The 72,089-nt window shown below is 43.9% G+C and overlaps 2 protein-coding genes across 2 annotated transcripts in view; one reads left to right on the top strand and one right to left on the bottom strand.

Moving 5' to 3' along the window:
* Window positions 1-40,306, top strand: part of LARP1 (La ribonucleoprotein 1, translational regulator) — a 59,136-nt gene extending 18,830 nt beyond the window's left edge. The window contains exons 2-19 of the mRNA XM_075856110.1: window positions 10,721-10,782; window positions 15,015-15,080; window positions 18,929-19,088; window positions 19,770-19,898; window positions 21,748-21,897; window positions 22,412-22,574; window positions 23,440-23,584; window positions 23,699-23,873; window positions 25,013-25,185; window positions 31,935-32,324; window positions 34,739-34,862; window positions 35,474-35,679; window positions 36,244-36,350; window positions 36,587-36,744; window positions 36,835-36,979; window positions 37,435-37,544; window positions 37,624-37,751; window positions 38,317-40,306. Coding sequence (XP_075712225.1) covers window positions 10,721-10,782; window positions 15,015-15,080; window positions 18,929-19,088; window positions 19,770-19,898; window positions 21,748-21,897; window positions 22,412-22,574; window positions 23,440-23,584; window positions 23,699-23,873; window positions 25,013-25,185; window positions 31,935-32,324; window positions 34,739-34,862; window positions 35,474-35,679; window positions 36,244-36,350; window positions 36,587-36,744; window positions 36,835-36,979; window positions 37,435-37,544; window positions 37,624-37,751; window positions 38,317-38,514 — 2,789 coding nt within the window. The 3' untranslated portion in view covers window positions 38,515-40,306. The remainder of the gene's footprint in view (window positions 1-10,720; window positions 10,783-15,014; window positions 15,081-18,928; window positions 19,089-19,769; window positions 19,899-21,747; window positions 21,898-22,411; window positions 22,575-23,439; window positions 23,585-23,698; window positions 23,874-25,012; window positions 25,186-31,934; window positions 32,325-34,738; window positions 34,863-35,473; window positions 35,680-36,243; window positions 36,351-36,586; window positions 36,745-36,834; window positions 36,980-37,434; window positions 37,545-37,623; window positions 37,752-38,316) is intronic.
* A 7,291-nt stretch (window positions 40,307-47,597) lies between these two features.
* FAXDC2 (fatty acid hydroxylase domain containing 2) lies at window positions 47,598-71,625 on the bottom strand. The gene is made up of 9 exons (XM_075859884.1): window positions 71,501-71,625; window positions 62,236-62,280; window positions 62,057-62,148; window positions 56,682-56,785; window positions 55,264-55,385; window positions 54,177-54,382; window positions 53,725-53,830; window positions 49,943-50,109; window positions 47,598-48,408 (listed from the first exon to the last, which is right to left on the bottom strand). The coding sequence occupies exons 2-9, from the start codon at window positions 62,278-62,280 to the stop codon at window positions 48,252-48,254; spliced, it is 999 nt and encodes a 332-aa protein (XP_075715999.1). The 5' UTR covers window positions 71,501-71,625; the 3' UTR covers window positions 47,598-48,251.
* Window positions 71,626-72,089: the final 464 nt, after the last annotated feature.

Raw genomic sequence — 72,089 nt, 5'->3', positions numbered from 1 at the left:
ACGCCTTGAAAAACGCTAGTAAAACGCCAACAAACAACTTTCCAATGTAATCAATGGGGAGAAACGGCGTTTAATTCAGACAGGGTTTTTTTTTTTTTTTTTTTAAAAGGAGCATGTTACTACTACTTGGGCTGTTTTTCATAGGGTCAATTGAAAAAAACATTTTCTGCTTCAAAAACAGCTTAAAATCCGAGGCGGTTTTTCACTTGGAAAACAGATCAGTAATTTTCAGCCATTTTTACTTGTGTGAGTGAACATACCCTAAGGGTATGTTCACACAGCCTATTTTCAGACGTAATTCGGGCGCTTTACGCCTCGAATTACGCCTGAAAAGACGGCTCCAATACGTCTGCAAACATCTGCCCATTGCTTACAATGGGTCTTGGGGTATGTTCACACGAGGTCATTACGTCTATAATTGACGGACGTATTTCGGCCGCAAGTACTGGACTGAACACACTGCAGGGAGCCGGGCTCCTAGCATCATAGTTATGTACGACGCTAGGAGTCCCTGCCTCTCCGTGGAACTACTGTCCCATACTGTAAGCATGTTTTCAGTACGGGACAGTTGTCCCGCAGCGAGGCAGGGACTCCTAGCGTCGTACATAACTATGATGCTAGGAGCCCGGCTCCCTGCACTGTGTTCGGTCCGGTACCTGTGGCCGAAATACGTCGGTCAATTACGGACGTAATGACCTCGTGTGAACATACCCTTACGATGTTCTGTTCAGACGAGGTGTAATTTTAAGCATCACTTTCAAAAGACGGCGCGTAAAAATACGCCCGCGTCAAAGAAGTGCAGGACACTTCTTGGGACGTTTCTGGAGCCGTTTTTCATTGACTCCATTGAAAAACGACTACAAAAACGGCCATAATAGACGCCGCGAAAAACGCGAGTACTTGCAATTACGTCTGAAATTCAGGAGCTTTTTTCGCCTGAAAACGGCTCCGTAATTTCAGACGTATTTTGCATTTGCGTGTCAACATACCCTAATACAGATCACATCGAAGATGTGATCGGTATTAGGCCGGGTTCACATGTAGCTGATTTCATTGCAGAAAAGTTGATCTGTGGTGCAGTTTTTTTTTAAATCCGCAGTATGTCCCTTTTCATGCTGCGGTTTCGCTGGTTTTCTGTTGCAGGCATTCGCCGTTGAATTTAATGGGGAGGTAATACCCACAACAAATAGCAGTTGCAAAAACTTTTTGCAGTGGAAAAGCTGCGATTCCGCCGCAAAGATCGCATCTAAAGGAAAAAAAAAAATCCCTTACTTAGTCACACGAATGTGTCCGTTTTGCTCGCGTCAAAAACGCAGCATTTTTCTTGCCTTGCGGTTCCGTGTGACATCCGTGTACGGTGCGCGTCTGCGTTTTTTTTACACACGTAATTCATGTTTTTTTGTGTCTGCAAAAAAACCAAAGTGCTGTTTTGTTTTTTCCCCTCGTTTCTATAGCAACTGTTGCGTGAATCACAGACAGCATACGGATGACGTCCGTGTGCTGCCCGGTTTTTTTCACGCACCCATTGACTTCAATGGGCCGCGTGGTGTGCAAAGACGCACCAAAGTAGGACATGTAGTGAGTTTCACGCAACGGACACGCTGCGTGAAGAATAACGCATGTCTGAGTGGCCCTATTGATTTTCATAGGTCCGTGTGGTGTCCACAAAAAACGGGCAGCACACGGTCGTGACATACGCTCGTGTGAATAAGGCCTTACCCAGATCTCTCTGCTCGTGCGTCCAGCCCGGCCTCCAGGGATGATATTTCATCCCATGTGACTGCTGCAGCCAATCACAGGCTGCAGCCGTTACATGGGTTGAGGCATCATCCCAGGAGGACGGGCTGCAGGACGTCGCTATGGGTGAGTATGGGCAGCTGCTCCATTCAAAGTCTGTGGGAATAAAAGAACCAGGACCATTAGGAGGGTTCTACATGGGATTGCAGACATCCCTGGTTTTAGATAGGTTTTTAGGTGGGAATTTTTCCCGCCGGTATCTAGGCAGAATGGGAATTCTGCCTGGTGATTGGACCACAGCTGTGGCCTATGTGACAGTGAGGGCAGTTTAGGGCCCTAGTAACAGTCAGGGATTGGTGTAAGAGGTGTGGTCAGGTGACTAGTTAGGTGTATATATAAGCCAGGAATATGCAGTGGTCTTGGCAAACCTTCTGACGTATTCCTGGAATAAATGTTCGCTGCCCCCGGCCTCCCTCCCTAAATTTTTGTGATTGTCCTGTATTTATTACCACACCCTTTTGTTGAAAGGGGTAAGTCGCTCAGCAGTATGAGTGGACATTTATGTATTATTTGTGGTAGGCTTGAGCTTATGGCTGAGCCAGGTTAATAATTCAGGATGATGAAGTTAATGGTTTTTATTATTCAATATTTTATGGTAACTTTAATAAAAGGCCGTGGCCAGAATATTTTTAGCACCGCTCCAGTGTCGTGTCGATTTATTTAGTTAATTTATTAGTTTTTGATAATGGTTATTTTATTATAATGTTAATCGTATGTTTTATAATCCCATGACGTAGACAGCCAAGTACAGCGATTGGTTGTTTCCGTCAGTCCCATAGATGAGTATCGGGGATCCCGAGACTCGCGTTTTCGTGACCGGTGGGGTCCCCAGCGATCAGCTAAATTTTCAATTGATCATTTCCGGTTCTTGGACCAAAATGTTGGTGCCAGTAGTAAATTTCTAGGTGCATTGGCCACCTCGTTCCTGGGATTTGTCTAGCCAGCTATCTGAGCAGGCTACAATGGGGGCAGACGAGGCATGTGAGCATGAAGCCATATGTTGCCTAATGGCTGTACAGAAGTAGATTTAACGCTCCATTAAGGGTTATGACTGGTCATTGACCTTCACTATGGAGCGATGGAGATGGCGTGAACCGTGAGCACGCCATTGCCATCTGTTTATATAAAATATCATGCTCACTGGTGTTGATACTGGTGTAATGCGATCTCCGCTCTGTTACTTCACCTGAATCAACGTCACATGGATTCTCACCTCGCAAGGGCCAAACTTATCAGATCTGAGTGCAGAGTATGAGCTGTCGCCCTGCGATTGGCTTGGCACGTTGCGAGCATGCTTTGCCTCCTATCCATAGGGATTTGCTGTTCCTCCCAGCTAGCAGAGGTCGTCATGTGGAGCCTCCAGCACAAGTAAATAGTGAGGGTTTTTTTCCCTGTGCCTGGGTTTTTCTTTTGTCAATATATTTCATTGTCTTTTACATTAGGTCATGCAAATATTCAGCTTTGTAGCTAAGCGCAAGCAAAGAACAAGTATCTAAGATTGCCGGAGTATTATGTAGGACTTTATTTAACCCTTATTTGACAGATTCTGGACATTTGAAAAAAAAAAAAATAATTTGTTTTGCGCACGCACGCAAAGTCTGTTAGGCCTCGTGCACACCTCCATAGCCGTGTGCACAGCCCGTGATTGCGGCATGGACGGGCGCAGAGTGTCATCCGCGGGCTGCCTTCAATTCATGGACGTTGCACACGTTGATTTCAATCAGCCCAGACCGCAAATCCAGACCGTATAATGACTTGTCCTATCATTGCATGAACCGTGGAAACTACAGTCTTGTGCCTGAGACCATAGAAATGAAGGGGTCCGCAGATTTGCGGGTGAATTGCAGCTGCAAAAACGAGTTTGTGTGCATGGGGCCTTAGCCCGGCATCTGATGGTCCAGAAATCTTGATTGTGACAAATCGGTTTCTGGATTAAGAGGAATTTATTTGATGATCCGGCGTTTTTTGGTACTTTAAACTTCACCTTTCGGATGCCTCTGATCGTGTGTGCATACGTAATCGTATTGTGCCTGACTGCTGGTCATCACCATCGTTTCGATACTAAAGCGTCGAAACATGAAATGCTGTCGACGTGGCATTTTTCCCACAACCGTCTTAAGTATGGCCGCCAGATTTGTAGAGCGGTTACCGTTAGTGGAATTCTTTTAATTCTTGTCATTTTCAACCCAGCTTTCCAACAGTCTGAAGTGGTCGTCTAGTCTCCGTAGACAGAAATTATCGATGCAAGTGATAGTTATTGGTCAACTTTGCTATCTGTGCTACAAGGGAAGCAAAGTGATGACTACGTAAATTCCTTTGACTAATGCTGCCCGTTTAGTAGTACAGATTATTATTATTATTATTATTATTATTATTATTTTCCCAAATTGATTTCCATTCTCAAGAATTTGTACTTCAAAAAATTCTAAAAATATCATTGTCACCAATCTTTCCGCAGACCCTAAACGGCTTATAGCTAAGCATTGGTATGGAAGGTAACAAGATAACATTTAAGGCTCTGTTCACATCTGCGTCGGAGGCTCTGTCGCAGATCCGGTCTTAAATATCGGGAAAAATAGCGCAGCTTGCTGCACTGTTTTGTCCGGCAAAATGACACTGATGGAGCCCATTAAATTCAACAGGTTCCATCTGGCACCATTGGTGTCCGTCATGCGACTGCTCCAGCCCTTCCGTCTTTTCATTGTTCTGTTCCTATGACAAAGATGTAAAGAAGCCTAAGATGTATGCACCATTCCTGGTCTGTAACAGCTGGATGTTTGGAAACCCCTATGGCACTGACAGACATAAGTGGTCATCCCCACCATCTTGCTACCCATATAGGGAGACCAATACCCTAGAACGGGCTGAGGAGACTGAAGTTAGTTGTCATTGGTTCCTACCAATTTAAACAGGATCTGACAGCGCTCTAATGTGTATGCGGACTGCCCAACCAATGGCCTAATAGTTTTCCAACTGGAGGTAAGCAGCTGTCCGATATCTCTGGTGCTGCTTATCTCCCTGTATAGAATTTCTATGCACACTTCGCTACGTTTTATGTGCGGTCAAGGTGATTGATGTCAGTGGATCATTTTTCCGATAGCTGTCTTTTATGTTTATGATTCGCTTTGAAGAAGGAGACAACATAGGGACTTGATAGTTTTCTGATGTACATAGCGTGTGTCCTCCGAGAGGCCCGATGTCACCTGTAGATCTCATCTCTCCAAGGTTTCGGTTGCTGTTTATATGTAACCTGCTTTCACACGAGCAGCGTGCGTTGGGGGCAGGGTAGTATCTGTACCGTGAAATTCCATTAATCTCATCTTAAATATAGCTTAGACCTTGACCAAAGTCACAACGAGAGAGTCCACTCAGTGAAAAACTTACACCTCATCCATTTTATTCTCCTTTTGCCTCTTCTTAAAGCTGGGGGAGGGGGGGGGGTATCTTGTATTGACTCAGGTGCTGGTTCTCTTGGCCGCTCACCTTGTATAAGAAGCTGTCACTCTTAAAATAGCTTCCCCTTGAAACGCGTTTTGGTTTGTGCCGCATCCAATGTGTGTGAAACACGTCGCCCTTGATATCAGTGACTCACGCCTGGCGCTGGTTGGTCAGGTGTAAGTGTAAGGACACATCACGACTTGTTAATATTTTATCTCGTATTTATGGATTCATGATCGGGCTCGGCGGAGCTGCTTGATCTGTTTTGGTTAGGAGCGATTCCGCGTTTTAGTTTACTACCCTTTTATATAGTCTTAATGAACACCGTGCAACTTGTAGAGTGAAAGCTTCCATGCTTCAGTTTCTCTGTATAATAATCTTCATTGAGCAAAGCAAAATGGAGTGGTAATTACTTCCTTTCACCCGTCCTCGTCTGGAGCAGTGGTGTCGCTATAGGGGTCGCAGTTACGACCGGGCCCTGAAGGCCGCACCACGTCTGTCCACGGTTACTGTAGCAACTGAGGCCTATGTAGGTGAAACTACGTGAGCCCCTGTTACTATACTAACGTCTCCGTATACTTTTAGCTCTGGAGTCGGGTCTCCAGTTCCAGGCGAAGTACGAATTTCCGATGTCAGAACGTTGTATACACAGCGAACATTATGTCCTGCTGCTGAACGGCGTCAGAAACCAGCGCTGCGCCCGCAGCCAAAGAGGATCCGGAGCTGAAGATTGCCTGACCCGAAACATGTGCCCCTGGTATTTTAGGACCCTAACAACGCCCCTGGCTGCTAGTGCTGCATCGATGGGTTACTTAAGAGACCCAGAAATTCAGTTGACCGTTACAGGTGGGCCGTGAATGCTTCACCCCAGATCTGGAGGTCTCCTCACCCAAGGAGGAAGACCTGACCAATCTAAAATTTCTCGCTGACATGATCTGCGGCCCAGGTCACTTCCTGAAAAGTTTCTGGACAATCACATGGTGCCGTTTTGTACCCCCCCCCCCCCCCCCCATAATTGGCAACCCTTTTCCCCCTAGACCGGTGAAAATAGGGGAAAGAGATCATTTATCCCAAACCAAGGGTTGAGTGCTATATATCTGTCTTTGATTGTGGCCTGACACTATGCATTGTGTTTTGTATATCTAGGGCTGGGGGTTGTAATGGCGGCCACATTGGTTGTCACTCAGTTTTTTTCATACAGAATGTTTTTAGCAACTTGACAGACTAGGACACCTCAAGGACTTAATTGGACCCTCCTCTTATGGCACCCCTATGTCCTGTTCATTTATGAATAAGGGACGGCATGAGTCGACAACACCTCTTAAAGGGACACTAACGCTTAAAAACATTAAGAAAATAAATACATTAACAAAAAGTCCGGTATAGATGAGCCATCCTCCATCATGGGCTGGAGGTCCGGCTGGTATCGGATCTGTGCACCAGCGTGACATCACTGCTGAAACCAGAGGTTCGGGAAAATGAGGGCGGATTTAGCACCCATTGACTATATGATGAAGGACCTGAAGCAGGGAATCTATGAATCTCCAAGGCAAGAATTTCACCTGGAATAGGTTTCCCAGCTCTCCCACAACCCTGTAGGGCACAGCTGCCTAGCTATGGCACGATTTGGTAGTCTGAAGGAAGATGTTGTTTTTTATATAGACTATTAAATATATTCAGCATTCTCTGAATATTAAATCTAACCGCATGGTTTTTCATAACCAGCTTTTCCAGGACCCTGAAAGGCAAATATGCCTAGCTATGCTACTGTATGGGGGATTTATCGGTGCATATCTAGGCAGGCTTGTCCCTTCACAGGGATTCTTACCCAGCTTTTCCAGGCTCCTAAATATCAAATCTGACTAGTTGTGCTTTCATATGAGAGTTGGGGATTTATCAACGCAAAACTGGCATTCTGCAATTCGGGATAGCTGGGCGAGAACCATTGGCGGTCTGCGATGGCATAAAATACGCACAATGCTGCCTTGACATAGTGTGTGTATCTCTCCTATAATATCAGGGCAATGTAGTCTGATTACCATTGCAGCTTCACAGAATTGTCACCAAGCTTTCCAAGGACCCTGCACAGCAATAAGATTATCACTACATAACTAGGGACAACTGAGTATATCCTACATATTTAGTTTGGTCTCCAGTATACCCCTACATTGGTTGTTACCCAGCTTTCCAAAGCTCTTGAAAGGTAAATCTATGCAGTGATCTAGTAAGGCCCACACACTGTATTTTTCATCCGTAATTACGGACCCATTCATTTCCATAGGCTACTGAAACCGTTCCGTATTTTTACAGATGTGTAGCGGTCCGTAATTACGGAAACATTGCTGTGCAACGCCAGGGGATTACACTAGATTCCTCCTTTTTTTTTTTTTTTTTTTTTTGTGGATCTGTAAACTGATGTATTTATGGACACCCTTCCGTATATATGCGGTTGATCTACGTATGACTGCGATTCCGTATTAACGGATGGATGAAAAATATTCGTGTGCCTAAAGGGGGGATCATCACTACACTAGGTAGGTTTGCCATTCAGCAGTCTAGAAAAGTTAGGCAACTTTCCCATTGCCTGTGTAAACACTGCAGTACTGATGCTGTGTGTGTGTGTGTGTGTGTGTGTGTGTGTCTATATATATATATATATATATATATATATTTATATTAAAGTAGCAGTTCTTTTTATATTTTACTTTTCTGGTTTTATAACTGTATATTGATAAAGGACATTATACATATTTGGGATATTATGTGAGGTCGTGTCTTGTTTTCTCTTATGGAGTCAGTAGGAAGGTGAAATAGATTTGGTTATGAAATGTTAATCCTTTCTTCAGTCTGTATGAGTCGGACTCTGCTCTAGTTGCACTTTGTGCACATATGTGGTTGTTTTTGTTTGTGTGTTCTTGAGACGTTCATTTTGAGGGGCTCTTTTCTCCTCGGCCGGCCTCCCACCTCCATGTTTTAGCTGCCGGCCATGGAATAGCAGTCCTGTCACAAGTGAGCCGTGTGTGCGATCACATGGGCCCTGATCCTGCTTTACTCATCCTCCTCTCCAGCTGGATTTATTTTCCTTATGTAAATGTACAATCTTTGCCTGCGCTTCCCTCCTATTCTTAGGGAACCCTTGATCCTTAACCGCTTGTGTTCTGTGCCGTCTGTCCGGGGTTAATCCTGCAGCCTCTGCCGCATGGTAAGAGTACAGTGCCACGGCAGGCATGTGTGCTCCAGACACGCCCCGGGCACTGTCACGGTGTCTGCGGGCCACGTCACTCTAGCACCTTGTTCCATATGTTTCTGAAGGACACCTTATCACTCATTACATGCAGACACCCATGCTGCAGGCCCCTGATATACTGGCGGGTCATAATCTGACGTGAAGGCTACATAAATGTGTGGCTCTATCCTCCGTGCACATATCTAGGCTCAGAACATGGGCGGTACGTGTATTAAAATAAAATATATTGTGGGTGCTTACAGAAAAGTTTTATATATAACAATACGAATAATGCGAAATACTTCTAAATATGAATATTCACTTCTTTTTATATATATATATATATATATATATATATATATTTATATATATATATATATATATATAAATAATTTCTCCTTCGAAAAACTCCTTAAGATTTCTGTTGCATTGTAAGATTTTTTTTATTTTATAAAAAAATATATATTCACTTTTAGCTAGCTACGTTCTATCTGACACAATATGGTTACCAGTATGGCTCTCACCCAGCTTTATTGGGGTCCTTAATGGCAAAGATGCCCAGTTAGACAGTGACGTGGGCACCACCACCACCATAACTTGTTAAGTTGTTTGTCCTAGAGTCTGGTGAATGTGGGCATTTACCAATATTGAACATTCAACAGCAGTTGTCGCCCAACTTTCTTGGAGCAGCACTTGCCGGCGCCACTGAAAAGTGTGTTCCATTGCTTCATGGTAAAACCAGCCACTGTATTTTTATTTATTTATTTTTTTACCCGAAGACCTTATGCCAACAGGGTTTCCCGGCCGTGTGATGTCCGTTCAAAAAAACATCCGTCACACGGCTGCAGTAGGAACAATAGACCCCTAATGGTGCTATTCACACAACCAATTTTTTTGACAGCCTGGGAAACCTGGCCGTTAAAAAATGGGACATGCCTTATTTTCGGCCCGCCGCCTGGCTCCCATAGAAGTCTATGGGGCTGGGTAATACACAGCCATCACTTGAATGTGCTCCAAGTGACGGCTGTGTCTTCCGTCGCTCGCTCTTTCTCCTTCTCCTCACAGTGCGAAGTGCATGTCAGGAGGAGGAGGAGGGTATTTTTTTTGCTGCCTGTAGGAGCGGAAGCCCAAATCCCCGGCCACAGCTTCGGCAACGTTGTGGCCGGGGATTGGGGATTCCGCTCCAGCAGCAGTCCCTGACTTCACTGTGTCCATATATGGACACAGTGAAGTCAGGGACTTTTGAAGCGGAATCTCCCGACGATGTGGCCGGGGGGTTCCACTCCAGGAGAAGTCCCTGACTTCACTGTGTCCATGTATGGACATTGAAGTCAGGGACTTCTCCTGGAACGGTGGCACTATCTACAGACAGGTGGGGGAGGGGTGCCATCTATGGGGGGGCGGTGCTGTGTAGAACTACCTGCAGGGGACTGTGTGGCATTACCTATGGGGGGGGGGGGGGCTTTGTGCCACTACCTACATGGGGAAGTGTGTGGCAAAAATGTACAAATGAAATTCATCCGATTTTTTTTAAAACGGACAGGGAAATGAAACTGATGCAAAACGGCAACACGGCCCGAAATGGAATCGGAACGGTTGCAAACTATCTGGGAAAAACGGCCGATTTTATCGAGCGCAACTCGGACCCTGTCGTGTGAATGAGGCGTAAGGCCTAACCGCAGACATGATGCTCCATAACTACATGAAGTTCTGAAAATCTGGGTGACAGGTGCTGGAATAGCAGTAATATATATTGAGGTTGCACTGGGGCTGCCTGGGATGGTCTAATTCTGGATCACCTCTGCCCTTCCTCGTGTTGTGAACCAGCGTTCCTATGACACTTTTTCTGGGTGTTTGAGCTGTACACATTAGTAATCAATTGACAAGCCGGCATTTTTACTTAAAGTGCCGCTGTCCAGACTGGGGCGCCTTAAACTAAGAAATCTATAAGGTGTGCAGGGAAAGTGGTATAGCCTATAGTAACCACTATACTATATTCGTTTCACCTTTACCTGTAAAGTTAGTTTGTATCCGGTTGCTATGGGCAACACCATTCCTGTATTCACTGTATTTATGTATAATATTTATTGACGTGAAATGCAATCCGGGTGCCTATTGTTTTAAAGGGATATACACAGAAGCTGATACAATGTGATTTTACTGACATAAGGATGATTATTAACAGTCCGCTCTGTAGCCATCATTGTTGTCATTTGAGTGTTACGACAATCGGGTCATAATAATCTGTTCTTATTGCAGATCCTCCGGTTCCTGCCAAGGTGGTGAAAGCTGGTGCCAATCGGCCAAGACGAGGCAGCAAGGTAATGGTTTATTTTTTACACATCATTTGTTCCAAGAGTTGAGTCCCGACAGATTGTGTGCAGCCGAACCATGTGCTTCTTTACTGACGACTGTCACAGACTAGCAAGATTCATCATGCCACTTTCTTTTTTTTTTCTCCCTGGAGATAAGCGTTGCCAGAGTTATCGGGTAGCGGCTAATCTCTCTTCCTATTGAAATCAACATCACTGTTGACCGCTGTCTTGTGTCTGGCCAGCATGAGGTGGGCCCCAGTTCTTCAAGAAACTATGCAAGACTTTTAGGAGTTTGCATAGGGCCTTGATGGCTTTTTTTTTTTTCTTTTCTCATTTGTGTATTTTTCATCTTTTTATTTTTTATTATATATCATCAACTGGTCCTACCCAAATCAATCTAATCTGCCTCTCATCCAGCCGTTGTGTTTTTATGTTTTACTGTCATTATGCTAGTTTTTAAAGAGGTTTTCCAGCCACTAAAAAAATTGATAGCCAATCCTCCGGATAGGCCCAGCAATAGCTGATGTGTTCGGGGTCCGACTCCCTGGACCCCCGCCGATCAACTGTTTTGAAAGGGCCGCAGCTCTCGTCATCTTCTCCTGGATTTCTTCTTGCTCACTGAATCGTAGACACACATTTAGCGCCGATTCACAAGATTTGCAGCCTTATTTTCCATTCACTTCAATGGGAGAAGAAGGCTGCAATACCTGTGAATCGCCGCTAAATGTGTGTCAACGATTCACAGTAACCAAGAAGAAATGAAGGGGAAGCAGCGCTCGTACGAGTGCTGCGGCCCTTTCAAAACAGTTGACCGGCGGGCATCACGAAAGTTAGACCCACGACCCAACAGCTATTTGTGCCCTATCCGGAGGATAGGCCATCAATTTTTAGCGGCTGGAAAACCCATATAAAGGGTTATTCCCATCTCCATGGGATGTGCCATAAATGTATGATAGATGTGGGTCCCATCTTTCTCCGCACCTATCTCGAATGGGAGTTATGGAAACGGCATAGCACAGCGAGCTACGCTGTTTTCTTAACTCGTGACCTATGCAACGATTCCCCGCCAGGATACAGTAACCATCTCACGTGACGGTGGATCCACCGTCTCAAATTAGCAGCAGGTCCCAGAGCTTGGATTCACATCTATCAGACGTTTATGGTATGTCTTAGGAATATGCCATAAATATCCTATAAGGGAATACCTTTTTAAAGGGCCATACGCTGCAAACATTGTGACTTTTCTAGTGAAAATTATTCATATCAGTGTGTACATTACTGCACGTGTAATTCTAATGTATTTAATTAGTGATCCTAATGGGGGAGATGTAGCAAAACTGGTGCAAAGTAAAAGTAGAGTAGACATTGCCCATGGCAACCAATTAGTTTTCACCTTTGATTTGGGCAACTACTCCGCTATTTTTGTTAAATCTCCCCCAAAAGGCCTCGTTTATCAAACCTGTCAGAAAAACTGGCCTTTTTGCCCATAGCAACCACTCAGTACTGCTTCCATGCCTTAAGCTGCACTGTGGTTGCTATGGGCAACAAGGCCTGTTTCTATGTTTAATCAAAACTGTTTGCCGGTTTTGATAAATGAAGGCCCTATGATCGTAGCCTTTAACCAGTAACAACTGAGACAAATTAAACACGCTTCAGTCAAGTTGTACCCCAAGTGATACTTGGCTTGCTCATATGTCCAACCTAAGGCCTCATGCACACGACCGTATTTTTTCCCACCCGTAAATACGGGTCCGGTGTCACACGTATTCGACCCGTTTTGCACCAGTATTTATGGACCCGTGCCCATAAATATGGGTCCGGTGTCACACGTATTCCACCCGTATTTACGGGCACGTTTTTGGCGGCAAAATAGCACTGCACTAATCTGCAGCCCCTTCTCTCTATCAGTGCAGGATAGAGAGAAGGGACAGCCCTTTCTGTAATAAAAGTTAAAGAAATTCATACTTACCCGGCCGTTGTCTTGGTGACGCGTCCCTCTCTTCACATCCAGCCCGACATCCCTGGATGACGCGGCAGTCCATGTGACCGCTGCAGCCTGTGATTGACCTGTGATTGGCTGCAGCGGTCACATGGCCTGAAACGTCATCAAGGGACGGCCAGGACGTCGGGCCGGATGTCGAGAGGGACGCGTCACCAAGGCAACGGCCGGGAGACCGGACTGGAGGAAGCAGGAAGTTCTCGGTAAGTATGAACGTCTTTTATTTTTATTTTTTACAGGTTTATACTGATCGGTAGTCACTGTCCAGGGTGCTGAAAGAGTTACTGCCGATTTACTGACGTCGCTTAGCAACGCTGCCGTAATGACGGGTGCACACATGTAGCCACCCGTCATTACGGGAGCTCCATAGACTTCTATGGACTGTCCGTGCCGTTATTACGGCCTGAAATAGGACATGTTCTATCTTTTTCAACGGCACGGGCACCTTCCCGTAAGAAAACGGGAAGGTACCCGTGGCCAATAGAAGTCTATGAGCCCGTTATTACGGGTCGTAATTACGACCCGTAATAACGGGAGTTTTTACGGTCGTGTGCATGAGGCCTAACCAATATGGCCCAAAGCCGGGGCCTAAAAAGACTTGCATCATGTAGTGTGATAATACAGATGCTATTGGCATGTGAGTCGCATTAAAATTACAGTTTCACGCCACCGCAATTGACAGAAATATGTTTGTAGTTTGCAACGACTTATTAGGATCTTTGGATGTTTCTCCCAACACTTTCACCTGGCAGAAAATAAGGCCCTGTTCACACAGAGTTTCTTGCAGGCGGAAAAATCTGCCTTAAAATTCCTTCAGGAATTTCGTGGCAGATTTTGACTTGCCGCGTTTTTCGGCTGCAGCCATTGAACGCCGCGGGCAAAAAAGCTGCGAAGACCGCTTTCTCTGCCTCCCATTGATGTCGATGGAATGCCAGAGACGGAACCGCCTGAAGAAAGGGCATGACGCTTCTTTTTCCCGCGACTGTTTCTTTCCACTTGCGGGAAAACAACGCCTCCCATTGAATTTGAGGCGTTTTCAGAGTTTTGTTTTTTTTGCGGGGTTTCCCTGTCAAAAACCGTGCCGAAAAACTCAGTGCGAACATACCCTAAGTATCACATGATTGTTTTGCCGTAAGTAAAGTTTCACAGTTTAGATCTTATGTGGCTGCTACCGGCGTCCATACTTTAAAGGGGTTGTCCAGGTTGGGGGCTGTTTTTTACACTGTTGACCTAACCACAGGATAGGTCATCAGTATATGATCGGCGGGGGTCCGACAGGATAGGTCATCCGTATGAAAAACAGCCACCGACCTGGACAGCGCCTTTAATTCCGAGGCTAAACGATGTCTCATAACAGGGCTGGGCAAATCCCAGGAGCCAAGTAGCAGATGCCCTCACAAATTTGCAACTGGTGCCATGCTTTTTGGGTTGTTTTTCTATTCATGTCTATGTCCTCATATCTTGGCTACTAAAAATAAATTTGTGGACTAGTCTACAGGTCGTGGATTTTACCCTTTTGCAATGCAGAGTGAGATCCTCAACGTGTGAACTTGGCGTAACTAGTTCCAAAAATGTCCAGTTTTGTCCACCCCTGACTTTTCTAGTAATGATACGTACTGAATGCACATTGTCATTCGTGTCAACCTTTCCTGTAATGTTTACTGGCCCTTTTTGTAGTAAATATCAGTGTTAAGGGAATGTCGCCAACTTGGTGCACAAACATCTAAAAATGGTGCGACGCTGCTACTCGAGCCCTGGTTTCCCCACCTGCTACCACATAACTACTGCACTTTGACCTCCTTGTGTTTAGTTTTCAGTGGTGCTGTGAAGGGATCTGGTTTTTTGTTTTTATGTATATGGTTTTCTATCTGGGGCCATGACTTCCCTGGCAGCGTGCGTTTCCGGTAACTATTAGACATTTATGGCATATCTTTTAAAGGGGTACTGCTGTCAGACATTTATGGCATATCCACAGGATATCCCATAAGTGCCTGATAGATGGAGGTCACTATATAGTGCCTGGTGTACAGACTGCACTTGCAATAATACAAATGACCACACCCCTGTGCAGACCCTGATCAAGCAGGGAAGTTTCTGCCAGATTAGAGCACAGAAACCTGCATCATTTTGGGGATGCTTGTATAAGACGAGATAATGTAACCCAGCACTTCTAGGTTGATTTGTGTGAGAATATATTGATGTTAGCAAGTACATGCAATTATTTTGTCATTTTTGGCAGGTTGGAGACTTTGGTGATGCCACCAATTGGCCAACGCCTGGAGAGATTGCCCATAAGAGCACACCGGTAAGAAGCTGCTGTTACCATCACATCCACGTTCTCCTCCTTTTGTTACTAAATGCAGTCCAATTGTTTGTTGACCTTCTATTCAATTTTACTAATATAAATTCTGCTCCTTGTGCTTGGCTCCCCTCATTTTTAGGGGGTTTTGTTCAATCATGCTGTAATATTGCATCTTAAACGGGCCATACACTTAAAGGGTAATTCAACTTTCAAAAAAGACTTCAACATTTCTGACACGTCACTATAATATTTGATCGGTGGCGGTCCGAGCACTGAGACACCCACTGATCGCTGCAGAAGCGCTCGGGTGAGTGTTGCGCCCCTTTGTTTCTGATTGGCTTTTCTCGGAAATCAGACAGATTGGGCTTTCAACCAATTAAATCCTATTATTTCTTTTGAGATAAGTGGCCTGCCGGCTCATAGACTCATAGACTGTCACTCCCAGGGAAGCTGAGAAAAGCCGATCAGAAACGAAGGGGCACAGCGCTCACCTGAGCGCTCCTGCTGCATTGTTTTAGCAATCGGTGGGGTTCTGTTTTCAGAACCCCCACTGATCAGAACTTCTGACATGTCACTATGACAAGTATAGGTACAAATTTTTTATGATAACTGTTAGCTGAATGCACGTTCTGGCAGCCACTTATATATTGTAGGAACAAAGGATAGAGCATATAGAAATCCAATATGCCAATCCTTCTTCTCCCCCACATCTATCGTTTGGGAAGAGTCGGTAGACCCCCATAAACATTAGATAGTCGGCGGGTTTGGGCAACACTTATCGAATTGCCTTTGTGATATTTATGTGATTGTAATGGCTATGATGTCATGGATTTGCCATCACATAATAACGCTATAGTGACGTTTAATGTTGTGACCGAGATGTGTCGTCACTTGGCGTCAATAACGTTGCCTTCACTATGGTGACACGAAAACCGGCTATGGACTATAATGCATTCTTATGGCCTGTTTTTGGCAAAGTGGCACAACCCTTAATAATCCACTTCACCTGTTGTGGGCAGCAGTGCATGGACCCCCCCCCACACACACACACACACACACACACCCACCCACGTCAGACCACTTTGGAACTGGAGGCACCCTTTAAGTTGCAGGATGGGATTTATAAAGCAATATCATCTGAAGGTGGAAAGTTATTATTCCACCCGCTGTACAAGTTGATGTGGAATTGTGTGGCATGAATGGCATCAATCAGCCCTGGCTTCGTATTTCTGTAACATTTCAACCAAGGAGCTTGGAAGTCGCTGTGTGGCACCAGGAATAGCACAGACAGGTCCCCCCGAGCAGGATTTCCATTTAGGGGATGCCCTCCTTCCAAGTCCTCCCACCGGGTTTGCTGCGGGCAGTCTCTATTCTGGGACTGGAAGCCTCCGATGCAGCATGCAGTGCTCTCTTGGTTGAAGGCTTCATCCCGGGATATATTTTTAGGATCCTGGGTAGAGTAACTTGGCTTGGGAGCACGTGGAGGTTTCGGGTTTCATTAGCTCTTTGAGGACACAGGTAAGGGAGATGTGCCGTCACTTGTTAGAGAAAATCTGTCTTTAGCCTGTTTGCTGCAGTTTATAAACCGGAAGGATGTCTGGCATGAGTTGGTTATTTATATGAATGTAGCAGAGCTGGGTGGGATTTTTACTTAGGACTTCGGGTAAAACCATCACAATGCCAAACGAGTTAAGTGACAGCTCTGCTACATCTGGACACCGCATTGCATTACTTATTGTATTGCCGTCTTTTCTTTATTTTTTTTCTGTCCCTTGCTTAAATGGTCATAATCCCCTGGTTAATCTGCAGATTACACCTCCTCTCACCTCCAGGACTAGGTGGATTACTGGCCTAGACTGCAATGCAGATACTTGTACCTTTTAGGAATGAGTAAATCTGTGTCGGGATATTTTGGGGTCAATGGGTTATTAATAAGGTGCCAGAGAGTCCAGTGCCTGTAGGAGCCACTCTGGCTTTCATCACTGGAAATCTGTTTGCAAGCTCTTGGCTTTGTCTTTGGGAGTGAGGCTTTTTTTTTTTATTATTTATTTTTACGGGTATACGCTTTTAGGTGTACTTTATTATCCTAGGGCGACTATATGAGGTGTGATTGGATAATGGGATAGTCTTTGGGGGAGGAGCATTGTACCGTTATTGCCGAGCACCAGGTGTCATTTACCTACAATCCATAGTTAAAATATTGCATAAAGTTATACTTCACCTATATAAAATTGAAGGGCTTAAGTGGCAATTCCGTAATAGTTTTTGGAAAACCTACCTGACGTGATAAAGCTCAGCATGTTGTCTCTCATAGGGCTGAATATGTATCTGTATAGAATGGAATTGCCCTTTAAGCCAGTGATTAATAAAATGTTGAACCAGTTTGCCTCGTAGTTGCCTGACAATATGAACATCCCTTGATCGCACTAGACCACAAACCTAAAAGTTAGGGACCAGAAGCAAATTTTTGTGTGCATTGGCAACCTGGCTCCTGGGATTTGCCCGTTCCTGGTTTAAAGGGGTTGTCCGGTTCTTTCAAATTGAAGGCCTATCAATTCTCAGTACCATCGTCAATCCGCTCATTGTTTACCAGGCACAGCTCTGTATTTTTAGTAGTGGCTTGGCCTGTTTTTGCAGCTCGGTCCCTTCCACTTGAATGGGACCCAGCTGTAGTGGCAGGCACATAAATGCTACTAAATGTACAAAGCTGTGCCTGGTAAACAACGAAGGGGATGCGGAGAGCCACAGCGCCTTTAAACAGCTGATCGGCCGAGAGTCAGACCAATCTTATATTGATGGCCTAGCCTAAGTAGGTAATCTCATGAACACAACTCCTGCCCATACGTCATATTGGGGACCCCGCTCTATGAGCCAGACCACACAGCTGCCATGCATTTGCCTTCCTCTGGCGGTAACCGCTACTATTCTGGTTTAGAGAAGCCCTCCCTGCGGCGATCAAATGATCGATGCGCTGGCTTCCGTTTTAAAAGCGGTTGTCTACATGAGGCAACCCTTTTTAAAGGTATATTCCAGTAAGAGATTGTGACGGCGTATCACTAGGACTGTTGGTACCCCTACACAATGCTAGAATTAAGGGTCGCTACGGTCCAGGTGCTGTGAATTTAGGGTATAGATCTTCATGTTCAGGATGAGAACATCTTTATAAACCTTGTAATGGTGATGCACAGAAGAGGATATTCAAGGCCTTCTATTTACTGATTACTTTTTCTCTGCATCACAAGTTTTCATGCTTTAATCCTAATGGAGACAATCCGCTCTTGTGACTGTCTTTTACAATATGGGTGACTGGTCAGGTGATCAGATGTTGGTGTCACGTGATGCAAAAACTATTGACTAAGGCTTCCGGGAAGTTCTGGTTAGATAAGCAAGTTTGTATCTAGTAATAAAGGGATTTATTTTACTGCCCCCGTTGAGCGCTATGTATACAGCATCCATGAAGAGAGATGCACTCCTAGATATCAACGCCCCGGAAGTAGTGCCGGGCAGATTTGGGGCGTTGATGTCACAAGGGCAGCTTTGCTTATTTACCGTCCTTGCACCTTCTTCAGCAGCACCAGTATCGGACCTTAGAATAGCGCGTCATGGCCAGCCCTCTCCCTCTCTGTATTCTTTATAAAGTGGGGGAAATCCTTGACCGGCTCTTTAAGGCATCCCCAGGAGCCATTAAAAGCAGGACTTGGCCAGTAAGTACGCTGGGGTGCACAATGCTTTTCACGGATCCAATGGCCAAAAACGCCCAGGTGTGAAGGTCGTATGTAATACGTATTTTGGTTCGTTCAGATTCCTTTATACGATGGTATGTAACCATTCTATATTTGTCTTACCTATAGCCTCCTCAGAAACTACAGCCAGCCCGGAAGTCATTTGGGAAGAAGGAGATGAAAGAAGAAAGCGCAGACGGGAAGGAAAACCAAAGAGTTAAATCCGATGAGTCCAGTGAGGAGAAGAACGGAGATGATGATGGGCAAAGATCATCTCACAAAAAGAAAGGTGCTCTTATATGGACCACAATATATAAATATTTGTGACCGAGCTTTATATCTATAAAAAAAATAAAATATTTGGGGTAAGGCAACAATCTGTTTTGAACTGTGGTTAGTTGGGCCCACCAGGGGAAATGATTTTAACGGCCCTTAAACCTGTGCTTGGCCATGTTTGGAATTGCATCATAAACCTTCCCGCACACTCGGGTCATATCAATCAGGACTAATACGTTGGGCAAAACATTTTTTTACACCCTGCGGATAGTGACCATCTTAATTAAGCGGATTTGTTCTCTATCGTAGCTGAACAGAGACCCGCCGGATTACCCTCTGATCGGCCAGTCTGACCCTACTAGGCCAGGATTACGAAAGTTCTGCGCAGGAGGTGGTTTCTTGTTATGTTTAGCGATTGGCTGTTTAGTTCTACAACACTGCCCTTATATACGGAGACAATTGGGGTCTCGTTGGACACTATTATGAGTAGTACAGGAAGGCACGTCCTCTCACCACTCTTGTCTATTGGCTGCGTTTTCTAATCCTAGACCAACCCTTTAATAAGGACTGATAGTTTTATCTTGGTAAGAGGTGAAGTTCTGTTTTGTTTTTTTGCATAGTGAGCTCATTTTTGTTATGTTATATATAATTTATACTAAGTGTATTTTTTTTATTTTTTTTTTATATTTTACAGGGAATAAACACAAGTGGGTTCCTCTGCAGATTGAAATGAAACCAGATGGGCCTAGAGAAAAAACTGCATCAAGAAACAATCGTCAGAATGAGCAGCAACGTCACGCACTTAACAGGAGTGACCCCAAAGGTATCATTGCCTCCCCCATCCTCTCTAAGGCCCTGTTCACACAAGTTCTTTGCCTTTTTTTTTCCCACGTTTCTCCCACAGCCATTGTAGCTAATGCAAGAACTGTGGGCGAAAACTGCTCGGAAACCAGCACCGCTATTTTTTTCTGCCTCCCGTTGACTTCCAGTGGGTGGAAAGAACTGGAAACCGCGACAAGGAAGGGCACGTTTTTTGTTGTTTTTTTCCTGCCCAGGGGTAAAAACCGCATCTACCTCCCATTGATATCAATGGGGGGCTAGTTTGGCTGTTTTGTTGGCGCTGATTCCACTGCGGTTTCCGCATCAAAATCTGTGCCGAAAAACTGTAAATTTACCCTTATACTGTGTACACTTTATATATATATATATATATATATATATATATATATATATATATATACACACACCTGAAGTTATTGACGCAGAAACAGGTTACAGTCGCTGTTTATTGGCAGCGACTTCATACAGGAAAGCCACTGTTACATTCACTCTTTATATGGTTTTAATTACCTAAGCAAATATTTGACATCTTTTTACCCTTAAGACATGTGCGGTTATTGGATGTGGCTCCTTCTGTCAAAACCAGTATGTCCTGCAATTCTAATTCAGCTAGTATGTTACTTTATTTTAAGATTAGATAGGAAAGTAGATTTGCAGGTTAACCTGGCAATTACTTTCATTGAACTCCATAACCGTGTGTTCACATAGTATTCGGTGCGTACGTTTGTACTGGGAAATGCTCCCGGCACAGATGCTGAACTGGTCCATAAACCTCTATGGGCCCGACAGATGGCAAGGGTCCCTTTGTCATCCATCAGACAGGTTTACGTCAATACAAATTTTTTTACTGTGAAGAAAGCGTAGCCTGCTGTGCTTTCCTTTTTAATTGTCCACATATATATATATTTTTATGTGTGTCTATACCGCACCGTATTCCTTCTTTTTTTTTTCTTTTTTTTTTTTGCGCACTTTTTTTTTTGTTTGCACTTTTTTTAATACATTGGTGGTTTATGGACAAGGTATGCAACTACAGATGTCTGGGCTTTACATACGGGACATACATTGGACATTTGAACACAGAGTGAGCGTCATGTGGTTGCCCAGTTAACTAGCCTGGCTCCATCTCCCACCATCACTATTAAACTTCTCTCTTGTCCATGTGTTATCTGGTATTGCAGTTCCTCCTTATTCAAGTGAACGGGCCTGAGCTGCAATACCATATGTATTCTTTGTACAATGGTGGAGCTGTTTCCCATTCAAGGGGCCCGATAAATTAGGACCTTTTCCAATTCCCAAACAGCGCGCTAAAATCGCTTTCTTGGTTCAGGTCCGAGGTAGGAGTTGAGTTGGAAGTCTTAACACGTGTCAACAGGTTCCATTTGTATTATGAACCGCTGTGACTCTTTAATTCTGAGCAATGGTCCCAGCTTCCGAACACCCACCATTATTTTCCTTTTGGTAATGAAGTAGTCAATGCAGTGTAATAATCCTATGGATTGACCGATACAGTCTCTATAGCTTAGTGGTGTACAGGATGAACGTGTTACATGACTATTTGGTTATCATGGTTAAGCGCTTTTATTAGGACTTAAAGGGGTTTTCCAGGTTGGGGGCGGTTTTACCTACTAATTCATAACTTGTGCGCTATGCAGACGGTCGTTTTGTCAGCTGAAGTTGCTGCTTGCGTTCATTATATTCTGTATATCGGCTGAGCAGCAGAATTTCAGTACTTCTCGTGCGGCGGCTGAGCTTTGAAATGTAGAATGGTCTCTGAGGTAACCTGAACACTTGATGTTGATCTCATAATAAATGTTTTGTGTTTTACCCAATAGCTTGGTATCCCGATAACAAGCAGGAGAGGGACTGGCCTGACTATGATGACACTTCCAGTGTGAAAAGTGAAGGTGCAGTCCGAGGTGGCTTCAGAGGAAGGGGTCGTGGACGGGGAAGAGGGAGAGGTCGTGGACGTGGGGGCTCTCGCTGTAAGTACATTATCGTACTGTAGTGCATTGGCATTCACCGCACAACTTTTCAGGGCCTGTCCTCCTGCTATAATACACAAGAGCATGTGCGTTTTAATTGGCACATGCCTCTAAGCATCTTTTCTTATAACTTTTCATTGTACCATACCTCTGTTATTCTTCTTGGAAATATGAGACTTCACTAACGACTGCGTTTTATTGTATTCCTTGTCAATTTGGCGGGTACCTACACCCTCCAATCAGTGCTGACGATGTCAGATTCACCCTCTCGGCAATGGTAAATCCTAGTTGTCAATCTATTCTTATATTTCCAGGAGGGGTAACAGAGGTATGACATATTGCAAAGCGCTAAGAAGAGAAACTCCAGAATTGTTATTTCATGGGGAGTGCAACTATTTAGAAGGATCCGTCCGCTCTGTCTGAATATGATTTGAGTGATGAATGCTCTCCGATGGCATTAGTGCTTGGGACAGTGAAGTGTGTTTTTATTTTCCCTTTTGATTTTTCTCCACAGCTCATTTTGACTACCAGTATGGGTACAGGAAATTTGAGAGTAGCGACGGACCCCGGGGTCCAAAATATTCCAGTAATATCACCTACTACTATGACAACATGAGCAGTTCGGAGCTGTACAGTGCAGACCAGGAGCTGCTGAAGGATTACATCAAGCGACAGATGTAAGCTGATGCATATATATATAATTATTTTTGTTTTATTTGTTTAGAGTCTTTCTAGTTCTAGAATAAGAGTCCATCTGATGTGACTCGTCACTTTATCTTTTGACTACCCCTTCCCTGCATGGGATTTAGGGGGAGGCGAAAGTCTAAACCTCTTCCATAGACATCCACAAGGGCAAAAATAAATCCTGGGCCGCACATCTACTTGCTATACTTGATCTATTGCGGCTCAGCAAGATAGTCTCTGATAGATCGTACTTTAATCCAGTGCAGTGGTCTCATCATGTGGTTCTCCAGCTGTTAAGAGACTACGACTCCTAGCATGCTGGGAGTGGTTCTCCAGCTGTTCAGAGACTACGACTCCTAGCATGCTGGGAGTGGTTCTCCAGCTGTTCAGAGACTACGACTCCTAGCATGCTGGGAGTGGTTCTCCAGCTGTTGTGAAACTACCACTTGTCTTTTATTCCCGTTTCATTTCTAGGTATATTGTCCATGTAGTTTCATCAAGGCATCCCCTTTTCAGATTAAAACCAGCCCAGCGATCCATGGCCGCTGCTGGAGAAATGTAATATTACATGCCGGCAATCCAAATGGATGGCCAAACATGTAATACATAAACGGAACAGCTATAGTGGAAGTGGTTCTTTGTTAGCGGCTCTGTGCTCAGGCTAAAGGAGGGCGACCCCCTCCCCCCTCTATAATGCCCTTTTTGGACATCTCTAAAGGGTTGTCTGCTTTAAAGTCATTGTCACCCGTGTTGCAGGATTGTCACCGCAGCCTAAAAATTTCAATTGCTTTGTATTTGTTGTATGTAGTGCGATCAGCACAATTGAACGTAATCCTTGTTTTCGTTTCTGTTTTTCAGAGAATATTACTTCAGTGTGGACAATCTACAGAGAGACTTCTTCCTGCGCAAGAAGATGGATTCTGAGGGTTTCTTGCCTGTTGGGTTAATAGCAAGCTTTCATAGGGTGCAGGCTCTCACCACGGACGTTGGGCTGATAGTCAAGGTGAGGCGGTTGATCCACATCTCATCTGAGCATTGTTTGGGCCCCAGTGTGGTGGGGGGGGGGGGGATTGCTTGGTTTGCGTATTAATACATTCATATAAATCTTGGCTGTTAGGCACTAAAAGATAGCAAAGTCGTAGAAATAATCGATGAGAAGATCAGGCGAAAAGATGATCCAGTTTCTTGGCCTCTGCCTGGTCGTTCTCTTACCGATGCGTCTCAGACGGACTTCACCCAGCTCATCAACTGCCCAGAGTTTGTACCAAGGCAAGGATACCAGAAAGAGACAGGTGAGTGCGTCTGTATACCCCATTTATCTAAACTGTAACGCCTCATGCACACGACCGAGAACATGTGCTATCTTCCCTCGGATCGGAGACTCGGACCGTTTTTCACGGACCCGATTCACTCGCTAAAGTGAATGGGTCCGGGAAGACTGTCAGGTGCCACTCGGATGCCGTCAAAAACAGCCTGAGTGGCACAACAGTCGTGTACATGAGGAATAACAAGGAAAACTGTCTGTAGCCCATAGCAACCAATCAGAGCTCATCTTTTATTTCTTCTACTGCTGTGGACATATGAGAGCTGTGATGTGATTGGTTGCTATGGGTAACAAAGCCAGTCTCTGTTTTCGTTCCTGTGCCTAAGCTGACGTCGGGTTTGGAGACACACGAGGATCACGCTGGGCCCTACAGTTGCTGAGGCACATGTACGACGCCTGAAAAGTGTCGTGCACGGGTCCCATTCTAATAGGGCCCGTTGACAGGACTCCTAGGGCGTCTCACAGTTTGCTCCCTTCGTCTATCCGTGTCTGATGTGAGATCAGAAGGAAGGCTGAAATTATAGGGGCACTTTAAGTTAATGATGAGTTTGCTTTACTTGTAATGAGATTGAGACACAGTGTAACTCAAGATCATTACATTTATTGATGTGTTCAGAGCTCTTCTGGTGCCGACATGACATCGCTGAAAGTTCAATTGAGATCCTATATATTAACTCTGCTGTGTTGCATTTTGAGAGATGTTGCTTAAAAAAATAATCAAAATCCGGTTACATAAAATATCCCTCAAAGCAATTTAAGGTTGTGTGATCATTAAAGGGTTATTCCCATCTTCATATTTTATGCAATGGGCATAGGATATACCATAAATGTCTGATAGGTATGGATCGCACCTCTCAGACCCTCGCTTATTGGGAGGATGGGGAGGTTGGTGACCCCGTTAGCTGATTTCCCAACCACCACATACTCAATGGAGAGGTGGCCGCACACCACGGAAAGATCCAAGCAGAAATGATAGAGCCAGATATGTAGATTTCTTACGTGTAAACCGCAAAATGGACGAAGCTGACCTACTCTTTAAACGCAAACTTTTCCATCTTGTCCGTCTATCTGTGTTAACGCTCTGCATGACCCCATTTCTACTTCCAGAATCTGCACCTGGCTCTCCACGGACCGGCAGCCCCACTTTGGCCACTAAAACTGAGGAAGTGAGCAACCTAAAGACTATGCCGAAAGGGCTTTCTGCCAGTTTACCAGACTTGGACTCTGAGAGCTGGATAGAGGTGAAGAAGAGGCCACGGCCTTCTCCAGCCAGAACAAAGGTGCGAGTTTCGGGAAAAATTGTTTTTTTGGCCTGACAAAGATGCAGCCAAAGTTCAACATTGATTTTATTTTAGCTTGGTTTGCACCCATAGCTGGCCTGTCCTTTACCTTGAACTATAGACGAGTACATTGACTTAAAGTAAGTGTAACTAAACTTTTAAAAAACTTTTGTCTATGGCCTAGTGGCACGTCAGAAGTTTTGATCGCTGTGGGTCCGAGCACTAAGACCTCCACCGCTCGCTAAAACGAAGCGGCCGAAGCGATCGGGTGAGTGCTGTGCTTCTTCATTTCTGATTGGCTCTCCTCGTAGCGGTGTACGGGCACAATAGAAAGCCTCAGTCCGCACACCGCTTGCTCGGCTTTACGAGTAAAGCTAACCAGATCCGAAGCAACACAGTGCTCATACGAGCACTTCTGCTGTTGTGTTTTAACCATCGGTGAGAGTCTCAGGACTCAGAAATCAAAAGTATGTTAAAATTTAGTTACTCTTTAACAGGTTCCCGACCGCTGGCCGTAAATATACGGCCAGCGGTCAGGGTCTCTAAAGTCCGGCGTATAGTATATATACGGCCGCACTTCAGAGACTGTGCACGCGCGATCGCGTGCACACAGCTCTATGCCCTGGCTGTTGCTAACAGCCATGGGCACTGGGCAGAATGTCAGGGGTCAATCTTTTGGCCCCTGAACATGTGATCGCTGTGACAACCAATCACAGCGATCACATGCATTTCTGCATAGAAAACAGTGTGCACGCGATCGCGTGCACACAGCCCTGTGCCCTCGCTGTTACCAACAGCTCTGGGCACTGGGCAGAGTATCAGGGACCAATCTGATGGTCCCTGAACATGTGGTCGCTGTGACAACCAATCACAGCGATCACATGCATTTCTGCTTATAAAACAGTGTGCACGCGATCGCGTGCACACAGCCCTGTGCCCGCGATCGCGTGCACACAGCCCTGTGCCCTCGCTGTTACCAACAGCTCTGGGCACTGGGCAGAGTATCAGGGACCAATCTGATGGTCCCTGAACATGTGGTCGCTGTGAAAATCACAGCGACCACATTTGTTTTATTTTGAGTTTTCTGGCAGTAAATCTCCTGCCTCTTTTCTTCTCCTCAAACATTGTTTCAGTTTGAGGAGAAAAAGAGACTCGGGAGAATTGCTGCCAGAAGATTACAGTGAAAAAAAAAAAAAACAGTTACACTATAAAACATTCTCTGTATAGATAGATTTCTATCTATCTATACAATCTATCTATCCATCTATCTTTTTTTCTATCTATCTACCTTTCTTTCTTTTATTCTATTAGAATAGGCAGGTAGGGAGTATATAATTATATATATATCCACATATATATAATATATATAGCAATAGCAGTTTATTTTTTTGTTAGCGGTAGTGTAGATATATATAGCAGTTAGGCCCCATGCACACGACAGCAAAAAACCTCCGTTTTTGCGGACCGCAACTGCGGTCCGCAAAAACTGAGCCATTCACTTTCATTGAACGCTGACACCTTTCAGTAGCACTACGGAAGGGTGTCAGTGCCGTGGAAATGTTCCGGGAATTATGGAACATGTCCGTTCTTTCGCATTTTGCGGGCCGTGCTCCCATACTTTGTATGGGAGCACGGCCCGAAAATGCGGCTGTCAGTCAGCGGCCGGCCGTGCCCGCGATCGCGGACAGCAATTGCGGGCACGGTCGTGTGCATGGGGCCTTAGTTTGTGTGTTTTATAAAAAAAATAAAAAAATAAAATTTGTTTAGTTAGTGTTAGTGTTAGTTACGTTATGGCGAGGAAGTTGTTTAGCGCCGAGGAGGCATACGCCATGCTGTGGTCTGAGTCGGAGACCGCATCAGAGATGGCGTCCGAGATGGAACCTGTTTTAGGTAGTGACGATGACAGCGTCACTTCAGGTTCATCTTCAGGGGACGTTGTCCCTGATGCAGTCGAAACTGCAGAACATGAAAGCGCAGGGCCAAGTAGCGCTGTAGCACGGGACAGCCTGGTCCCTCCAGTCCAGGCTCTTGTATGGGCACCTGCCCCATCTTTTGGGCCTAGAATCCACGGATTTACTGCCACTCCTGGCATAACCGTGGACAATACAAATTTTGTCCAAATGGATTACTTCCATTTATTTATAACGGACGACATCCTAAATCAGATTGTCCACGAAACAAATTTATATGCCACGCAATATATAAGGCAGAAACCTTCATCCACCCATGCCAGAGATTGGACGCCCACCAATTTGCAGGAATTAAAAAAAAATTTGGGGCTCACCCTAAATATGGGTATTGTCAAAAAGCCCTCCATTAGGTCTTACTGGTCAACAAGACCCGCCCAAGCCACCCCAGTATATTCTGCAGTAATGCCCAGGTCTCGTTATGAGACAATAATGAGGTTCCTCCACTTCAATGACAACGCACAGGCCCCCCCAAGTACCGATGCAAACCGGGATCGGTTGTTCAAAATAAGACCGCTAATAAATTCCCTGAATAATTTATTTCTGCAACTCTACACCCCTGAGCAGAATGTAAGTGTGGACGAGCAGATATTTTGGAAGTGTTATAGAAACTCTGTTGAGTTTTGTAAAACCAGCTTTGAAAAAAAGCGATATGTGAAATAATCTTCTTCTATCCTCCGCCCTCCTACATCTCTATGTGATAAATAAGGCCACATATTTGGTATCCCCGTGCACGGGAGAAGTGACAGAATGTGAACGGAGATTAATTTTGACCGTGGTCTATACCGTGTGTGAAAAATGCTGGTATAAACTGACGCATTTGCTAAAAAATTGCTAATTTTATTTTGTTCCATCTTATTCAAGAAACTTTCAGAAGAAAACTGGACTGTCTAAAAATATGATAAACCCCTTGAAGAAAACCTTGTGGGGTCTGCTTGCGTGAATGAAGTCATTTATGGGGTGTTTCTAATCTTTCAGCAGCATTAGGCCCCCCAGAAAACAGTATGCGGCTATAAAATCAAATGCAAAATTCCTGGACCGAAAAGGCCAAAAAGCCTCCTTTTATGCCAAGCCCTGGCACATGCCCGCACAGCGAATAAGGCACACATATTTGGTATCCCCATGCACGGGAGAAGTGGAAGAACGTGAAAGGAGATGAATTTTGGCCGTGGTCCATACCGTGTGTGAAAAATACTAGCCTAAACTGACGCATTTGCTAAAAAAGTGCTGATTTTATTTTGTTCCATCTTATTCAAGAAACTTTCAGAAGAAAACTGGACTTGCTAAAAATATGATAAACCCCTTGAAGGAAACCTTGTGGGGTCTACTTGTGTGAACGAAGTCATTTATGGGGTGTTTCCAATGTTTCAGCAGCATTAGGCCCCCCAGAAAACAGTATGCGGCTATAAAATCAAGTGCAGAATTCCTGGACCGAAAAGGCCAAAAAGCCTCTTTTTATGCCAAGCCCTGGCACATGCCCATGAATAAAGCACACATATTTGGTATCCCCATGCACGGGAGAAGAGGAAGAATGTGAAATGCGATGAATTTTGTCCGTGGTCCATTTTGTGTGTGAAAAAGCTAGCATAAACTGACGCATTTGTTAAAAAAAAAAGCTAATTTTATTTTGTTCCATCTTATTCAAGAAACTTTCAGAAGAAAACTGGACTGTCTAAAAATATGATAAACCCCTTGAAGGAAACCTTGTGGGGTCTACTTGTGTGAATGAAGTCATTTATAGGGTGTTTCTAATGTTTCAGCAGCGTTACGCCCCCCAGAAAACAGTATGCGGCTCTAAAATCAAATGCAGAATTCCTGGACCAAAAAGCCTCCTTTTATGCCAAGCCCTGGCACATGCCCGCACAGTGAATAAGGCACACATATTTGGTATCCCCATGCACGGGAGAAGTGGAAGAATGTGAAAGGAGATGAATTTTGACCGTGGTCTATACCGTGTGTGAAAAATGCTAGCCTAAACTGACGCATTTGCTAAAAAAGTGCTGATTTTATTTTGTTCCATCTTATTCAAGAAACTTTCAGAAGAAAACTGGACTTGCTAAAAATATGATAAACCCCTTGAAGGAAACCTTGTGGGGTCTACTTGTGTGAATGAAGTCATTTATGGGGTGTTTCTAATGTTTCAGCAGCATTAGGCCCCCCAGAAAACAGTATGCGGCTCTAAAATCAAATGCAAAATTCCTGGACCGAAAAGGCCAAAAAGCCTCCTTTTATGCCAAGCCCTGGCACATGCCCGCACAGCGAATAAGGCACACATATTTGGTATCCCCATGCACGGGAGAAGTGGAAGAATGTGAAAGGAGATGAATTTTGTCCGTGGTCTATACCGTGTGTGAAAAATACTAGCCTAAACTGACGCATTTGCTAAAAAAGTGCTGATTTTATTTTGTTCCATCTTATTCAAGAAACTTTCAGAAGAAAACTGGACTTGCTAAAAATATGATAAACCCCTTGAAGGAAACCTTGTGGGGTCTACTTGTGTGAATGAAGTCATTTATGGGGTGTTTCTAATGTTTCAGCAGCATTAGGCCCCCCAGAAAACAGTATACGGCTATAAAATCAAATGCAAAATTCCTGGACCGAAAAGGCCAAAAAGCCTCCTTTTATGCCAAGCCCTGGCACATGCCCGCACAGTGAATAAGGCTCACATATTTGGTATCCCCATGCACGGGAGAAGTGGAAGAATGTGAAAGGAGATTAATTTTGGCCGTGGTTCATACCGTGTGTGAAAAATGCTAGCATAAACTGGCGCAATTGCTAAATTCTTGCATTTTTTTCCAATTTTGCCCACTTTAGAGAAAAAAAAAAAAATTATATATACTGACAAATGCCACTAAAACAAAGCCCTATCTGTCCTTTAAAAAGAGTGTAAAATTCAAAGATGAACTTTATTCACCTGCTGAGTTATAGTCATCTAAAGAAGCGCATAGCAAAATTGTGAAATTTGCTCTGGTCATTTAGCTGTAAAACAGCCTAGTCCTTAACCGGTTAAATTCATATTACCTTGATGCCTTGTAGTAATATATCCTTTAGGCCGGGTTCCCACGTAGTGTAAATGCGGCGGAATTTCCGAAACTGAATTGTGTGCAGAAATTTCGCAGCATTTACAGTAGCAGCAAAGTGGATGAGATTCGGAAAATCTCATGCCCACACTGCGGAAAAAAAACCGCAGAAGTCGTGCAGAACGTTTTCTATGCGTTTTTCAATTTCGGCAGCATATCAATTTATGCTACGTGTTCTGTGTGGAGATGCTGCATGTTTGGCCCATAGACTTCAATGGGGAGCAGAAATTCTGCAACCGATTTAAAACCGCTGGAAATCCGCAGGTTCACATATACTTTGCTATAGATAACGCTAAATACGCAGGTAAAGCCGCTGCGGGAAAAATGCAGCGTTTCTGCAGCAATATGAGCAGGGAAAAAAACGCACTATTTGGTGCAGATTTCTGTGAGCGCCTTTACCAGCGTTTTTCTAGAGATTCTGCTGTAGATTTACAGTTGCAGAAAACCTGCAGCATATCCTGTGTGTGGGAACATACCCTTAGGCTGAGTTCACATGTGGCGGATACACTGGGTGATAGCACGCAGCGAATCCAACCTGTCTGCCGCCAGGAATTCCAGGCGAAAAAGCTTGCCAAACTGTGATGCAGTTTTTCGCCTGGAATGTCCGCTGCGAAAACTGCAGCGCTTAGCTGGCATGCTAGCAGGCCGGCCTCCTGGGATGACGTCTCGTCCCAGGAGATCGCGGCAGTCGCATGGGATGAAGTCATAGCAGGAGGCCGGCCCTCTGGAGGATGAAACACAGACTCTTAGGTAAGTTCAATATTTTTTTTGTTTTGTTTTTTTGCGGTGGGTTTTGCTGCGAATCTGCCGCAAAAAAACGGAACAACTGCTATTTGATGCGGTATTTACAGCCCTGTTAAATTCAATGGGGAAATCCCGCAACATATAAGCGTCGTTTACGTAAAGACAATTGACATACTGAGGAATGAAATTCCGCATCGCAGGTCAATTTCTGAGCGGTAATTCCGCTCAGTATTTACGCAGCGTGTGCAGGAGATTTGTTCTATCTCATCCGCTTTGCTGCTACTGTATTTTCCGCAACAAATTCCGTTGCAGAGAATCCGCAGATTCTGGGAAAACCATTTTTAATGGGGTTTCTCTGGGAGTTGTATTAATGTCCCACCCTAAAACAACAGCATTAGACGGGCCCTATCTTTGGGAACTATGGGGAGCAGTTGACGTTAACGTACATATCGTTGATGAGGCTTACCCTACGGACATCTTATGTCTGAATAGAGATTGAATACATAGCTCATCCATAGAGCAACCTAAGGGCCAGGACACATATAGGGGTGGTAGTATGTTGGTTTGTAATATGTGTTGATTTGGACCCTCACACCTGACCGAAACCAGGAGGGGACTCAGTAGTGCAGTCTCAAGCTTAGGGCCTGTAACTTCCAAGTGATCATATCTCCGCATAGATGTAAGATATTAATATTCTTTTACTTTAAAATTCTGGTAGGTTTAATGCTCTTATCTTGGTTTTATGTGTTCATATTTTGTATGGTTTTTATCCCTTTTCCACCGTAGTTTTTTGTGGTTATGACGACTAGTAAATTCAGCTGAAAGTTTGGATGAATGACTGTACGTTCTTCTTCCGTGACTCTTCCCCTCCTCCCCCCCCCCCTCCCCCCCTCGTTCTTTCCAGCTCCAGGACTGCTGGGCTGATGTTAGTAGTAATGCCTCTTTTGAATTCACCTAGGAGCCAGAGGATGTGATGCCGTCTGTACCGCAGACGACGCCCATTCCAGTGATCACCCCAAAACCACCCAAAGAGCAGGATGAACCTGAAGAGCTGGACTTCATGTTTGACGAGGAGATGGAGCAGATGGACGGCAGGAAGAACACCTTCACTGACTGGTCGGATGAGGACTCGGATTACGAGATAGATGATCGGGATGTAAACAAAATCCTTATTGTCACTCAAACCCCACCGTCGTTGCGCAAGCATCCTGGAGGTGACCGTACCGGCAACCACACGTCTCGGGCGAAGATGAGTTCAGAATTTGCCAAAGCAATCAACGATGGTCTGTACTACTATGAGCAGGACCTGTGGACAGAGCAGTTTGAGCCAGAATATTCACAGATCAAGGTAAGTGACAGGGGGAACTATCAGAATCCCAAGCTTCTGCTCAAGGGGTTCTTTGAAGGCTCTTGTAGTTCTTAATATTTGATCGGTCCCATCTACGCAGCTGTTCACAATGGTTACCAAGCTCATGCTTTGTATAAAGTGATCTTTTATGGGTGAAATTCTACCTTCAGTATATACTTAAAGTGTAGGTAAACTTTTTAAAATACTTTTGACATGTCAGTAGTTTTGATCGGTCGGGGTCCGAGATCAAAGACCCCCCACCGATTGCTGAAACAAAGTGGCTAAAGTGTGCGCGGTGCTGCTTGGTTTCTGATCATCTTTCTATTGAGCCCATGCACCGATCCGAGGAAAGTCTATCAGAAACTAAGCGGCGCAGCTCTCAACCGAGCCCTACTGCCGCTTCGTTTTAGCGATCGGTAGGGGTCTCAGTGCTCAGACCCCCACCGATCAAAACTTCTGACAGGTCACTTTGACTTGTCAAAAGTTTTTTAAAGTTAACTCTTTTAATGTGTTACCAGAAATATACTACCTTTGGGTGGAGCAGTCCAAGAATATAATTTTGGGCTTTTGAGAGTTTCCGATTGCCTGTGGCTTCCCTTCAGATCTGTAAGCAGACTACATGCTGCTATTTTCTATTTTGTTTGACTGAATGCAGACTACTGACATAAATAGCAGGAAAGCTCTTAGTAATGTCAAATTTCCCATTTTAGATTACTGTAACTAAAATGAGGTTTTCTACTAGGGAAACCTTTAGGATATTCCCTAATAAGTTTTGGTAAGGTGGAGTCTTGATGACGTTCTGACCTGGTATATCCCACTACCCACCGAATGGTATAGCAGAGGTGTGTACGCCGTGATGTTTGACTCTGATGTGTTCTTGTTAGTCACACGCTCTGGCAGCACTTTCCAGGTCTGGCCTTGCATTGTAGATAGTATAGCCCTGTGACTTGTCAATGGGCACGTTCTAGTCCTGTTTAGCAGGATGTGAGTGGGCATGATCAAATTAGTCCTGGTGATGAGGCACACGATACATCGTCCTCTATGAAGATTCTCTGGAACGGATCCCCACTTCATTTCAGTTAATATTTGGCCGTCATTCGTCCGTTTTATACTGCTGCTGAACTTGTCACCAGATCTTGAGCCGCGTTGTGTATCCTGAAGGTATTGCTAGCTTGTTTGTACTTCTGAAGTACTTCATACTTGGTTTTCTGTTGTGGAGATTAGACATCTCTAATCCTCAAGTATACAATGCGGTTACCTTCTTTATTTTTATTTATTTGCCTTTTCTGTTCGCATATAGGTCCCTAATTTACCCCTTTTCAGTAATGGCTGATTTTTTTTAGCGGTTCTTCACCTCAGACTACCCAATAATAGTACTTTGCATTATGAGCCAGCACGTGTTCAGTAAGGCACTTTTAAGCTCTAAGAAGAATGCGGTAATGTATTTTGCCAGAATTGCAGATATCTTAAAGGGGTTTTCCCATGAAGGACATATTTGACATATCCACAGGATATGTCAGAAATATATGGGTCCCACCTCTGGGACCCACACTTATCTCTAGAACAGGGCCCCCTAATCCCAGTTTTTGTTCTCACACTGCCGCCTGTCCGCTTACGGATTACATGGTCGGGAGTTACGGAAATGGCATAACTCACTGAGCTGTTTATGTAACTCCCATAGTAGTGAATGACCGTTCCGAAAGCAGCATTGCATCAGAGCTACACTGTTTCTGTAACTACTATTCAGTTCTATGGAGTTGCGAAAACAGCGCAGCTCAGCAAGTTTTGCCTTTTCCGTAACTCCCAACTATGTAATCCGTAAATTGAATTGCCGGGAAGCAGTGTGAGCAGAAAAAAAACTAGAACAGGGCTTAGGAGGGCTCCGTTCTAGAGATAGGTGCAGGTCCCGGAATTGTGGACCCGTATGTATCTGACCCTTAGGACCTATCCTGTGGATATGTCATAAATGTTCTTCATGGGAAAACCCCTCTAAGACGCGGCCATGCATTCTGTCTCATCATTGAATTAAATGGGAGCTATAAAAACCACAATTGAGGGCACTTATTGTTGTTCGAAAACCTTAGACTGGATCTTGCCAGACTGTTTTTCTTATGTTGCCACCTTACTGCTATGGCCAAGACTGGCATAACAGTGAATGTGATTCAAACAATTGATGCCACCAGATACCATGTTATTGAGTTAGTGCTTAGTTGGAGACAAAGTCTTTAAAGGTGTCTGACAATTTGCTCATCTGCAAGTCATGAAGTGGTTTTCCAGCTCATGGACCGCTAAAGATGTCATTCTCTGACACGTCAGAGGATATTCAAAAAGTAGGGGGCTCCTTGCTGATATCCGCGGGGCAGCGGCACCAATTCGGTGCCACCTGTATCAATTTATGTTCTTTTTCATTGCAGCAAGAGGTGGAGAACTTCAAAAAGGTGAACATGATCAGCCGGGAGCAGTTTGACACTTTAACCCCAGAACCCCCTGTCGATCCAAATCAGGAAGTGCCACCTGGACCTCCAAGGTTTCAGCAAGGTAATAGTCTTAAGATTTATGAAAATTTTCACTTGGCTTTTTGTTATCTTTGAATAAGTTCACAGCCTTGACGCATACAGGATGGGCTATTAGCACTCCTCTCACTTGCAAAGCACATCTTTTTATTTTTATGGAATTAATGCGCAAATCACGCACCGCACACGGATGTGCGCTCGTCTGAATGAGCCCTTAGCTAACCATGCTGGATTACTGTGTGTGTGCGTGCCTAATGGCATTGAGTCACGTGCAGTTTAAGGTTTTTCCACTGGAGGGCAGCAATGCTTTATCTACAGCAGCACTGCAGGGACAAAAAGCTTTGACATTGCTGCACCCCAGCAGGTAACAGCTGACTAAATGCAGAGGTATTTTGCAACCTGTGAGACCTGAGGAGGCCTTTCTCTCCTATGCTTTATACTCGCCCTGCAATACCGGAACTGGCCAGCGCGGATATGGGGGCTGAGTTTATGTTTGACAAATGTTTGGGTTTAGGGTTTAAGGGGAGGGAACAACGCCATTTATAGCGTAGTAATTTAGTTCTCAAGTACGTTTCACTTCAAGCACATCCTGGAATTGTACACTTACCCCTCTGCCTTTTTGTTATTCATTTACAGTTCCCACTGATGCCTTGGCTAACAAGCTGTTTGGTGCTCCTGAACCCTCCACGATCGCCCGTTCCCTACCGACCACGGTCCCTGAATCTCCAAATTATCGCAATGCTCGGACGCCACGCACCCCACGGACGCCCCGGTTGAAAGATCCCACACTTACTCCTCGGTTTTACCCTGTTGTGAAGGAGGGCAGGACGATTGATGCCAAGGTGAGGTTTTGTTGATTTATTTTAAATGCATTTATAACTTGGCATCGACGTGTTTCCGGTGTTATTCACAGGTATTCTATAGGTGACGTCTGCCTGTTGGACGGCTTGTACGATAAGGGAAGTGGGCAGTTTAATCCCAAAAATATTCCCATTTTTGGACGACCCCCCCCCCCCCCCCCCCGTTAACTTGAGCTGTGTCCAGTTTGGCACCTATAGAAATCCATGTAGCTGAATCCCCACCCAATCGACTGCTCTCAGAGCAATTGTCCGTGCGCACCTACAAAATAAACAATGCAATCTTAGAGGGGTGCTTGTTGGAAATCTGGCTGCGGCTCCTTTATACCTAGCAGTGCCTGGGTGGAGTGGCTCAGTGTCTAGTAAAAGGGCTTGACCCCTTAGTTATCAAGGTCGATGAGGGTCCCAGAGGTCAGGCCCCCACTGATCAAGTAATGACGTATTTCATCCCTTACTGAGGTGTGAGAAAAAGCAGAATGCTAATATGACCAGCACAGGATTGGCCATCACTTACCCCCTAAAATGTTTTCCTTTTTATTTTTTTTAAAGACGCCAAGAAAAAGGAAAACCCGTCACAGCTCGAACCCACCCATGGAATGCCACGTTGGGTGGGTGATGGATTCAAGGGAACATCGACCACGAACTGCCTCTGTGAGGTAAGTTAGACATTTGATGGATCCTTCCGTAAGCTGAGTTCCTAAGATGTTTGGAAGGCCAACATGTTTGCTTCAGGTGCTGTAGCCCATGTGACTGGTCCCTTACTAATTCATAATGTCTATACTTTTATAAATAATCATCTTTATATAGCACCAACATATTCTGCAGCTCTTCACAATTTAGATTTATCCCACAAATGACTGCTTTTTAAGACATGAGTTTATTTTTCCTGCAGCTCCAACGCCAGTCCCTCTGAGGGTGCCCCAGCTTTGAGCAGCTTTGGATGTACACCTCAGTCTCTGCCAAAGTTCCAGCATCCTTCTCATGAACTGCTGAAAGAGAACGGATTCACGCAACACGTTTACCACAAGTACCGCCGACGTTGCCTTAATGGTAAGGAGCGCAGGACATGTGGCCACGTAATGTTCACTCTCTCCTGGAATTTTTATTTTTTTACAATTTTTTTTTTGCTTTTTCTTCCAGAGAGGAAACGGCTAGGCATTGGCCAGTCCCAGGAGATGAACACCCTCTTCCGTTTCTGGTCTTTCTTCCTACGGGATCACTTCAACAAGAAGATGTATGAAGAATTCCGTCAGCTTGCTGTTGAGGATGGAAAGGAAGGCTACAGGTTAGTTAGGTTCCATTTTTCTTAAAGTGGTTGTCCAGGCATGGGGCATTTTTTCACACTGATGACATCTGTATGTGATCGGTGGGGGTTAATCACCCGGACCTTGCACCGATCAGCTGCTCGAACTGCCTCCGGGCACCAGATGTCCAAGCCAGTCACAGTATAGCAGCCGTACTACATCTCTGCTCCTATTCAAGTGAAGCTGTACTGCACTGCCATTATGTAGTATACAGGGCCGTCTACTTTGGACCACTGCATAACATCCGGTGCCCGGAGGCAGCCAAAGCAGCTGATCAGGTGTGGGTGTCGGACCTCCACCGATCGTATACTGATGACTTATCCTGTGGATTGGTCACCAGCATGAAAAACCCGCCCCGTGCCTGGACAACCCCTTTAAGGCTTGAATGGTTTTGGATGTTGTCTATTTTTACATTAACATTTGGCCTTGTCTTCAGGTACGGCTTGGAGTGCCTTTTCCGATATTACAGTTATGGCCTAGAGAGAAAGTTCAGAGTGGACATTTTCCGGGACTTCCAGGAAGAGACCAGGAGGGACTATGAGACAGGTGAGTAAGGTGACATCTTGATGTATACTGCTACATCCCTCTTTGCACTGTGGTAATCCCATTGTTCTTTCTTTCAAAGGTCAACTGTACGGACTTGAGAAATTTTGGGCCTTTTTGAAATATTCCAAAGCCAAAAACTTAGACATTGATCCTAAGTTGCAGGAGTACCTGAGCAAATTCCGCCGGCTAGAGGATTTCCGAGTAGATGTAAGTAATTCTGGACGTGTGTGGTGTCTGCTATGGCAGCTCAGTCCCATTCACTTGAATGAGACTAAACTGCAATACCAAACACAGCCTATGGAGAAGAGTGGCGCTACCACCCTTTTTTTAATTGTTTCTCCCTACACTCTGATTGGCATGTGAAGGTGGAGGAACAATAATGATTCTTTGTGCGGCCTACAGTAAAGTAATAAGGGATTGTGCTTTTTAATTATACAAATTTTCATATCTCTTTTTGATTAGTGTCCATCAGGGGAGTTATAAATGGTTGGGGTTGTGTACATATTTTAAAGGGGGTGTATATTATTAAACATGTCTGCTGATTTTTTTTTTTCCCCCAGAAACCACACCACTGATATGCATGTGTGGTGTGTAGTATTGGAGCTCAGCCTAATTTATGTGAATTAGGCTAAGCTGCAATACCAGACACCACACATACATATCAGTGGTGCTGTTTCTAGAAGAAAAAAAGCCATGTTTTTCTAATATCATACACCCCTTTAAATCCGATCGGAGCCATTGTTTAATAGGATTTTCACCCATCTCTTTCCAGCCACCAATGGGAGAGGATGCAGGTTCTCGGAGGCGCCCGTCTCTGTCAGCGGGTGAAGGTAGGAGAAGATATCCCTCTCAGTCTTCCAGCAAAGGATCAGGTCACCAGTCATCCAATAACACAACAAAGGAGGACGCCAAAGGCCAAAGCCAACCCTCATCTGCCACCTTGGATTCCGAAACGTCAGGAAGAAATTAAAAATCTCGGCAAGAATGATGATTTTTCGGGGGGGTGGAACCTGTGGTTGATTTCCTGGCTGTGGGGAGGAATGTTTGGTTCGCAAACAGAGTGGGACTTCCCTCCACTTCCTATTGGAAATGGTTCTACAATAATCAGAGACTCCACGTTCTGGAGAAAACTTGACTTGTTCCCACGGCTTTCCTGCAAGGGTGGCGGATGCTTATCCCAAAAGAAAGAAGAAAATTTTAGTTTGCTTAGGGATATGAAATTTTAGTTTTTGTTTTTTTGGGGTCTTTTTTTTTTTTTTTTTTTTTTTCTCTTTTTAGCAGGAATCTGGAGGAAGGTGCTCATGTTGGGAGGGGGAGAGAGAATTTTTTTGTTTTTACATTTTTTTCCTTTTTTGTTTTTTTAAATTATTGAAATGCTGCCCTCCCTTTGAGCAGGGGCTGCCTGTGTGGCAAAAACGAATGCAAGCCTCATCTCTGCTCTGATTGCTGAATGGACTACCAGAATTTTGCTGTTACAGGCTTTGAAAGGACAAGATGTTATCACACGTGGGCTTCGAAGCCCACCGGGGTTCACCTGGGGCACCGAGATGGATTCCTCTTCCAGTTGCAATGTGGAGGATCTAACAGTTGTCCACCAGGTGGCGCTTTTTTTGCCCGACTTCATTTGATCCTACAGCGAAATCGTAAAAAAGAAACCTTCATTGCTTTCACAACAGCCCTGCTTTTCCTTTTTTTTTTTTTTTTTCTTTTTAAAGATATATATATATATATTTTTATTTGTTTTATTGTTACTTCAGACTGTGAAAGAGAAAACTACAGAAAACTTTAATAGCAAACGGCTGCATAAGAAAAAATGGAAGAAAAAAAAAAACTTAAAAAGAAAAAAATCTGCCTTCACTTTCCCTTTTCAAATTCTTTTAAGCGATGATTTAACAAAGTACAAAAAGTTGCCTTATTGTAACCTTGAAACTTGCAGAGCTGTCGTTTTCCCAAGAATTGGCAGCAGCCGATCAGAAGCAAAGATTGCAGTGGTGACGACGTGGCAACAAATTTCACCTCCCCCATCACTGCCACCATAAATGTACCCAGAGGGTTATTACTGGGCATTTACAGAACTGTTTGTCACTTAACGCAGAAAATGACTGTCATCCCCTCCTTCCTCCTTTTTTTGTTTTTTTTCTGGCAAGTATTGAATTCTGGTCATTGGGTATTGGGGCGTGTACACGTCTGTATACGTGTGTGTATATACTTTTGTGATATATACGTGCATATAAAGACGTATACACTCTACGAGGGTTGGTTGTTGTGCATCTGCTGTGTCCTTTAGGCATATAATTCTACCAAATGTTGGGAAACGTCCTGGTCCACGATGATCCTGGGCTGAAGATAACCAGAACCCTTATTTTTTTATTTTATGATAAACCATATCACTGCCACATTATCATCTTGGCTTTTAAAAGCTGGTACGTCTGATAAAAAAAAAAAAAGATTCCTCGGTTCTGTAAATGGGATGGCTGCCTCTCGAAGGTTGACGTTGGGCCGTACAAACAAGGTGCAGAATGCTTTGTATATTTTGGGTAAACTTGGCTTAGGCGTAAACTGCCATTCCATACAATGTGAACTGACATTTCATACTATAGGGCGGGTCAAGGCAAGCAATTACGGGCAACCTAAAGAGGGTGTATGTGACGCCACTCAACGTTGTGATCCCCAAATGACTGTATCCTCCCGTGGCTTTCACACACCGCATGACAAATGTTCCTCTAGCCCGTGCATTGATCAGTTTCGATTTTTACAAGAGTCTCCAATTTCAACATAAACTCAGTGTCCCCCACGGGGCAACTATTTTGTGGGCCGGGTCATTAAGTTTCACGGTGTTTTTGTATTCATTGCAAATTTCATTATGGCTTTGGCCCACAGAATATTTCCCTTCCCTTTTCCAATTGATTTGCTGCTGACTCGATTCAAACCGAGAGGTCATCATTTCCTTCTATCATTTTCGTTTTGTACCCCCCCACACTGGTTCTCGCACATCGTCATTCATTATGCAATAGGGTTTCATTGCATAAAATAATTTAGGGCTGGATCCTTAAGGAAATATTTTATTGCTGGTGACTTAAAGGAAGTGAATGGTTCCCTTCGTATTCCCTGCAGCTGTAAAGCGAAAATTTGAGTTCACCATTGCTGGTGTCTGGGTGCCAGCATTTCCCTACTTTTCTAGTAGAGTGGTCTTATCTTTTGTGGAGTCTGGGTGAGGGGCAGGAATGAGTGTCTATGTAACCCTCAGAATCCCCTTGAAGACATCTTGATGGTGCTTTAAGACAACCTCTCGATACCCCCTCCTCCGGTTTTTATATTTATGCAGCGGAAATGGGAAATCGTAGCCCGAAATATGCTTGCTTTTTTTTTTTTTTGGAGGGGAGGGGTAGGTTTGTGCTAAGAAAACCTATATCTTCTATTATGTATAGATATATTATATATAGATATCAGTCATGACTACATGGTTACACCCCCACCTGGCCTACATTTCTAGAACAGAGTTGACTAAATGTCTGCGTTTTGGTTTAAATTGTTCCTCACTGATATTCGAGAAAGTTTGAGGAAAAAAAAAAATTCTAAATTTGTTGTACCTTATGCAAGATTATTCTAGCACTGGTGACCTTTTTACTAGTGCCAGCACAGGGAATCTCTTCATACCATTGCCCACTTTTGAGCGGCTTCCACAAAAGCTACCTGGTGTGTAATTGGTATTTTAGTGGCATTTTGGCCCAGGGGAATCTTCACTCCCCAACTTGTTAAGGAGCACGCACACACACACACTACTGTGTTCTAGGCTTCACAACTGTTGTAGGTTCTCAAGGTGTCATACATTTGGCTTCCAGAAATTTTAATCAGATTTTGGCGTCGTTCTAATCTCCCAATTCCATCACATGCCAACCTCTAAAATTCCCCAAAAACACGCAAAGATTTGACTTAACTCCATGCAAGCTGCTTCCCCTCAACATGGAATGCTACAAGTACATAATCTTGCCCGTTATACTCCAATAAATCATTAAAAGAGCAGACAAATTCAAAAGAAAAAAGTGAAAAGAAAAAAAATGACAAATGTAAAATACTTGAATGAGCGCTTGTATTATAACATTAATATTATTCAGAGTATCCATTCTTATTGCGTTATGATTTGCTTATAGCTGTGCTTTAGTCATGGTAATTTGTGGTAATTCTACTTTTTCCTTTTTAATACAAAAAAAAATGTATAAAAATAAAAACCTTAAAAGACCAAATTTCTGTGTGTCGTGATTGATTTAGTTCTATTCGGTGTGTGTATATATATATATATATATATATATAACATTTCTATGGTGTTTGTTCATGCTATTTGGATAGACGGCGGCATATCGTCCGTAGAGTCGCAGGGCACACCGCTTCTATAAGGCCAGTGGTGGGAAGAGTGTATACATGCATCTGCCACTAGAGGTAGCTCAGGTTTATACTGCTCCCATTGAGTTTCATTCTACCTTTATACCTATGGCATTAGCTCCCCCTAGTGGTGGCTGCAGGCAGACATAATTATAATTTATTAAAGTGGTTGTCTAGTTTCGGAAATCTGTTGTTATACACCCTACTGGGAAACCCTAAGTTGAAAGAGAGGGGGTCCTCTGTTTAGGATCATCTCTTGGCTAGAGTGGAGAGCGGTTACTAAGAGTGTCTCGCTCTGAACGTCCTGTCCTGCATTATACAGACACCTACTGATCTAAATGGGCACTGTGTAATGCTTAATTTCCCCTGTGGTGGCGCTGCAGGGAAATTTGACTACTTACTGCAAGGTCTCCTCACAGATTACAGCTGGTTGCGGGAGGTCCCAGCAGTAGGACACTTTGTGATCCGCTTATTGTCAAGAAACCATCTAAAAAGTAGAGCTTGTCCAAAGTAGAGAACCCCTTTAATAGTTATTTTATTAAATCTGTCCGCACAGGATTTTGGACATAAAAGAGTGTTGGGTATTAAAGGGGTTTTCTCACTAAGATATTGTGTATCCCTTATCCACAGGATAAAGTGATAAGGTATGATTGCTGGGGGCCCCACCACTGGGACCTCGACTGATCGCTAGAACAGAGGGTGCCATTCCTCAGTTTGGATGATTTTAAATAGAGCGGTGGTCGTGCATGTGCCCTGCTGCTCCAGTTCATGTCTATGGGGCCAATGGAAAAAGCAGAGTACAACGACCGCTTCTCCATTCAATATCCTCACTGCGATTTGTGATTGGTGGGGCCCCCAGCGATCATACATTTATTACCTATCCTGTGGCTAAGTGATGCGTTTTCTTTGTAGGAAACCCTTTTTAATAAAGGTGTAGCATATCTGCAGAGCACTCAGTGGGGGATGGGGCTTAGTCTAACTTTTTATTATGGGAATGAAAATAGTCCTGTAGGCTTTAAATACCGGTTAGACCGCTCTTGTAGACTATTGTATTGGCCCAGCAAAGAAATTTTCTAAACATCAATAGAAAACACAAAAAGTTGGATGTCAGAATAAAAATGGTTAAACTGGTTATTGATCCTAAATCTTGAATAATAGTATAAATTGGATGCATCCGGTGTTATGTTAGGTCTCTGGCCAGAGGGTTGTACAGTATTAGAAAAAGATGGCTACTTTCTTCCAAAAACAGTGCCACACCAGTCCACAGGTTGTGTGTAGTATTACAGCTCAGACCCATTCGCTTCAATGGAGCAGAGCTGCAATACCGTACACAACCCATGGATAGGTGTGGCACTGTTTTTGGAAGAAAGTAGCTATATTTTTTTGCTTAGTAAATCCTCCCCCAGTACTTTCTTTCATCTTTCGCTGTGTGACGCATTCATTGCAGTTTATGCAAGGTAAGTGGATAGACCAGCCGCTTCTATGGTGCTAATTAAGGTTGGGGGGGGGGGGGGTTTAAACCTGCACTCTTCTCCACAGGCACATTAGGGTCGTGTCGTCGTCCTTATATAATGTAGGCTGAATGCAGTGGAGGTATCTGGGTGTATCATCATTGGTGTAGAAGGGACACTCCATGCCCCAGCTATGCCCACATCTCAGGAGCCCCAGCAAGCACAATGGAAAGTGGTGTTGTTGGCAGAGTAAATACTATACACCGTCCTCTGTTTTTTCTTCAGCGGTTCTCTACCTGACAAGCACTGCAGGCAGAATACAGGACAAATCAGTCATGTGACGACGCTGCTGGAGAAGGGGGTGGTGGACTTGTTAGGGGAGATTTGGGAGGAGATGCCTTTTGTAATCTGCTCCACTAGGGAGTCATGCTCCATACAAGTCTATTTTAGTAAATACTTATATTCCCCGTAAAATAAACCTAGAGCATCTTTCCTTAAAAATCTGCATTGTGATGTTACTCTGTTGTTCCTCCTGGCAATGTATGAATAAATTGACAACACTGTGTTGCCATTCCCTTGTTTATGTGGCGGATCCCTACATGGTATGATCAGTCTTAACGGTGTCATTGTAATACTAGAATGAGTGGTATCACGTGCATTACTAAACACCCTGCAAACTGCAATTGAATGGAAATAAAAATGAAAAAAAAAAAAATTTCAGGTCAGTTAACACATTGCTTAAAGAGGCTCTGTCACCAGATTTTGCAACCCCTATCTGCTATTGCAGCAGATCGGCGCTGCAATGTAGATTACAGTAACGTTTTTATTTTAAAAAAACGAGCATTTTTGGCCAAGTTATGACCATTTTCGTATTTATGCAAATGAGGCTTGCAAAAGTACAACTGGGCGTGTTGAAAAGTAAAAGTACAACTGGGCGTGTATTATGTGCGTACATCGGGGCGTGTTTACTACTTTTACTAGCTGGGCTTTCTGATGAGAAGTATCATCCACTTCTCTTCAGAACGCCCAGCTTCTGGCAGTGCAGATCTGTGACGTCACTCACAGGTCCTGCATCGTGTCGGCACCAGAGGCTACAGTTGATTCTGCAGCAGCATCAGCATTTGCAGGTAAGTAGCTACATCGACTTACCTGCAAACGCCGATGCTGCTGCAGAATCATCTGTAGCCTCTGGTGCCGATGTGTCCTCGCTCGTCTGACACGATGCAGGACCCGTGAGTGACGTCACAGCGTGATCTCTTGAGAACACGGCTGTGTCTGCACTGCCAGAAGCTGGGCGTTGTGAAGAGAAGTGGATGATACTTCTATACACAACGCCCAGCTAGTAATAGTAGTAAACACACCCCGATGTACGCACATAATACACGCCCAGTTGTACTTTTACTTTTCAACACGCCCAGTTGTACTTTTGCAAGCCTCATTTGCATAAATACGAAAATGGTCATAACTTGGCCAAAAATGCTCGTTTTTTAAAAATAAAAACGTTCCTGTAATCTACATTGCAGCGCCGATCTGCTGCAATAGCAGATAGGGGTTGCAAAATCTGGTGACAGAGCCTCTTTAAATACCGCAGGTTTTCTGCAACAGAGTTCGCTGTGGAAAAACTGCAGCATAATACAGTAGCGGCAAAGTGGATGAGAGAGTACAAATCTCATCCACATGCTGCGTAAATAATGAGCGGAAAAAACTCAGAAATTGACATTCGGTGCAGAGTTTTATTCCGCAGCATGTCAGTTGTGTTTGCGTAAACGCTTATTTGTTGCGGGTTTTCCCCATTGCGTTCAATGGGAGGTAAAACCCACAACAAATAGCAGTTTATTGCAGCGGAATCACAGCGATTCTGCCGCAAAAACGCAACTCAGGGAAAAAATAAATCTTATACTTACCCAATAAACTGTTTCTTCCTCCAGGCCGGCCTCCTGGGATGACGTTTCATCCCAGGTGACTGCTGCTGCAGCCAATCATGGTGCAGCGGTCTCGTGGGATGAATTGTCATCCCTGGTAGCCGGTCTGCTGCAGTTTTCGGCAGCGGACATTGCGGGCGAAAAACTGCACCACAGTTTGGTGCGTTTTTTTTTCACCTGGAATTCCCCGCAGCCACTGGGGCAAATGCTGCGGCCGAGAACCAACTGATCTGCGGCCTGGTGGTTGTGAACCACTGCTCTGGTGGACCAGTCCAATACTCATAGAAGGTAACGGTAAGAAGACTGAATGATGTGGAGAGATTGGCAAGTGTCCGTATGTACAATGTTCAGCCATAACCTTAAAACCAGAGACCGGTGAAGTGAATAACATTGATTATCTTGTTACAATGGCGTCTGACAAGGAGGGTGGGGGGTATATTATGCAGCAAGTTAAGATCGTTCTCGAAGTTGATGTGTTAGGGTATGTGCACACACACTAATTACGTCCGTAATTGACGCACGTATTTCGGCCGCAAGTCCCGGACCGAACACAGTGCAGGGAGCCGGGCTCCTAGCATCATAGTTATGTACGATGCTAGGAGTCCCTGCCTCTCTGCAGGACAACTGTCCCGTACTGTAATCATGTTTTCAGTACGGGACAGCAGTTCCACGGAGTAGCAGGGACTCCTAGCATTGTACATAAGTATGATGCTAGGAGCCCGGCTCCCTGCACTGTGTTCAGTCCGGTACGTGAGGCCGAAATACGTCCGTCAATTACGGACGTAATTAGTGTGTGTGCACATACCCTTAGAAGCAGGAAAAATGGGCAAGTGTAAGAATCTGAGCGGCATGGACAAATTGTAATTGACCAGACTGGGTCGGAGCATCTCCAAAATGGCAGGTCTTGTGGGGGGTGTTCCCAGTATACAGTAGTTAGTACCTACCAAAAAGTGAAAGCTAGCCCATCTGGTCTGATCCCACAGAAGTTACTGCCAGCTATGATCGAAAGGTGTCAGAACAAGTGCACCACAGCTTGGTGCGGTTAGGACGGTGTAGCCGCAGACCGGTCAGAGTGCCCATGCCGACTTCTACAATTGGAAGTATGGAAATATCTACACACTTGTAGTCGTGCTGCCGCCAAATGAGGAGTTGCGTAAAGTGATAGCCTTATCTGGGACTAGGCGTTTCAAATTCAAGAACGATTTCTTTGTGTTAACCTGAGTAATCGTTTTCAAAACGCGTTGTACCAGATACAGTGATCTTCTGTATCTAACCATGGCTTTCCACAACTACTCATTTGGTGGCAGAGCAGCAACCACAAAAAACTTACTACATGCCATCTACAGAGTTGTTCCTGAAACTGCACAACTTCGTTCCTTACCAACGCAAAAAAAAAAAAATCTCTTGTACCGATCTGCCAGGTTTCACCTGCGCTTTGTGGTCCATTATTTCATGCTGACCGCTTGCCACTGCCAAAAGCACCTATAATGGGCATGTGAGCATCAGAACTGGAGCAATAGAGGAAGGTTGCCTGGTCTGAAATACATTTTCTTTTATGCCATGTGGATGGCTGGGCGCGTGTGCGTCGCTTACCCGGGGAAGAGATGACATAAGGATGCACTATGGGAAGAAGCCGGCGGAGGCTCTGGCAAATGTTCTGCTAGAAACCTTGGGTCCTGGCGTTTATGTGGATGTAACTTTCTAACTTACCACCTACCTAAACATTATTGTAGACCAAGTACACCCTTTCATGGTAACGGTATTCCCTAATGGCAGTGGCGTCTTTCATCAGAATAATGCTCCTGCCACAGAAAAAAAAAATAGTTGGGAATGGTTTGAGGAACATGACAAAGAGTTCAAGGTGTTGACGTGTCTACAAATTCCCAGATCTCAATCCGATCGATCATCTGTAGGATGTGCTGGAAAAACAAGTCTGATCCATGGAGGCCGCACCTCACAATTTACAGGACTTAAATTATATGATGCTAGCCGATTGTGGGGTCCATGACTTAATGGGTCAGAGCTCTTATGGCGGCATGAGGGACCTACACAACATTAGGCAGGTGCTTTTAATGTTATGGCTGAAATGAACGGCGTATTTATACAGGTTAGATGACCAGGTGACCGAATAAAGTTCTTTATAGATTCCAAAATGGCTGACTGGTTACTAATTCCTATTTAGGCTTACTGTAGGAAGCGTGGCGCTAGAGATGAAATATTAAAAGAGAAACATTCACAAACACATACGGTCACATAGGAACTCCAACTGCAGTGACAAGAAGGAAGGCAGATACGTCAAATGGTTTATAAATTATACATTTTACTTCTCTATTTCAGGATAATGCACGGCATTCAGTCATACTTCATTATGAAAACGATGATTCTATATCTGTACGAATGTTAGTTGTTGAATTAAAAGGAAAAATAATTATTGCACACATTAATACATTCAATTATTAGCCAGTAGGAAGTAATCTACCAGGAGAGCTGTCGTCGGGGGAGGGTCAGTAACGCAAATATATCTATTCAGTATTCAGTGCACGTTTAATACATCACAAACATTTTCCTATGTTGACGCAGTGTTCCGAGATACCTGGGCCTGTCAGGGCATGCTGGGAGTTGTAGTTTTACAACAGCTGGAGAGCCATGGGTTGGAGGCCACTGGTCTAAACGATGGTTCACAAAGACATGGAAGATAACCATCGCAAGATTATGACTTCCTTATATTTAAGTGGACATTTTTATTTTGCTACTAAAGCTGAGAGGTTGCTGCGTATTTGTAGTGCCCCCCCCCCCCTGCCCTAAAATAAGGAGCTTTTTTTTTATATGGTTTTAATACTATCCTGGTTATGGCAGAAAAAAGGCGGCAAACACACGAACCTGCGTCAAAAGCCCAATCAAATTACAGCACTTTGGTATTGTTTGAATGATTTTTCCTACAGAACAATAAGGTGTTACTCTGTTTTTTTGGGTGGATCAGGAATGCTTTGAGTCAGAGGAGTAAAATTCAGTAGTAAAATGTGTCTGTCATAGGCCTTGGTTTGCTTGAATATCAGATCTGTTCCATGTAGTCGGTCAAATACTCCCAGCACTCCATAGCACTGGTTAAATCTAGAAGAGAAAGAGTGGAGAGATGGGTAAAATATACACAATTAGTATATATGTTTAAATCTATACATAAAACACATCTACTGAATGGGTTAACGAGCGTTCACAAAACGCTCGCTCCCGGCAATTGCCGTGTAAACATGGCAACGATCGCTTGTTCATCGGCAGATTGTATAGTTTAGGCGGCATAAAATATCGCTGTCGGCAGGACGTCACTGTGTAAACGGAGACGTGCTGCCGATGTGATAGAAATGTATGGGGACGAGTGATCGTAGTAACGACTGCTCATCCCCATCCATAGCTCCGTGTGAAAGGAGCAAACGACCGCCGATCAACGAGCCTTCTTATTGATCGGCGCTCGTTTACACGGCCCTCGTCGTGCCGCGTAATATGACCCTTACTGCTAATTTTTACAAGATATAATCAACTAGACAAATCCCAAAGGAATCAAAAGTAGCAGAGTTTAGCAGTTTTGCCTGGAGTGCTCCTTTAAACACACTGTTTTGGGAGGAAGCTATAGATATTAAATGGGGACACCAAGTATAACGATTTCATGAGTGCTCTCCTATACAATTTGCCTTCAACCACGTGCATACATACTATTGAGGCAGACAAGGCAGCTACTATGGGGCCCTTGCTCTAGTTAGGACCATACCCTTTGTTACCTGTGCAGGATTCCACTGAATCGTCAGTAAATAAGAGGGTGGTGAATTGGCACAAAGGTGGCAAAATCCAGCACCATACCGCGCAATCTTTTTTGATCTTTGCTATGGATGCCCCCTCTTTTCTATGTACGCCACTGCCTCGGACCTTTGAAAATGGAAAAGAGTTACGAATCGCCCTTCTGCTGTTGGAAAAGTAACTTATGTGGTACTGAGCAGATTTTTGTTTTGCCAGTCACATATGCCCTCTAGATCTAGAACCCAGCTCACGTTTATCTCTTGCACTGGGATTCTTCATTGCGCTTGACATGGGCCCCCTGCCGCACATCATGTGATGATAATGTCACTTAGGAGATATGTAACAGGGGTTAGCTGCACCATCTATCCTATGGATAAAGCGGCCCTGGGCAAGTGAATAGCCTTTTACATGGGCCAATGCTCGGGCAAACGAGCGTTCAAATGAAACAGGGCAACGAACAGCCGATGAACGACCAAACGCTTGTTCGTCGGATGATCCGATCTTTTATTCGGCCAATAAAATGGTCGTTAGTCAGCAGCACATTTCTCTGTACACAGGGAGATGTGCTGCCGACATGATGGAAATCTATGCGGAAGAGCGATCATAGTAACAATCATTCGTCCCCATGCGTTACCGATCACAGCTCCTTGTGATTGGAGCAAATGAGCGCCGATTGACAATACAGCGCGTCGATCAGCGCTCGATTTTATGGCCAATATTGGGCTGTCTAATAGGACATTTAGAGCAGGAACCTAATCCTATGGTTATATGTAGGGTTGGCTGAGATGTGCAAAGAGTGGATCTTTCACTCCTCACTCTACAAATATGATAAAAAATTTTTAGTTTTAAAACTTACTTGAGATGATGAAAGTCATGAAACTCTGGGGACGGCAGGAATGGCAGGTGGTATCCGCAATGTGATATGGTGGTCGTAATCAGAGCAAGACAGAACCACAGCATGATGGTAGCCACATGGGATCCCATCAGCATTGGTCCGGCCATGGATGGTAACATGTTGGAAAACTGCAGTTTGAAAAAAAGGAGCCCGGTGACTGACAAGTATATATCGTACGTACAAGATAAGTAATAACCCTTATATACATATGAAGATGTATCTGCCTGCAGTTCAGTGATGTGATTTCGCGGTTTTCATTCTCATGGATAGTGGTAGAATCCTCATAATGTTTGCCATATCTGTATTTATAGGAGACTAAATATTAGGGTATGTTCACACAGGGCGGATACGCTGCGTAAAAGCACACAGCACATCCACCCCGGTCACTGCAGGGAATTCTGGCTGAAAAACCGCGCTAAATTGTGGTTCACACCTTACAAAAGTCAAAACTTTTGAATTTTTCCGTTGACATGACATAGGGTTTGTTTGTTTTTGCAGGGGGAGTTGTAATTTTTAATGCCACCATTTACTTTGCTACATAATATACTGGAAAACTGAAAAAAATATATTTTTGTGGTGAAATGGGAAAAAATAGCGATTCCTTCATTGTTTTTTGTGTTCCGTTTTTACAGTGTTTATCGTGCGGTAAAAACGACATGTTAACTTTATTTGTGGGTCAATATGATTACGGCGATAACAAATTTATATCGTTTTTATGGTGTACTACTTTTACAAAGAAGAAACCATTCGTTGCCATATTCTGTGAGCCATAAGTTTTTATTATTCTGTTGATGGAGTGGTGTGAGGGCTTATTGTTTGCGGGTGAGCTGTAGCTCTTACTGGTACCGTTTTAGGGTACATACGACTTTTTGATCAATTTTTATTCAATTTTTTTGCGGAGCTATGGTTTTGTTTTTGTTTTACAGCATTCATCCTGCGAGTAAATAACGTTATATTAGAATAGTTTGGAGTTTTCCGGACACTCGGTACTAGTAATGTTTATTTATTTATTTTTTATATTATTTTAGGGGAAAATGGGAAAAAGGTTGTATTTTTACTTTTTATAAATTTCATAGTTTTTTTAAGTCCCCCTAGGGATGCAATCGTTTGACCGCTGGTACAATACACTGCAATACTTACAGTGAAGGAAATAAGTATTTGATCCCTTGCTGATTTTGTAAGTTTGCCCACTGTCAAAGATATGAACAGTCTAGAATTTTTAGGCTAGGTTAATGTTACCAGTGAGAGATAAATTATATTTTAAAAAAAACTGAAAATCACATAGTGAAAATTATATATATTTATTTGCATTGTGCACAGAGAAATAAGCATTTGATCCCTTTGGCAAACAAGACTTAATACTTGGTGGCAAAACCCTTGTTGGCAAGCACAGCAGTCAGACGTTTTTTGTAGTTGATGATGAGGTTTGCACACATGTTAGATGGAATTTTGTCCCACTCCTCTTTGCAGATCATCTGTAAATCATTCAGATTTCGAGGCTGTCGCTTGGCAACTCGGATCTTCAGCTCCCTCCATAAGTTTTCGATGGGATTAAGGTCTGGAGACTGGCTAGACCACTCCATGACCTTAATGTGCTTCTTTTTGAGCCAATCCTTTGTTGCCTTGGCTGTATGTTTCAGGTCATTGTCGTGCTGGAAGACCCAGCCACAAGCCATTTTTTATGTCCTGGTGGAGGGAAGGAGGTTGTCACTCAGGATTTGACGGTACATGGCTCCATCCATTCTCCCATTGATGCGGTGAAGTAGTCCTGTGCTCTTAGCAGAGAAACACCCCCAAAACATAATGTTTCCACCTCCATGCTTGACAGTGGGGACGGTGTTCTTTGGGTCATAGGCAGCATTTCTCTTCCTCCAAACACGAGTTAATGCCAAAGAGCTCGATTTTAGTCTCATCTGACCACAGCACCTTCTCCCAATCACTCTCAGAATCATCCAGATGTTCATTTGCAAACTTCAGACGGGCCTGTACATGTGCCTTCTTGAGCAGGGGGACCTTGCGGGCACTGCAGGATTTTAATCCATTACGGCGTAATGTGTTACCAATGGTTTTCTTGGTGACTGTGGTCCCAGCTGCCTTGAGATCATTAACAAGTTCCCCCCGTGTCGTTTTCGGCTGAGCTCTCACCTTCCTCAGGATCAAGGATACCCCACGAGGTGAGATTTTGCATGCAGCCCCAGATCGATGTCGATTGACAGTCATTTTGTATGTCTTCCATGTTCTTACTATTGCACCAACAGTTGTCTCCTTCTCACCCAGCGTCTTACTTATGGTTTTGTAGCCCATTCCAGCCTTGTGCAGGTCTATGATCTTGTCCCTGACATCCTTAGAAAGCTCTTTGGTCTTGCCCATGTTGTAGAGGTTAGAGTCAGACTGATTCATTGAGTCTGTGGACAGGAGTCTTTTATACAGGTGACCATGTAAGACAGCTGTCTTTAATGCAGGCACCAAGTTGATTTGGAGCGTGTAACTGGTCTGGAGGAGGCTGAACTCTTAATGGTTGGTAGAGGATCAAATACTTATTTCTCTGTGCACAATGCAAATAAATATATATCATTTTGACTATGTGATTTTCAGTTTTTTTTTTTTTATATAATCTATCTCTCACTGGTAAAATTAACCTAGCCTAAAAATTCTAGACTGTTCATGTCTTTGACAGTGGGCAAACTTACAAAATCAGCAAGGGATCAAATACTTATTTCCTTCACTGTATGTATATTAATTTTTATTGGTTCCTATGGCTCAAGGGGTGGATGATGGAGTGACAGAAGGCCCCCCCCTTATATTATCGGCTTACATGCCGCAGTCGCTATTGATCGCAACATCTAAGTGGTTAAAGGGGTTTTCCAGCCAATAAAAATGTATGGCCTATCCTCAGGATAGGCCATCAATAGTTGATGGGTCGGTGCCCGAATGCCGGGACTCCCACGATCAGCTGTTTTCAAGGGGCTGCAGCGCATGTATAAGCGCTGTTTCCCCTTAATTTCTTCTTGCTCATTGTGAATCTTTGACACTCATTTAGCGGCGAATCACAGGTATTGCAGCCTTCTTCTCCCATTGAGTAGAATGGAAGAGTTGAAGGCTGCAATACCTGTGAATCGCCGCTAAATGAGTGTCGAAGATTCACAATGAGCAAGAAGAAATTAAGTGGAGCGCTGCGGGCCCTTCAAAACAGCTGATCTGCGGGGGTCCCAGGAGTCGGACACCGACCCATCAACTATTGATGGTCTATCATGAGGATAGGCAATCAATTTTTATTGACTGGAAAACCCCTTTAAACCCATTCCACCTCCCTCCCACTGACTATTACATCAAATGTCAGTAAGGGGTTAGAAATGTGAAAATTGTTTTGTAATATCTTACTTCTATGCTGAGATATGATCGCTTAAAGTTACAGGCCCCAAAACCTGAGGCTGCACTACTGAGAGATTCTAATGACAAAATGACCTCTTCTGAATTCGTATTTGGAGCAGTGTTGTCATGGAGACCTTGACTTAAAATCAACACAAAAGTCTCCTTGAGAAAATTGCCCCTGAAAGAAATCAGATGGGATCGTGTTGACTTCTGAATACCTGCAGTAGTGCAGCCTCAGGTTTTGGGCCTGTAAGTTCAAGTGACTTTATCCCAACATGGAAGTAACATATTAAAATACAGTTTTCACATTTTTCATGTACACTTAAGGGCCTTTAATATAGCTTTTTCTATTTGTTATGGCTTATGCTTACAATGTGCTCCAATGGATGAGCATACAGTGACACCACTCCTACAGGTGCTGTCCACTCATGGTGCTGTTTGTGGATATGTTTGTAAATGCTTGGGTGATGGAACAATCTGTAGAAGAACAAATAGTTGCTCATTTCTGCTCAATAAAAATATTTCTTTACCACCTAGAAAACCCCATTTATACATTATACATAAAACTCAATTATATAGTAAGCTCCCTCTATTGGCTGCATGTAGCCAGTATATTATATTTTAAATCTATGTCTATGCAGGCGATTTGGAGCTCTATTTTAGAAAAACTTAGCTCTGACCACGTTGAATATTAAGAAATTAATCAGCGTAGAGTTTTTGACCTAAAAAACATATGGTGTTAAAAGGTGGAGATTCACTTTAAGGGTACTGGGTTACACAGTTTTCTTTAAATTCACCCCATTGTCTTCCTCGTCATCATTACCTGTGTGAGTAATAGAAAAGGATTTCTTCAACCAGCACAAAGACTGAGAGTTCCAATAATACCCAGTGAAATGTGGGCAACTCTGTACCACAAGGGTTGCCCCGCCACTTCATAAATATGTACATGAGGAGAACCATGGGAAAGGAGAGTAAGATCTGGTTTAAGAAGACAACCTTGACAGCATGTTTGAGCTTTTCTGGGTCCACCTGGATATCAAATAGAAAACAGTTACATTATAAGTATTATATTTCGGACTTAGAATACTCTAGTAACATCGTACTCCACCCACTTTTCCTTTACATATATGTGTTTTTAATTTGGCCATCTGTTCAAGGTACTGTTAGAAGTTTATTGTGTGTCATTTAGGTTACAGAAGAGTTCTGGAAATGGGTTTTTGAGAAGAACAGTGAAAGTTGGACGGTAGGAGACACGGGTTAAAGACAAGTTACTTAAAGGAATTCTCCACTATTGCTTCTTCTGGCACTGTATCAGAAGTAAACCATCCACTCATACAAAGAATAAATAAAATGTCTACTTAAAATTGTACTTCAGTGATTGGGTCATAATGCTTTTTAGTGTGGCCGTTCAATTATTAACACTGTTGTTTTGCCGCACTGGAGTCCTGAGTTAGAGGGGCTTTCACATCTCATAAAGTGCTTGCATATCACTAAAATATGCTATCACTTTTAAGACTGCTAGAGCCCCCACTTATCCTAAAAATTCAGAACTGTTTTTACCTGCACAGCGGCACTCCCAGCCACTGACTGTGAAGGGAACTGCAGCACGACCCCATTCAAGTATAAGGGGTCGTGCTGCAGTCCCCTGATAAGCCGGTGGCCGGGAGCACCGCTATGCGTGGAAAACTTTGAAGGGGACGCAGCTCCAAACCAATGCTGCAGTCCCTTTATTCTCAGGATTGGTGGGTTCCCGTCAGTCTTACCCCCACCGATCAGAGAGTGATGGGATATCTTAGTGATATGCTATCACTTACACTGCAGAATATGTTGGCGCTATATAAGCACCGAGAAATGAATGACCTAGTCACCTCTAGCAAGTAAAATAAGAGGATTTGGTTCTTCATACATACCGGTTCATTCTTTCCAGGTTGAATTCTATATCGAGCTATAAAGTTTGGTTTTCCAGTCAGGTCAGTCAACATCAGGATTGCATTGTATATCCAAAAAGAAAGGCTAGGAATCACCATGGCCCCTGAACAAAAGGTGAAAAAAATATATCACACCAGGGAGGGCTAACCCACCGTTTACTTATATTGCCACTGTCGTTACTGTATACCTCCAAAAATTCGGATACCCAGTCGCGGAACATGTTTAGTCAACCCCCAATACATGTAGGAACGCCCTCAATACCTCCCATAAGCGCCAATTTTGGGACTCATTTGCAAAAGTCCAGTCCTTTTGAAGTCCATTACTTGGGTCAATCCTCGAGTACAGAAAACAGGGAGGTTGGGAGTTATCAGATACTGGTCATACCTGAACTGTGAGTGAATAACTAGACGGCCTGCTCATAGTAAGACATTCATTGTATCTGGTAAAGTAATTGATGAGTCTTACTAAGATATGGTACCCTGTAGCCCCTGTGAGTTTATGAGTGCCTTAAAAAATAGCTGCTTCCATGAAAACACCGGTAATCTGGATTAAAATACCAGCATCGCCTAACTATGCCTGGAATGTATATTAGCAGACATCAGGGGGATACTACAATAAGTCACAAGAAAGTCTGTTTTTTTTACTTCTACAGTAATTATATATACACTTTTAAAAAGAGTTAATAGATGAGTGTATAGTTACATACATAAAAATACATTTACAATCGCTACCGGATTTACATGTCAGGAGCCTGCAGGCACAGATAGACTGGCGCCTTAGTTTTCCGCCGATCAAGTAGGTCACACCTTAAAGTGGTTCTGTGCTTTGGACAATTCCTACTTGTTAGGAGTCCCCTAACAATAACTTTTGGATCCCAGCAATCAGCTGTAATCTGTAGCAAAATTTGGCAGTAAGGGTTCAATTTCCCTGCAGTGCCACCTCAGGGGAAATTAAGCATTACACAGAGTCTATTCAAATCAATGGGTTGTCTGTGTGATGTAGGAAAGGACAGAGCGAGTGATACTTTTTGTAATTGCTCTTCACTCTGGTGAAGAGATGAGGATCCTGAACAGAGGACCCCCCTCTACTAACGCAGAATTCCCCAATAGGGTATTGAGCAGAACATTGGACTTTTCACAACATTTAGCGTACTCTGCAGTCCTCTACTTGTTCCTCCCTGGGTGTCATCTTCTTACTCCCACAGTACTGTTACTGGCAATTAAACATATTACTAGACATCATTTACATATGATTGTAGCCTGTTCAGTATAGGTAAATTTTCCCTTAAGCAGCCACCCCTCTACCAGAACCACCTATAGGCATATGCCTACTATACCTGGCCCCGATTACATTACAATAGCTAAGCACATTATACAGGTACATATTGACATAGACTCACCCAAACAGTATAAAGCCAGTTCATTACCCCCATAATAGTTGTGCAGCTTTCCCCATAGGGCTTGCCAGAAATCTCCAGAAGCACCCCAAAAATGCTGTAGATGCCTAGAATGGAAGCATGGCAAAGAGAAGACAGTTAATAAATAAGCACAACACAATCCTGCACTGGTACGTGTAAAATCAATTATAAACTGCTAAAACTATCCAGCGTGAATATGTCTCCCCCTCTAGCATCTTCATTCATATATATTTACCCCTAGATTTAAAGGGGTTAAATGACATTTTATACTGATGCCACGGTTATCCTTAGGATAGGCCATCAATGTGTGATCAGTAGGGGTCCCACCCTTGGGACCCCAACCAAAAACTGAACGAAGGGGCTGCAGTGACACTACTTGTTGTTCATGGTTGGTTTGTGAAGGTTGTGGTTCTGGACGGCAACTCCATAAGTTAAAATGCCCAATTGATGATTGATATCTGCCTTGGTCTGTGGCCTGGTCTGGACTTCTATGGATGGGATGCAGATCTGTCGTTTGGCATGAATGACTTTCCAAGTCTGCACCCAACGACCAAAAAAATCCAGCAGATTAACTTTTCCACAGATATATGTCTTGGGTCGGCGTCTGTTACACGCCTTCGCGTCATGAAAAGGATCCAATGGGCATCAAAAAATGGTCTAACTCGTCCAAAATCTCTAGTGTATATTCAGCTTACATCCGACTTTCCTTTATCATTGTACAGGGTGGGCCATTTATATGGATACACCTAAATAAAATGGGAATGGTGGGTGATATTAACTTCCTGTTTGTGGCACATTAGTATATGGGAGGGGGAAACTTTTCAGGCTGGGTGTTGACCATGGCGGCCATTTTGAAGTCGGCCATTTTGTATCCAACTTTAGTTTTTTCAATGGGAAGAGGGTCATGTCACACATCAAACTTATCGAGAATTTCACAAGAAAAACAATGGTGTGCTTGGTTTTAACGTTACTTTATTCTTTCATGAGTTATTTACAAGTTTCTGACCACTTATAAAATGTGTTCAAAGTGCTGCCCATTGTGTTGGATTGTCAATGCAACCCTCTTCTCCCACTCTTCACACACTGATAGCAACACCGCAGAAGAAATGCTAGCACAGGCTTCCAGTATCCGTAGTTTCAGTTGCTGCACATCTCGTATCTTCACAGCATAGACAATTGCCTTCATATGACCCCAAAGATAAAAGTCTAAGGGGGTCAGATCGGGAGGCATTTCTTCTGTGGTGTTGCTATCAGTGTGTGAAGAGTGGGAGAAGAGGGTTGCATTGACAATCCAACACAATGGGCAGCACTTTGAACACATTTGATAAGTGGTCAGAAACTTGTAAATAACTCATGAAAGAATAAAGTATCGTTAAAACCAAGCACACCATTGTTTTTCTTGTGAAATTCTCGATAAGTTTGATGTGTCACATGACCCTCTTCCCATTGAAAAAACTAAAGTTGGATACAAAATGGCCGACTTCATGGTCAACACCCAGCTTGAAAAGTTTTCCCCCTCCCATATACTAATGTGCCACAAACAGGAAGCTAATATCACCAACCATTCCCATTTTATTTAGGTGTATCCATATAAATGGCCCACCCTGTACATTGTATGTTTTCTGAATAGCATATAAGTGCTTATAACTTATATACTTTATAGTATCAAATATTATATTTATTTAATAGGGCCTGTCTAGTGTCAGGTTCCCTTTAAGTGTTGTTTTCCCAATATAAAAATGTAATACAAATTGGGAAACCCTCTTGATTCAGACAAACCAAAAAGAATAGCGTTGCCTGTGGAACTTATAAAATGGGAAGGACAAAGCAGAGCAGATGAGAAGAGAACCTAAGAGTGTAGAAAATAGTGATACTAGAAATAAAAAAATAATAATTTTATATTTTAATTTTTTTTTATTTTCCATTTAACAGCATAAACTTGTGTCAGAAGACCTGGTTACGAGACTTCTGGAAGCTGCGCGGCGGTTATAGTTCCCTACAAACCCACAATGAAATATACAGACTGATATATTACTGAAGTATGTAGTAATGTAGTATAGGAATTCATATAAAATAAGAAAGTAGCTAAAAAAAATAAAATCCACATTTTGTTATTTTAGGAAAATCATTATTTCAAGAAAATAAAATCAAGTAATTTAAATAGGTATTACCTTTTTTTTGCCATGTCACGATTACTTTAAAAAGGATTTTATCTATTCAGTGACTTCCTACAATGTTCTACTCTATTTTCTTTCAGGTTTTACAGAATTTTTGTTTCTCAAAACTCAGCTGGTTTCTGCCTTGGGCAGAAATACTTCTGGAGCTACTAGAGATCATCAGTCTAGATGCATGGTCAAAGATGCTTTTTGTGTGTTTGATCAATGCTCTTATACAGTAAAATTTTTCATGCCGTCAGCTTTTAGTAGAGAAATTCCATCATGGGGATCCATCCTTCTTCTTGACAAAGAAGAACCCGGCTCCGGCCGGGGATGAGGATTTACGAATGAAGCACCTCTCCAGATACTCCTTAATGTAGGTCGACATAGACTGAGTCTCTGGTAGGGAGAGAGGGTATATTCTACTGCAAGGAGGGGACGAATCAGGAACCAAGTCGATCGGACAATCATATGCACGATGAGGCGGCAAGGTCTCTGCTTCCTTCTTGTGGAAGACATCAGCGAACTGAAACAAACAAGGAGGCAACCCTGCCAATGACTGATGCGGAGAAGGCTGCGGTGGATGGATATTACCCAGACAGCGGTCGAGACACTTGGGACCCCACTGGAGAACCTCTCTGGAGTTCCAATCCAGGACTGGGTCGTGAAAACGGAGCCAAGGCAAACCCAGCAGCACGGGGTTGATGGCCTTGGGCAGAACAAACAGGGAGATGAGCTCAGTGTGAAGATCTCCCACTTGAAGTTTCAATGGCTTGGTCACGGAAACAACTGGGTCAGGCAAAGGTAGTCCATCTACCGAGGCTACAATCTACGGCCTTTCCAGGCGGACAGTGGGCAACTGGAGAAGATCCACAAGGTTTTGACAAATGAAATTAGCTACAGAGCCAGAGTCCAGGTAGGCAGAAACCGGATGGAGCCTCTCGCCAGCAACGATGGTCACGGCAATAAACAGTTTGGAAGATTAAATGCAGTAGCACCCAGGGTTCTCTCCAACCAAACCTAGGCGTTGGGGTTTTGGGTTCTGTGGACACAGACGCACGACATGGCCAGGGAGGCCGCAATACAGACAGAGTCCAGAGGTGCGCCTGCGCTGTTTCTCTTGTACAGACAATTTCAGGCGATCCGCCTGCATCGGCACCTCGGGCGTAGCAGTAGATGAAGGCAAGAGGGGTTGTTGGAAGTTGGGCACCAATCAAGGAAGTCGTCTCACCTGTTGCACCTCATGAGACCTCTCCCTGAGCCTTATATCTACCTGAGTCAGCAGAATCAGGTCGTCCAAGGCAGGTGGTAGGTCTCGGGCAGCAAGTTCGTCCTTGATCCTGGGCGACAGGCCATGCCAGAAGGAAGCCACCAAGGCCTTATTGTTCCAGGACAGCTCTCCTGCCAGGGTCCCGAACTGGATGGTGTATTCGCCCACGGAGGTGTCCTCTTGGCGAAGGTTGAAGATAGCCGTGGCTGCCGACGAGACACGTCCTGGCTCCTCAAAAACAGTACGGAACAACTGCAGGAACCCCTGGAAGTCTCGGGTCCCTGTCGTTTCCAGATTGGGTTCGCCCATGCCAGGGCCCTGCCAGCAAGTAGAGACATGATGAAGGTGATCTTGGTTCCGTCCGATGGAAATGCTCGGCGTGCAGGGAAAAATGGATATAGCATTGGTTCAGAAATCCCCTGCACGTACTTGCGTCTCCATGGAACCGAGAAGGTAATAGCAGCGAGAACCGGAAATCCGAACTGGAACCGCCAGGAGATGTAGCAGAAGGGTCGGTCGGAGGAGCTTGTATAGAGGCAGGAATGGAAGCAGCTAGCGCCCCTAGCTGCTGCGCCATGGAGTCCAGTGCCAAAAGAAGTAGATCCTGTCTTGTTCGCAGATCCTGCAGGTCCGCCTGCATGGCTTGGGAGGGTGACATGCCCTTAAATTGACCAGTGGAGTCCATGGCCTGAGCGGACTGTCACGAGGCGGGGTGTGGACCCACTGGGCCGTACTGCGTAGTGGAATGGCAGCTGGCCAAACAGGTATGGTACAGAGTCTATAGTCCAGAAAAGGGTACCTGAGGCAATGTAGGCAGTAGCAAGGCAGGCTCGGCTGGGACCAGGCAGCAGGCAGACGTCAGGCGTGGTGCAGTAGAACAGGCACGGAGATGCAGCAAAACACGACAACAGTTCAGCACGGCAGTAGACCAGGATGGTACTGATAGCACGGGAAACAGGATACAGGATACAAGTATGGGGAACACTGGGAAGCTGGAAGACACTTAGGAGACCATTTGCAAGACAGACTAAGGGAAACAACAACAACACTCAGGCGAGGATAAGAAGGGCTGTGACCCTCTAATAGTCCAGGAATTCAGGAGTTGATAAAGATGATTTCCTCCGGGAGACAGGCTCGATACCCGTAAGTGAGTGTCGGCGCCTCACAGGGGGACGACGCAGCACAGCAGCAGGACGTCCATGGCCGCGGTCGTAGAGGGGTAAGTTAGAACGACAGACCGTGGCCATAGACGTTACACCACTCCTCTGAACATGTCACTTTCTCCCCACTTCTAAGGGGTCCAGGTTTTGCTCTCCTTGAACCAGGTTGTGTCTTGCATGAGAGTGGTTTCAGCAGACCTGTCCTTAATTTCAGCTTTGGTTTTTGAGGCCATAGTTTTGCAGCACTTAGTATCTATCCTGTCCACCTCTCCCTGTCATAGAACTTTGCAAATTGTCGGTTCTTAGCAGATATTATCATGATTCTCCATACTGTTCCTGTTTTTGATTATTTGATCTTTTTGAAAGTCTGTAGTTATCTCCCTTACACAAATACTGGCCCATAGTTTTTGCAATCTACCCACACATTTACATGTTATTACCCATGGTCCTGTTCATTTAAGTGGTAAAAAACTTTACAGGTCCTCAGCAATTACTGGGGAGTGGTGGATGGCAGCTGAATGGCGGGTTTGGTCCCTTTTTGGACTCAGCGGCACAGGCTATACTGGAACCTATACTGCCCTGCTGGCGTCCCTGCACGTTTTCCATCAATTTTTTAATGCCAAAAAGAGTGTCCTGGTTTTGTGTGTTTCAATATGTATCATGCCCACTGTTGTGTGTCTTCCACTGATGTTTGCATTCATTATTTTCTACAAAATCCTTACTATGTACTATACATATATATTTCCACTCCAAAATGTCTTGTTTCCTCACCATGTGACTGTGTTCCTGAAAGCTGCAAAGGTAAGAAGCCCTGTACCCAATACAAAGGCTGTTTTCTTCACGGAGTCCCAAACCTGACCATCCTATGGAGTAAGAAAGATCATATTCATTGTTGATTAAATGTACATGAGCAATATTTCATCAATATTATAATGTATTATTCATCTTACCTGGTTCCTACGTTCTGGGAGGGCCAAGGTCTCACTTTTGCCCATCTGTAAAGAAACAGAATCCCACAAAGTTAATGAGACTCTGTCACCTCCGAAAACCCCCCTAAACTATAGTAATCCATAAATAGCTTAAAAGATGCTGATTCTGAATCTACAATTTTTATCTTTCTACATCTTGCATTTCCCCTCTGTAAGCTGCAAACGGCCCGGATTTATGGATTACTGTAGTTTATTGGGGTTTCGGAGGTACTATCTCTGACTAATCCCTCTTGGCCACTGGAACTTCTGTACCCACAACGTCATCTCTTCTATTTGGCACCTTGTAGATGCTTTAAAGGGTAACTAAACTTTTAAAAAACTTTTGACATGTCATTGTGACATGTCAAAAGTTTTGAACGGTGGGAGTCCGAGCACTGAGACTCCCACGATCACTAAAACAAAGTGGCAGTAGTGCTCGGGTGAGCGCTGTACTGCTTCATTTCTGAACGTCTTTCCTCGGAAAGCCAAGCAAGTGGTGTACAGGCTCAATAGGAAGTCTATGAGTCCATACACTACTCGCTTGGCTTTCCGATCGGTGGTGGTCTTAGTCCTCGGACACCAACCGATCAAAACGTTTGACATGTAACAATGAAATGTCAAAAGTTTAGTTACCCTTTAATTTAAAGGGGCTGCGCAAGGTTCTGAATCAATTTACCATAATGTACCATTTTTTTATACAAAGTTCATCACACTAAAGACTTGGACTAAATTTATCTGGCTACAACTCCAAGTCAATTAAATCATGGTTTACTTGCTCTAAAAATGGCCAAGTAAAGTAATATTTGAATATGAATTCATAAATTTCCATTCACGGATACCAAAGGCCGCTAAAAAAGAAAACAAAAATACCATGTAAATATCCTGTGTGAACGTGGCTATGTCCTAGTATAATCCCAGCTTTATTATCCTTTCACCTGTCCTACTATCTCATCGTAGAGAAAAAAACACCAAGGACAGAAGAAAAACACTGACAAGAAGGATAGATAGGGCCTCAGTACATTCGTTATCATGTTAAGATTAAAGTTTCACATGAACCAGAGCAGAAACTGTCAGCATATCATTTACACTTTTGTTACCTGCAACTAATAAAGATATAAACTGATGTGTCCGCTCAATATTGGAATCATATTGGAACCTCTATAAACATTTACGAATAGATATGACATCTAATCAGTGAGGGTCCAACCACTGGGACCCTTACCGATCTTGACAATGGAGATGCCCAGTTTTTTCCCAGAAAAGATGTGCCAATGCATGCCATCCCATTAAAATGGAGCTACGGAAGCAGCTAAGTCAGCACAGCCACTCTTCCTGTGGGAACGAGCATGGAGAACCCCTATTTTTGGTTGAGATTACAGTTTTTGGACCCCCACCAATTAGACTTTTATTGGACTGTTACCTGAGACATGTCAGATGTCATTGTTGGGGGCTGCACTATGTGACCCCCCCACCAATTACTAGAATAAGAGGTCGTGGTGCTCCTCCAATCACTGTAGCCCTTCGTCTTCAAACTCAGAGATTTTTTGGATCTCTGAGTGTGTAGTCGGAGTCTTCGATTCACTGCAATGAGACTGATTACATTAAATGGAAGATTTCCGTTCCAGTGATCGGTTGGGGTCACAGGGCGCACCTCTCAAACAATGACATCCCTTCATACAGATATGTTTTTATATAAAGCGGATTTCCACCTAAAACAGTACATTTTCCATGTATTAGTGAATTAAAAGTTAGGTAATTACCAAAGTTTGGTAATTTTCTTTCATTTACTAACATCATTTTTTTTATATCTTCTATGCTGAGATATGATCGATTGAAGTTACATGCATAAAGCCTGAGGCTGCACTACTGAGAGATTCTAACGACAACATGTCCCTTTCTGATTTTTTGCAAGGTACTTATGAGCATGGAGTCCCTAAATATCACAATATCTATAATATTTTTTGGTCATCTTAGCTCTCAAATGTTATAAAAAGTGATCAAAAGTAAAGTAGGTACCAATAAAAACTACAGCTTGTCCCGCAAAAATAAGCCCCCACACCGCTCAATCCACGCAAAAATAAAAAAGTTATCACTCAGAATATGTCGATACAAAACTATTTTTTTTTAACAAATAGTTTTTTTTTTGTACAAGTATTGAAAAATATAAAAATTTTTTTTTTATATATTTGGTATAACTGAAATTGTATTGAGCCGCAGAATAAAGTTAAGTTGTCATTTTTACCGCACGGTGAAAGCCGTAAAAATGAAAGCCAAAAAACAATGGAGGAGTCACCGTTTTTTTCCAATTTCAGACCGCAAAGAATTTTTTTCCATTTCCCAGTACATTATATGGTACTTTAAATGATGGCAATAGAAACTCATGCCGCAAAAAATAAGCCCTCACACCGCTCTATTGACGTAAAAATAAAAACGTTATGGCTCTTGGAAGGCGGGGAGTGAGAAACAACAATGAAAAAATGGGTTAAGGATCTATTTTGCAACATACGTATGCAAATGTATACAAGTCCGGTGTCAGGTTCCAGGCCCCACTGGGCTTGTGGGGTCCATTGCAACTAATTAAATTTCTTATATGCTTATCAAGCCAAGACGCTCACTGTGAATCTGTTGCCTAGGGCCTACATACAACTGGAATCGGCCCTGTTTGAAGAAACCATCTTTTACTTTAATTTATTTGGACTAAAATAACAAAACATACATGAACCCATTGGCTTTGCTTAAAAGGGTTGTCCAGTTTGGAAAACCCATTTTCATACACCCTATTAATTCTGAGTTAATAGAGGGGGGTCCTCTGTTCAGAACACTCATCTGTTGGCCATAGTGGAGAGGTGTTCCAATGAGCGTCTCTCGCTCTGGAGGACCTGTCCTGTCCTGTCCTGCATTACACAGACAACCCATTTATTATAATGGGCATTGTGTAATTCTCAATTTCCCCTGTGGAGGTGCTGCAGAATTAAACCCTTAAAAGGGGTATTCGGCTTGTAGAAAATGATCAGCTATTCACTGTTAGATCGGTGGGGGTCTGAGCATTGGAACCCCCACCAATCGCTAGAACTATTCCCCCCAGCAGCAGGAGAAGGGGTTGAATGGAGCGGGGATCCAGCATGCGCCCTTCTGCTCAATTCGAAGTCTATGGCAGTGATGGAAACTGTTGAGCTCTGTGGGGGAGGGATAGGGGAAACGGGATAACCTCGTTATGGTGATCGGTGGTGGTCCCAGCAGTATGTGATCACTTGTTACATCCGGAATACCCCTTTAATTTCATGTTTCCACAGTAAGGAGACACTTTGTGATATACTTATTGTCAAGAAACCCTTTTAGAAAATAGGGTTTGTATATAAAAGTACATTCCCTTTACGTTTCCCCAAAGTCTATATCACAAACAGTGGATGTCCCCTTTGTATGATCATATTAAGGAAATATAGCGCTCATGTATGGAACCAGCACTGATAGAAATTGGAGGAGCCGTCAACCAGCAAACAATTAGATTGTAATTTACATGTTGATGCTGGTAATAATATGGTAATATGAAAACTAGAAGTATCCGTGATATTAATAGAAAAGGTTATCAATAATTTATCTTCCCATTACAAAGTTCAATGTACAGTGCAGGAATAGCAGAACTTGTCTGTCATAAACCCGAAAAAGAATAAATAGATCGATGTCCTTCTCGGAAAAGCATACATCCAGACAATGTATGTACACTAACCTGCTGCAAGACCAGAGCTTAGAGCTTTGTGTAGTCACATAGTTAATAAGGTTGAAAAAAGACCGGTCCATCAAGTCCAACCTATAATCCTACCAGAGGAAGGCAAAACCCCCTTGAGGATGATGCCAATTGCCTCATTAGGGGACAAATTCCTCCATTACTCCAAACGCGGCAATCAGAATAAATCCCTGGATCAACGTCCCATCCCCAAAATCTAGTACTCATAACTTGTAATATTATATTTTTCAAGAAATGCATCAAGGGCCTTCTTGAAATTGTTTAATGAATCCACCATCACAGGATGTGGCAGAGAGTTCCATAGTCTCACCGCTCTTACAGTAAAGAATCCTCGTCTGTGATGATGGTGAAACCTTTTTTCCTCTAGACGTAGAGGATACCCCCTTGTCATTGTTACAGGCCAAGGTGTAAAAATATCATTAGAAAGATCTCTGTATTGTCCAGTTATATATTTGTACATTGTAATTAGATCGCCCCAAAGTCGTCTTTTTTCTAAACTGAATAACCTCAAGTTTGATAACCTTTCTTGGTACGGCAATCCACTCGTTCCCTTAATTACCTTGGTTGCCCTTCTTTGCCACCGTTCCAGTTCAGCCATGTCCTTCTTATACACGTGTACAATGACGTAAAGGCTATGTCCACCTTTACAACCATTGTTTTTGGTTCCAATTCATCTAAGGCCCTGTGCACACGTAGCATAAATGCTGTGGAATTTCTGTGTGGAAAGTCTGTAGCATTTACACAAGATAAGTCGACATGCTGCAGATTGAGAATCGGCACCGCAGGTCAATTTATGCATTTTTTCCCACAACATGTGGATGAGATTTGTTCAAATCTCATCCATTTTGCCCCTACTGTAATACTCTGCAGAATTTGTCTGCAGGAGGTCCAGAGTTAAAAAAGAAAGCAACTCTGCAAGTCTTTTTTTTTTTTTTTTTATTTCAAATTTTTTATTTTCAAGAAAAGAAATGGGGATACAGAAAAAGAAAAAAAGGGGGGTGACATGGGTACAGCAAAAGCCCACAAGGGCTGAACATTTCAACCTATATTCCAACAACAATAAGTAAATATACAATCAAAGTCCTCCCATCATTGCGCAGTCGATATGCTCCAAGCCTTAATATAGCAAGACAAGAATATCAGTATTACACCCTCATCCGCTCCTCCATACCCACATCTCTGACAATTCTTAGTACCGATAGATCCAAGTAGGAAAGTAAACAAAGGGTAGACAGAGTGGAGAAACAAAGGCGAAAAAGGGGAGAGAGGGGGGGAGGGGTGGGGGGGGGGGAGAGGAGGGGTATAGGGAAATCTTAAGAGGGAAAAGGGGAGATATTCTCCCCCCACGTTCCCCCCCCCACAGCACGTCGCATATCAGAAAGACCTCAAGAGCTCCCTGGATCTCCGCTAATCCGTTCACCCATGACCCTCTTATATCTGTCCGACTTACAGAAGTCAAACCAATAGAACCAAGTTTTCTGAAATTGCGTTGCTCGTTCAGGTGCCGAATGTAGCAACTCCTCCATTCTCCGAATTTCGTGGATGCACTCCAGCCATTGTCTAGTCACCGGAGGCTCAGAGGATCTCCAACCCACCGGAATACAAGCCTTAGCTGCATTCAACAAATGTCTTACTAGCATCTTCCTGTAACGCCCCACAGGTATATCGTGGTGGTGCAGCAAAATCCAAGCCGGATCATCTCCCAACGAGATTCCTGTGATTTCCAAAATGATTTCTTGAACCTCTGCCCAATAAGTGCGAAGTTTCTCACAACTCCAGAATGTATGTAAAAGTGTTCCCTCTTCTCTGCCGCATCTCCAACATAAGGGAGAAACCTCCGGGAACATTTTATGTAGCACATGTGGGACTCTGTACCACCGGGATAGTATTTTAAAACTAGTTTCCTGTTAGGCGTTAGTAATAGACGCCTTATGCGTGAGGAGCATGATCTTTTCCCTTTGCTCTTGAGTTAGTGTAATCTGAAGATCTCTTTCCCACTTCGTGATATATGGTGGGATAAAATCCTCAGCAGGAGTGAGCAGCACGCAGTAAAGACTGGACAGAGCCCGTCTCACATGCCCCGTTTGAGAACACCAGGTTTCAAAGGGAGTTAGAGCTCGATCATGGGAAGCCGGTGTCGGTAGTCTCGACAAGTAATGAGTCAATTGCAGCACCTGCCACTGGGACGCTTCCGGGAGACCCTCTGGCTGGGAAAGCTCTGTTCTACGTAGCCAAGCACCGCCCCTGTAAAAATGACTTACTCTAAAAAGCCCCTGCTGTGCCCATATCCTAAAAGTCTGATCTGACAGACCCGGGTCAAAATCCGGATTACCCAAAACTGGCGTGAGAGGTGATAGCAGTTTCGATATACCCTCTCTACTTCGTACCTTTCTAAACACCTGTAAAGTTGGATATATGGTAGGGTGATCCCTTAGCAACCTCCAATGATTCACAGCCAACCAGGGTAGACCTTTCAATGGGATGTTTGTAAAACCTTGTTCCACCGCTATCCAATCTTTAAAGGGTTCATGGCGGCACCAATCCACTACTCTGGCCAAATGAATGGCATGATAATATTGTTCCACATCAGGCAGCCCAATCCCCCCATGACGCTTGGCCCGTACCAGGATTTTCCTCTGAAGTCTAGGGTGTTTGTTGGCCCACACAAATGAAGTATATTGGTATACCGTTTTAAAAAAGGAAGAGGGTATCTTAATTGGCAGTGCCTGTAGCGCATATAGGAGCCTAGGTAGGACATTCATCTTAATGATGCCCACTCTTCCAAACCACGAGAAGGTTCCCTTTGTCCACCGGGCCAAATCCCCCTTCAACACCTGCAGGAGCGGCGGGAAATTGAGTTGAAATGTCCGCTCTACACAACTCGGTAGTCGAATACCCAGATATTTAATCGAGTCACCTGTCCACCTGAAGGGAAAGTTGACACCTAAAACCCTTCCTTGATCCCGTGAAATGTTTAAAGTCATCGCCTCCGACTTCTGGAAATTAATTTTAAAATTGGACAATGATCCATATATCCGAAATTCTTTCATAAGGTTGGGCATAGAAATATGGGGAGAGGTTACAAAAAATAGTAGATCATCGGCATACGCGGCCACTTTTACAGATTTATCCCCATCTTCAAACCTTGTACATTAACATTACCCCTGATCTTGCATAAAAAGGGTTCTAGCACTAGGGCAAAAAGCAGAGGTGACAATGGGCAGCCCTGCCTCGTACCGTTATGAATCTGAAAAGGAGAAGAATAGGTACCATTTACCCTCACAGAAGCCGAAGGCGAGGAATACAAAGCACCCACCCAAGTTCGCATGTTGAGTCCCAGACCCAGGAATTCCAGAGTTCCAAACAGGAAAGGCCACCCAACTCGATCAAAGGCCTTTTCTGCGTCTGTAGATAAAACAATCGCAGGAGTTTTCTGCAAATTGGCCCAGTGGACAAGATTAAGCGCCTTAGTCGTGTTGTCTCTCGCTTCCCTAGTTGGAATGAAACCTGTTTGGTCTCCATGGACTACTGTGGTCATCAATGGGGCCAACCGGTTAGCCAATATTTTGGAAAACAATTTCAGATCCACATTGAGCAAGGATATTGGCCTGTAACTAGTACAAGAGGAGGGGTCTTTTCCTTCTTTTGGAATGACCACTATAGTAGCGTTCAATGAGTCTGAAGGGACTGAACTGCCCGATGATATGGCGTTGAGAGCCCCCAGAAATCTATCCGCTAGTTGAGCCATAAACATTTTATAATAGCTCACCGTCAGTCCATCTGGGCCCGGGGCTTTCCCTGGTTTAGTGTAACTCTGCAAGTCTTGATTAAAAATCTACCATTTTATGTATACAGCTTCTATACAGACCTATGTGTCTCCATGGTTACAGACTGCTTAAAAACACTGTGTAGTCTGATCATGCAGTCATACTTCAATCTTTCCCCTCCTTCATACTAAAGCACAGTAATCGGCTACAGCGATCATGTGTCAGTACTTCATGTCATCACTGCACGGAAGTTGCGAGGAATCACGGAACTGTCGGCGCTGGACCAGCGTGGGGCTTAAAATGTATGTGCCTATTTATTATTTTAGGCCAGCTGTTATAAGAATTTCTGAAGTAGATTAGGGTCGCTCTAGAAGCTAACATGAACAATTTCCATAATAATATTCCAAGTAGCAGATTTCCATGATTATATATATCAGAGGACTATAGACTATAACCGGGGTTCAGAAACCTGCGACACTCCAGCAGTTGAGAAACTACATCTCCCAGCATGCCCTGACAGCCAAAGGTAATATTATTTCAGCCAAAGGCTATCAGGGCATGATGGGAATTGTAGTTTCACAACAGCTAGCGTGACGATGGTTGCTGACGCCTGGACTATAATTTGAGGCAGTCTACCATTTGTCTATAATCTGTGGGTGTACTCAGCAGTAAGTTTAACATTTTCCTGCAGCGCCACCACAGGGGATATGAAGCATTACACTGTTCCCACTGGAACTAACAGGCTGTTTGTGTAATGCATGTATGTACTGGGTCCTCCAGAGTGAGGGTATGTTCACACGAGGGCGTCCGTAACGGCTGAAATTACGGGGATGTTTCAGCCTGAAAACATCCCCGTAATTTCAGCCAAAACGGCATGTGCAGGCGCTTGAACGCCGCGTCCATTACGGATGTAATTGGCGCTGCTATTCATTGGAGTCAATGAGTAACGGCTCCAATTACGGCCAAAGAAGTGACAGGTCACTTCTTTGACGCGGGCGTCTATTTACGCGCCGTCATTTGACAGTGGCGCGTAAATTACGCCTCGTGTGAACAGACAAACGTCTGCCCATTGCTTTCAATGGGCAGATGTTTGTCAGCGCTATTGAGGCGCTATTTTCGGACGTAATTCGGTGCAAAAACGCCCGAATTACGTCCGTAATTAGTGCGTGTGAACATACCCTAAGAGACACTCTTTGTAAGCACCCACAGCATAGCTACAGGAGGTGCAAAGGTAGCAGTCACATCCAGACCCTGAAGTCTGGGGGGGGGGGGATCCACAAGCCCCTCTTCTACATAAGATCACCGGTGGTATTATAAAAAGCAAACGTTTAAAGTTGCACCTCTGGTAGACGTTCTCCAGCCGGACTAATATATGAGGGTCCTGAATGGGGACTCTCCTCTTATAGGGTATCTTATGTTCAAAGTCCAAATTATAGACCAGATGCTTTCGGATCTGATACAAGTCACTTGTTTTTATTAATTAAACAATGTAATAAAATATAATCGAATGTTTCATTACAAACCCCTACAGGTATAACTACACACATGCATGGCTTTCAAGTAGCAGTCAAAGCCAATCCAACCAATCCAGTGATAATAGGGACAACAGATCACGTCACGACAGTACGGAAAATAACCCTTTGTACTCAGCCGATGCATTTTCTGCATTACAAGTCATAAGTTCTGATTTGTGAAACTTCAGTAACCACTTCCACCTTCGCATGCTCGCCCTTACCTCTGCTTTCTTTGGCCGCTCTTCCTCAAGGCTCAGTCTTCCCTGGTATAAGCAGTCTGGCTTCTCGGCTGATCTTTATTGTTATTTCTTTTGACAGCCTTCCAAGCCTTGTCAGAGCCCCCACCTACCCGTGATGCAGAGCCAAAGTGCATTGAGTTAGGATAGAGCGATGAAACACCTTTTAAAGCTACAGTGTTTAAATGAACAGACAAGCATTATAACTTTAAGAAAGACACCGTTTGCATTCTGTTGTATTGTATATTGTCTCGCTTTAAAGGGTTTGATAAATTATCATAATAGAGTTTGAATAAATCATCATCAGTCCGAGGAAAGCCGATCAGAAACTAAGCGGCTCAGCGCTCACCCGAGAAATTCTGCTGTTTTGTTTTAGCGATCGGTGGGGTCCTTAGGCCTCATGCACACGACCGTAGCCATGTGCACAGCTGTGATTTTCGGGTCGGCCTTCAGCGGACAGTCAGCCGCGAGCCGCCCGCAAATCGCGGGCCATGCACATGGCCACGGCCATTATTTTCAACGAGCTCGGACCGCAGAAGACGGCCGTAATAAGACATGTCCGTTCTTTCTGTGG

Source organism: Rhinoderma darwinii, chromosome 3 (assembly GCF_050947455.1).
Source record: "Rhinoderma darwinii isolate aRhiDar2 chromosome 3, aRhiDar2.hap1, whole genome shotgun sequence".
Taxonomy (NCBI): domain Eukaryota; kingdom Metazoa; phylum Chordata; class Amphibia; order Anura; family Rhinodermatidae; genus Rhinoderma; species Rhinoderma darwinii.
The sequence above is the reverse complement of the archived record's forward strand: the minus strand, read 5'-3'. Positions and strand labels throughout refer to the sequence as shown.

Excerpts from the sequence above, each read along its gene's own strand:
- FAXDC2 (XM_075859884.1), bottom strand. The coding sequence starts at position 62,280 with ATGGGCAAAAGTGAGACCTTGGCCCTCCCAGAACGTAGGAACCAG. Across the intron at positions 56,786-62,056 it reads TTCAGGAACACAGTCACATG|GCATCTACAGCATTTTTGGG; the intron begins GTGAGGAAACAA and ends CTTCCATTCTAG. Across the intron at positions 54,383-55,263 it reads AACCTGGAAAGAATGAACCG|GTGGACCCAGAAAAGCTCAA; the intron begins GTATGTATGAAG and ends TTTGATATCCAG.